This window comes from Triticum aestivum, chromosome 2B (genome assembly GCF_018294505.1).
Source record: "Triticum aestivum cultivar Chinese Spring chromosome 2B, IWGSC CS RefSeq v2.1, whole genome shotgun sequence".
In the NCBI taxonomy this organism is placed as follows: domain Eukaryota; kingdom Viridiplantae; phylum Streptophyta; class Magnoliopsida; order Poales; family Poaceae; genus Triticum; species Triticum aestivum.
In genome coordinates, this window is record NC_057798.1 from 491,574,912 (window position 1) to 491,647,000 (window position 72,089).

The 72,089-nt window shown below is 44.6% G+C and overlaps 2 protein-coding genes and 1 long non-coding RNA gene across 4 annotated transcripts; all 3 read left to right on the forward strand.

The window, feature by feature from the left end:
• The first annotated feature begins 11,157 nt into the window (after nucleotides 1-11,157).
• LOC123045630 (uncharacterized) lies at nucleotides 11,158-15,906 on the forward strand. 2 transcript variants are annotated; one of them, XR_006421523.1, is made up of 5 exons: nucleotides 11,163-11,605; nucleotides 12,173-12,265; nucleotides 12,539-12,658; nucleotides 13,162-13,517; nucleotides 15,521-15,893. It is a non-coding gene; the product is annotated as an uncharacterized lncRNA (long non-coding RNA). The 2 variants fall into 2 exon arrangements; XR_006421522.1 differs by having other exon boundaries at nucleotides 11,158-11,605; nucleotides 13,162-15,906.
• A 2,763-nt stretch (nucleotides 15,907-18,669) lies between these two features.
• Nucleotides 18,670-27,858, forward strand: LOC123045631 (synaptonemal complex protein ZEP1). Its single transcript, XM_044468757.1, has 20 exons — nucleotides 18,670-19,038; nucleotides 19,134-19,329; nucleotides 19,451-19,500; nucleotides 20,572-20,779; nucleotides 20,853-20,978; nucleotides 21,334-21,432; nucleotides 21,533-22,209; nucleotides 22,380-22,628; nucleotides 22,723-22,851; nucleotides 22,925-22,993; nucleotides 23,092-23,202; nucleotides 24,080-24,187; nucleotides 24,264-24,374; nucleotides 24,447-24,533; nucleotides 24,849-24,920; nucleotides 25,004-25,096; nucleotides 25,231-25,314; nucleotides 25,394-25,456; nucleotides 26,576-26,677; nucleotides 27,584-27,858. Exons 2-19 carry the CDS (start codon nucleotides 19,173-19,175, stop codon nucleotides 26,672-26,674), a joined length of 2,592 nt encoding a protein of 863 aa, XP_044324692.1. The 5' UTR covers nucleotides 18,670-19,038; nucleotides 19,134-19,172; the 3' UTR covers nucleotides 26,675-26,677; nucleotides 27,584-27,858.
• Nucleotides 27,859-32,564: 4,706 nt separating this feature from the next.
• LOC123045633 (sugar transport protein MST1) lies at nucleotides 32,565-39,008 on the forward strand. Its single transcript, XM_044468759.1, has 4 exons — nucleotides 32,565-32,852; nucleotides 32,934-33,253; nucleotides 37,704-38,336; nucleotides 38,420-39,008. Exons 1-4 carry the CDS (start codon nucleotides 32,717-32,719, stop codon nucleotides 38,861-38,863), a joined length of 1,533 nt encoding a protein of 510 aa, XP_044324694.1. The 5' UTR covers nucleotides 32,565-32,716; the 3' UTR covers nucleotides 38,864-39,008.
• The last annotated feature ends 33,081 nt before the right edge of the window (nucleotides 39,009-72,089 follow it).

The following is a 72,089-nucleotide window of genomic DNA, read 5'->3' on the forward strand; positions in this document are numbered from 1 at the left end:
ATCAGTGGGATATCATCTATATTCAGGAGTGTACCTTAGCCTTCCGGCCATCGTTGGTTCGTTAGTGAAGGTCTGCGTACGGGCAGTGACGGTTGGTATAGAGGGCGACCGCGACGTGGCAGATGGCGTCGGTGGGCTTCCCATCGCCTCAGTGCCTCCCTCTGGATCGGATAGGGTTAGGAGTGGGGAACAGTGGCGGTGACGAACCTCGTACCCCGTGCCCCTGGTCCCCACCTCCTCTTTATAGCACTGCGTGATAGGGGGCCACCAGCCTTGCTTGGGCTGGACGCCCCCGATCAGGGCGTGGGTCAAGGGCCCAATGAGCCGTTGGGCCCATTGGTGGAGAGATCAACCTAACATTCTCCCCTTGATCTCATCATTATACTTTTAACTTTATACTTTGAAATAACTCTTTTCAAAGTACTCGTTCCATCACAGATTTGCATGTAGAGCATGTCTCATCATCACGGTTCATTCCCGATATAATCAACACCTTCAACACACTCCTCTGTTTTGAAACAGATTCTTTAACCTTGGGCCCTTTTATTGTCTGGAAATCTTAGACTATACCATAAAACCCATGTCGATTGTGTGTTCTCCGAACACACTGGGCGGCAAGCCTTTAATAAGCAGATCTGCAAACACTTGTATGTTGCTTTTATACTTCATAATTCTGGACTTTCTCCTTTACAACGCATAACTCTGTGTCAATGTGTTTGGCATCAACACTTGACTCGTTGTCATAGGAGGAAAAAAACTTAAAATGGTTATTGTTGTTGTCAACCATTATCAATTCCGGGTACAGGTATACTTAACCATTTTGCCTGTCCCTCAGCCTCATATCAAGGTATAACATATTTTGCATCGCATTGATGGTAATTATTTCATTCTTTGGAGCTTTTCCACACCAAAACTCCAAGTGTGAAAATTAGCGACAATTGTGGATTTCGCTATACATTTCACAACTCTTGTCTTTGTACTCACAATCTTTTGAGAGCACTTATTTCTTTCAGCATGAGGCTGATATCTTTGAGTCCATTCCAATGATCTATATCTAGACTGGACATTACCAAAACAACCCGGTTACGTGAACTTTGTCATGGTAATGTTATACTTTTGCATTCATTAAGCTTCCAACAGCTGAAGCATATGGTACCATATTCATTTGGTCTATTTCGTATTGACTTTTGGAACACTAAAGTTCCCAAAATTATTACCCTTTACTATAAGAATAGGTGTAGGTTTTCTCACATGCATACTTTAGAAACTTTCCTTAGCATGCCCATGCGACACTCCTAATACCCCTTTTATTCTTTTCTCGGTGAATCTCGATCCTTATAACGAGAGACATTCTTTTGAACTTTGAGGACAAGAACTTCTTTTCCTCCTGCAGTCGAATTAACATCACTACTAACAAGCAGAATGTTATCCGCATGTACAAGATATAGAAAATGAAATTCCCATTCTATAACTTTATACAAACACAATTGTCCTCTCATTTTCTTTAACCCAAAACAACATTTGATTGCTTTAGTCCATAAAAGACTTCTTCAGGCAGTATCCCCTGTGTTCTTTACTTTCATCTGATGTAACTCAGATCATAGTATCTTTCATCTGATGTAACTCAGATCATGATGTGCTACCAACACTCATTGTAATCTATTCAGTGTAAAATGCGCAAAAACCTTTCGATTTTAGTCATGTTTTACACCTTTACATATTTCCTTTGGAGTCACATTGTCCTTGTAGACTCTTTACAGCCTACTGTTTTGGCTCCATTGGAAATTACTCATGAGTCCCGAACATCATCAGAATTCACCAATTTCATTTCATCTCACATAGTCTCTTATGATTGAGATAAGCAGACACTTCTCAAAGCTCGATTGAGCGCCTTAAATGAGGTGGGATCAACCTCCATTTGAATTTCACTAACATAGACTTTGTAGTAATCAGAAGTATCTGATTTTCTCATTCCTTGAGACCATCCGCGTCTCAGGTACTGGCACTTCTTTCATATGGGGTTGTTGTTGCTCTGTCATTGCCAGGAGGCAAATTAATTGTATAGTCTTTCACTTCCAAGAGGCAATAGGTTTTACAGAGACCTTTATCACAAGATCCATGTTTAATCATTCCTCCTTTATAGAGCTAACAACGGGTGTTGTATAGGTCATACAACATGGTCCCCCAGATACAATCTATTTCAGTCTTAGGTATCTTCATACCATGCTCCCCCAGATTACTCCATCTTCACTAAGAATGGCATATCTTTAAACTTTATTATTTGGGTTTATTCTGTTAAAACTTTCTTCTTTATTGCACTTTAAGCATTGTCTTAGTATTCCTTGGTTTTTTGTATTATTATGATCATCGCACTCCCCCAGACGATCACATTCTTCATTAATGGATATCTCATATTTCTTTCTCCCCCTCGAAATGTGGCAAGAACTTTTCTGTCACAATTTCGAAAAGCCATTCACAACTCTTGTGAATTGAGAAAACTTTGAGTATCTACTTCATTTATCTGATTACTTCATATGTAATGAAGTTATCTGTTAACTGGTATGGGAGTACTTTTTCCTTATTCCATTTCAGAAACTCAACAGAGTTCTTTATCATTAGTACTTTTGCAAGTCAAACTTGCATATAATTCTTATCTTTAGGTTTGTCTGTAACTTTTATTCTCTTCGGAGTTATTGAGTGCTTAATGACCGTTACACATAAGATGTACGTCGATACTAGGAAAGCACAATAGCTACTTCATACTTTTCTCCCAGAGTGGGACACATTAAAATCACATGAGTCATCATGTCTTTCTCCTGTCATACAGGATAAGTCTGAGAAAATTTCTGCCGCCATACGGGTTACGCAGGGATTTTCCCAGACTTTTCCTGCCATGCGGGTTTTACCATAATCATCTTTTCCCGCCATGCGGGTAATTCCCTGTAAGGGACATAAATGCCAGAATTGGCTCTTTTGATTGCATATTCAATCATCAAATTTATAAATAAATCTGAATGCTCTTTGACACACATGCTTGATCCGACGTTGGTCAAATTAAACATGCATGTTGCTTGTTTCATCTCAAATCATGTTGACTGGAAAATCTTCTTCATAGAGAGTACATGAAAGACATTCGTCGACCAAGACTCTCAATGATTTATCTCTTTTCTTTTCTTGGATATTAATACCCAAGAATTATTTTCTTTTGAAGCAATTCTTTAGAGAGAACATACTCCCTCACATTATGACCTTTCTTGGTCATCTTTCGGGTCACAAGTACCCAGACATTTGCTTTCATGAATGAAGGCTTGGAAAACTTTTAGTCTGAGAAAAATTAGCCAATAATCAACAATAATGAGCATAAAAATAACCCCGTGTTGATCTGGTTAAAAAATACGCACATTAAACTGTTAAAACTTTCTTTTATATTCTAAATCACCGTTGGGCAGAATAGAACAAAACATCATCCTTCTACATTAATTTCATATCACCGTTGGGCAGAAATGAAAATAACGCATATAACTTATAAATAATGTGATGATAAAATTTCTATTAAGCAACTTTGCTAAGAAAATAATCATCATTATCAACTTTATTGCAGCGGAAAACTAATAATATACATTTCTCACTCTTTATCAAATTCTCTGAAAATTGGTCACTTTGATACAAAAAGAGATTTGAACTTTTAACTATAGAACTCATTGAATTATAATATTGCCATCACCAACGTTGGTCAAAAAATAACAATACCATAATACTGTCATAGCAGAAGCTATCTGAATCGTTTTCACCCACAAGTGAAGAAAACTTCTCTCAAAAATTGTTCTCCCAATTAAATTTTCCCGTTGGTTCAATTTAATTAGAAGATAAAACTTTTCTTTGCAGCGAAAACTATATTCAGTAGCATCACTGTATACTTTTCTACTCTCTAAACAAATTATCCCATTGGTTCAAATTTGAATAGAGGAGCAACAATTTAAACTTTTACTTTAGTTCTATTCACTTTTAAAAGAGCACTTTTATTTTATTTGCAATGGAAAAACATGAATAAAGAAATTTCATGAACTTTTTTTTTAGAATTGCCCAAAACTGGACCCAAAAAAAAACTTCGTGAAAAATTAGCCAAGACTGGACAAAAAATAAATAAAGCACGACAGCTACTGCCGGCCTCGGCCTGGCGCGTGAGGCCCAAGGCCTGCTCCTTCACGCGCTTGCGCGAAACGGCCTCGCCTCGACCTGGGCCGACGGCCTCAGTCCCAGCGCGCGCCTCCACTTTTGGCCCAAAAGGCCCGCAGCCGCCACCCTGCTCTTTCCTGGCCATCGGATGAGATCCAACGGTCCAGCGCGCATGTAGCCTGGGCAAAACGGTGCCCAGCGCCTGCGGGGGAAAACCTAATCCATTCCCCCACCCCTCGCGCGTCGCTCGCTCTCTGATCTATCTCGGTCGCCGTGGAACCGCGCCGCGCCTGTCCGCCGGCGACGGCGTCAAGCGCCACAGCGCCGCGCGGGCCGCCTATCCCTTCGCCCCTCCGTTCCTCCCTCTGCTTTCCTGTAAGAGAGAGAGAGAGAGGCGCGGATTAGCCTTCCTCTGCTCCACTGCGCGCGACAGCGCCGAAGTGGCGGCGGGTTAGGGCTGCGCCAGCTGCCGGCGACGACGTCGATCTATCACCGCGTCGTGAGCCCCTCCCCATTTCTTTTCCCCTTTCATTTCTTTCTTTCTCCTTCCACCGCCACCTACTGACCAGTGAGAGAGAGAGAGAGCTGCGACGACTCCCACTGCTCCCTTGCGCCGGCGTGCATCTGAAGACAGCGCCCCTGCTGACCCTTTTGCCGGCGTGCACGAGCACCCTAGGGTGAACGCGCCGCCATCAAGCGGCTCGGTGGTGGTGTCCTTTGCCCTCGGAGGGGTGGTGTTCTTCTTCCCAGATGCCTCGGCTCACCGATGCGCATCGAGATCGAGAGGAACGGCGCGGCCGGTGCGGCGACGCCCTTTTCTTGCGAGATGAGGAAATTTCTTTGATTCAACCGATCGATTCGGTTCGGTCTCTTTTATTTTCTTTTTCCATGTGAATCCACACACTAGATCGTGTCTGATACCATTGTTAAACATACAAGATCACTTAGGTGTGGATCAGTGGGATATCATCTGTATTCAGGAGTGTACCTTAGCCTTCCGGCCATCGCTGGTTCGTTGGTGAAGGTCTGCGCACGGGCAGCGACGGTTGGTATAGAGGGCGACTACGAGGTGGCAGATGGCGTCGGTGGGCTTCCCATCGCCTCAGTGCCTCCCTTTGGATCAGATAGGGTTAGGAGTGGGGAACAGTAGCGGTGACGAACCTCGTACCCCGTGCCCCTGGTCACCACCTCCTCTTTAAAGCACTGCGTGATAGGGGCCCACCAGCCTTGCTTGGGCTGGACGCCCCCGATCAGGGCGTGGGTCAAGGGCCCAATGAGCCGTTGGGCCCATTGGTGGAGAGATCAACCTAACACCTTCATGCTGGTCTTGGGGTCAACCGCGGTGGTGGTTGCCACTGGGGTGACGATCTCGGAGGCGACCTCGTGGTGGATGAGGTCGTCCACGGGCTCGGGGTTGGCAGCTGTGGTGGCATCGTGGACCTCGTCGACGCTGGCGATGGAGGCGACCTGGGCCAGGCACTCCGTCAAACAGGTAACGGGCACCCTCTTGATGCAGACCGAGGGTGCATCATGGGAGCCTGCAAGGGGCTCCTGGGCCTGGGTGGTGGCGGAGAAGATGTCGGGGACGACCGCCAGGACACTGGCGTCGTCGGTGAGGCTGCCATCGGTTGCCGTTCCCATGGGGCACGCCGGCTGCAGGGTCGGGTCGCTCGTGAGGATCTTCCACATCAGCTCGTGCTGCTTGTCCACGGTGTCGTAGCGCGCCATGGTCCGCGCGTGGTAATCATCCAAGTAGGCCTTCAACTCCGGATGCATGGTGGTGGAAGGAATTGATGAACTGGAAAAAAAATGGGCGAAAATTGAACGAACTCGGGAGGATTTGTGGTGAATTGGAAGGGTGGAAGGAGGCTCTGATGCCACGATGTTAGGATCCGACCCGTGGTTCACTCCGTAATCAAGCTCACATGCAAGGAATTGGTGAAGGAGGATGAAGGTAGGAGGAAGAACAGGAGGTAGGAGAAGGGAAGGGGGAAGCCGCCGTTGCCTTTGCCTTCCAAGCCCGGATGGCTAGCTCGTTGTTGTCCCCTGTAGATACTAGTGGACCCGTTGCACCAAATGGCGCAGAGGCACGCTAAATCCGTGTGCGCAATGAAAAGAAATCCATGGTTTAATCCTCTTTAACACTGGAAATATGGTGGATTGATGTCTACAATGAGATGAAGCTTGTTGTTTACAAACAGATGTACATTGAATTTGACAGTAGTATTCTAACCCTTTGTATAAAAAGACAAACAATGGGGGCTTGTTGTTCACGAAAAGATGACCCATTGGGAAGATGACCCATTTCGCCAAATCATGCAGAGTCCCATTTAGAACCATGTGTGCTTTAAAAATATTTATATTTGGTAGTAACTTTACGTTTTAGCATGCACGTATTGTAAGAATTATAACCCTTTTATATAAAAAAAAATGAAGTGAGACTTGTGTTTGAAAATATATGCACTTATAAGAGTACCAACTGAAACCCTATGTTTTTTTATCAGGTCTAAATTTCTACGACAGTCCTTAGAGTTAATCACACCATTCAGGCATCATTTTCAACTATTTATGCATATGAATATTTCATAAACAAAAAAAAGGTCACCTCCATAGACAGTGTACAGAGGTCCGCAGAAAATATCATGTTTATATCTTCCTATGCTAGTACACTATGTGTGAAGCATAACAAAGTTCAGTATTGTAAGATTGCTTACAACAAGGAACTTTGGGTGTTCATAGAAAGCACAAAATTTGGAGAGCCAGCTTCCATAAAAGTGGACAAAACGGCCACTTGATTAGCCTATAAGTGCAGGCCACCTCAAATTTCAAATAAAGTTTTCTCCTCCGCTGGTGCTTACATCATACAGCTTGCCTGGACAATCATATGCCTTTCTAATTTATTTCTCTTAAACTGAATATGAAGTATACTGAAAAATCATGTATGAATTGCTACAATTAACCAGTCTTATTTCACGTGAAATTGTAATCAAGAATATTGATTGTAGATGATCTGATATTATATTTGACTGATCAGATAAATAAGTAGAACATGGGAATGGAAAGGCATACACATCCTAGAGGAAAGATCTGCAGCTCAGCGCTCAGCATCACCCTACGGTCTGACAGAGCTGATACAATTTTCTACTGGCGCAACCAGCAAGCTTATATACAGGGTGATCGCACTACAGTCAGCGCTTAAGTTTCAACAATACTGTAACAGGAGGTATTATATTATACATGTTTGGTCAAGACAGGACTCAATATGGTTATGAGACAAGTCAAAACAAGGAATTGCACATGGAAATGAAGTGCTAAACAGATGTAAGAGCCAATGTAGTTCCAAAACATTTTCCTCTTGATATAGTACCACACCATTAGCCAGAGTGGAATCTGGTTGATCCTGAATGTAGAGAAAGCTCAAGCGGATTTACTGAAGTTTCTGCATCTTGGGCAGGTCCTGGATACTTTCAGAAGAGATAGAAGATGCAGAAACATGAGAGTCGGATGTTGAAGTTCTATATCAAGGACCATACAGAACAGGCACAATTAATATGTGGTCCCCCAACAAAGTTTGACGAAACACATTATTTTTTATCAGAGAAAATGCAGCTTTTAGAACATCCACCTGAGACACAGTAGATGAAAAATGACTATCACAATAGCACTGTAGTTAAAGAGAAAAGCCAAGTAGTACTTTTCCTGCGACTGAAGAATCTAACCAGGGAATTTAAGTAAGATTCATTTTGAGAATTCAAGCAATGATCTATGAATCTCCATGGAGACCTTCCACATCATGTACTATAGTTTCACCCGGCACCATATCCATACATTTTATACATTTGTTTGAACGACTCCATACTCCATAGCATCAACGAGTAGTTTCCAAAGGCACAATTTAATTTAGTTATTCTTGTCGGTGTCTTCAAAGCATTATCAATGTATAAGATGGAAGGTATTAAGTTAGCAAACTGACATGCTAACATAAATATTTCTACTGGCAATCAGATAAATCACGCAAGTAAGCAATATAAAAGAGTATCGTAGATGATAAATCACGCATGTAAGAAATATGAAGTGCAGGTTTCTGTACACTTAGCACTTCTCATTTTCTACATAGAAAGATCCAATCAGATGTCCCAACAACAGTATATGTTTCAAAGGCCAAAAATGCTTATTTTCATTATTGTACGGTCTAAAGCATTCTTCATGGAGATAATAATGATATGTGATCATGCAGAAATTATTTTGCCTTTTGAAAAAATTGGTTTTAGTTGAAAATATATACATTCTAACTCGCTCAAGTAGTACTAAAACATGCTCTCGTACAATGGTCAATCATAAAAGGTCGCTTAATAAATCATTTAAAATTCCACCAAACTTCTCGATGATTATCTCAGGGTGCTCAATATACTACTCCTTCAAGGCATGCAACCAAATAGATAAACGTGTTACAGAGAAGCATCATCAGTGGGATATAGTACTACACTGACACACAATTCATAGCTTTTTAGTATTGCTGGATTGGTACAGTATCCCAGTGTTAATGTATATACGGCGGAAGTTTAGGAATGAGTTCACTTCTTTAAAAAAATAGGAAAAGTGTGGCCTATAAAATGCAAGAAAGTAAACTGATGGGCAGGGAACCATTATTTAAATTCCCATGGTGAATTTCCTACAAAAGTCTGCAGCAGGAACGCACATGACAGAACACAAAAGCCATGTATATAAAATATACAGATAACATGTATGAGAGGAAGTTGTCATCCATACACTTAACTTCGCTATATAAATCATGTCCAGTTCCTCAATAGGCCAAAAGAGGTATGAGAGGAAGTTGTCATCCATACGCTTAACTTCGCTATATAAATCATGTCCAGTTCCTCAATAGGCCAAAAGATGTCACCGGATCATAAAGAACTTCTTGAGAGCACATACCATGCCCTCCAACAGCAGATCCTTGCAAACTTAACTGCTCCAACATGAATATGTGCATACCTTTGAGTAGTTACCTTCCTTCGGGATCAACGCTTTGAGATCGATTAACTGCTTGTCTTGCCAACTGCTTCCAGTAGTTACCCTCCTCCTAGTAAAAAGATCAAGCCAGACAACCAATGTGCTAAGCTTCACAGAGAAACATGATCCAAATACATTGCCATAGAGAAGAAAAAAAATACAGACAAAAACAATAATCAAAAGAAAATATAGCTTAAAGAGAAAGCACAAACCTTGATAAGCAAAACAGCAAACGATAAACAAGCGGCAGTTTAGAAGACCAGGCAACAACATCACCTGTAAAACAGAAGAACGCAATCGAGTAAGGATGCTCCATTTTTATGTAGTATATACATATCGGTGATTTACAGATGCTGAAGCTAGACCGTGAAGGCTACTTTCTTAATTTACACTTGCAGTATCACATACCAAAATGGATGCAGTTTTTACATGGAGTAATTAGACTGTTAAAAAGAAAATGTAAATCTAAAGATGCTAGAACATATGAATGTTGTTTAACCTGTGGAATATTGATCCAAGAGCATACCGTTGGCTCTGCGCCTCTGCCTGCTCTTAAGTAAGGTTCGTGTTTCAATTCCAAAGGCTTCGGTTTCAGTGTACGATCATTTTGCGTCATCAGCAAAATTATATCAAATTTGCACTTTGTCAGCAGGCTTTAAGAGGCAACTGTTACATGGATGAACTTTACATAATTCAAACAAGCTACTGTTTCTACTTGTCAATACAACGATTTTAAATAAATTGAAGGTGGAAGGAGAGCAAGTTGAAGAAATTTTAATCCTACGGATGAAACCGAATAGTCGAGAGACCTACCAAGCCATTCCCGAGTAAAGAATCTTGTTGCACACATTCATATCATCTCTATCCTAAGTAGTCTACAAAAGTGTGGGCTCACATGCAGTTAGAAGAAAACGATTATAAGTATTTCCAAACCAGAAAGCCGGTGTAATATCTTGTAACAAAAATATATGAAAACCACGCCCGATTTAACCTTCATGATATTTTTATCAAACCATCAAATACACAAGAACAAATAAGTACTCCATCGTTCCAAAATTATTGGCGTGGTTTTAGCTCAAGTAGAAATCACTGAGACAGAATTGGTGGATCAAATTTTTAAATGGTGAACCAACCACCAATCATATTTGTATTTTCCCAATTTCATGCTCTGTAGCGTACATATATGTTCATAAACTGAATAAGGTTAATTACAGGGTCAGTCATCCAAGGGTATCCTTATTAGCTTAAATATTTAGAGTGTTATGCTAAAGACCTAACAACACTCAGTAAAGGTTAGTTACAGAAGTAGGAAACAGCAGTAAAAACAATGGGGGCTGGGATCCAGTCATATAGTTCATCAATCTTGATAAAAACAATCTCTCGCAAGAATAAGACCATGTAAATAAAGTGGCGACCAAACTGGATTGGACTCGAAGAAAATTTAGGAAGCTCAGCAATAGCAAAGCCCCAAGTATGATCTTACCGATATCACATAAAGGTGCTGGAAAATCCAGCCGATGATGGTTTTTTTTTGCAGGTAAACAACAACAGCAGGCCAGAAGCTATTGTGAGGAAATGCAGTACCAGTCGGATACAATACCCAAAAGTTTCTACCATTTTTTAATGCACACTGAAAAACAGACATCAGAAGATCATATTAATGCACAATAGAGGATAATCAGAATAGCAGCGCAAAGCCATACGACTTCCTCATCATGCCAAAGACAGGCCAGCCAATAAGGACCAGGAGAAGTATGACCCCGAAAGCAATTGAACCCTGGACATTAAGGTGATCTTGTTAGCTCATCTACTATCTACTACCACTATAAAAGGAAGAGAGGGGCAGATCCAAACAATCATATCCATCCATCATCAAAATCTAATGGCCCTTAATCATTATGTGTTTAACGCTACCAACCACGCAATAAGCCACAGTCGATCGATAGTAATCTGCCCTGCAGTAAAAAAAATAAAGAAAATCGCCCGCCCGCACGACCTCCTCCTTCTCCCGCACGACCTCCTTATCCTCCCGCAGCCGCGCCCTTCACCGCCTCCTCGCGCCGCCGGAGCCACGGGAAGCGGCCGCGGGTCGCCGGGAGCCTCCCCAGCCGCGGGAGCCCGCCCCCGCCGACCCCGCCCCCGCCGCCGGAGCCGCCCCGCCGCGCCCTTCGCCGCCCCTCATCCTCGGCGGCGAGAGGCACGCAGGAGCCGCCGCCAGGGACGTGGACGTGTGCGGGCCAACCACCGGCGTACGAGGCCGCGCCTGAGCCTGCGGCGCGGCGGCGCGGAGCCCTCCGCCGCCAGTTCCCTGCCGGTTCGAGATCGCCACCGGTCCCCTCCGTGCCGTCATCGTCCTTCCTGCTACCAGCTCCGTCCTCCGCCCTATCTCCGCGGCAATGTTCTGCTCCATCCATCGGTAAGTAGCGACCATGTCGTCTCTCTCCGTTTCAATTCCTATAGTATTTTTCCCATGATGTTTCTTATCGATGCTGAAACTCAGGCGACTATGACCACTGTGTTTCTTTTTCCTGAATGACCATGATTTTCATTAGTTGTAACTGGTAAAGTAAGGCGTGGCTGTTTGCTTCGGCCAAATCCAGCTCCATTATCAAATGAAATGTTAGGAGAAAGTAAGTTGGTAGCACTTCTCTTTTTCGAGAAGAGCTGGCATGATGGACAGGAGCGCTCTTTTGGTTTTGCTTAGCTGTTGGATAAAATGATCACCCAGTCAGTCATGGACTCATGGCCAGGTTAAATGTATTCAGCTGTATAATACTCATATGGTCAGACTGCTTTCTTCTGTCTTATATTCTAAGTTTTCTGAAGACATCCAACGGCCTTTGTACTGATTTATGTAGTTGTTGTTGCTAATGCTGTTGTACATACTACGTAATGTTATAATGGTGTTAAATTCTGAAATTCAAGCCTCCCATTGTATGTGGCTGAAGTGCTAAATTATCTCTTTTTCTTCTTACTATTCCAGGCGCAAACAACCTATAGAGTCAAGGAGTAGAATACCAAAATACGAGCTGCAAAAGTGACTCAAATTCCTCTTCCCTCACAAGTAACTACACTGGTAATTGTCCATGTGTGGATCTGGTTGACATGACCATATTTTTTGATGTTTGCCATTCAATTTTAACTACAATATTGTTTCTAGATAAGATATTGTTTTATGTATTATCATGGGTGCATTTTGTTAAGTTTCGTGCACAAGTTGTTGATATTTACACAATACTGTGTGTCCTATGAATACATGGCTGTGGCTATCATTAAGAGTATTCTGCTTCTGAAGTATTATTTTTCTTCTACGTTAGTTATTTGATTCTTGGGAGTTTGACAATTTCAGAGGTGGAGGCTGGCCTGCAGCTTGTGTGCGCGGAGGCTCGTGTGCGCGGAGGAGAAGCACACTTCACCGACAAGTTGTTCCCGCTATCCTCGCTGCCACTGCCAGTGACGGAACTTGGTGGTGAGCCTCTTCTCGCCCCCTCTCAGTTCTTCCCTTTTGATCTGGATGATTTGTTCATGTTGTTAGTGTTTAAAAATATCTTTCGTTGTTCTAGCTGATAATCTTGTTGGTCGCTGTCAGTGTGGTGCATATACACCTAGGCTTTAAGTTGTTGTGATTTTCCTATAAAATGTTGTTGAGGGCATGGAACTGAAATTGACATCAGAAATAGACTTGTTAAGTTTTTGTGTTGCCACCAAACAAAAGCAGGTATATAATCTACAAACCAGCATAGTCGACCAGTGTGATTTCATAAATATGTATACTTCTACAAAATGGAGTAGGAACATGCAGCTAAATTTACGATCATCAATTTTTCAGTTTTTTATAACTTGTGTTCTGAAGCAGTTTGTTTTCTTCAATTACATGATTTAGTAAAATAACATATGGCCAGTTCATTCCAAGTGTTGTTGATTGTAGCATATTTCGGCCTTATCTTCTAACATACTTCATGGTTTCATTAGTGGACAACATGCTGGAAAGAGAGTGTTCATCCCTATGATCCCTTTGGCGCCCTCGGAGGACATTTCACTTCCTTTCAAGTTGAAGAGGAAACAGTTCCCTGGATCGATCCTGGAGAGCCCCTTCCGTAACCAAGTCCCCTCCCCACTCGGAGTCCTCCGCCACTGACGCACGGGTAAGCGCCAGAGATGCGGTGCATCCACGCGGTTCAACGAGCTGCCGCTGTCGTAGATAACCAAGACGTACACGGAGATAAGCAAGATTCAGTGTGCTGCACTGCCCCCACGCGCTCTGAGGGTGCGATGTCCCCGACGTGTCCAAGACAAGGTCCAGGAAGACCCTCGCCTTCGTTATCCTGGTAAAGTTTTGCTGTTATTTTACTCCCCCAACTCCACTTACAGGGGAACAAAGAGTAAGAGTAATCCTGGGGATAATGGTATTTTCATTTGTGCTTCTAATTAATAGTATTACTGTCAGCTCCATCCTTAGAGCAATTGACGAAAATGACTATATCACCTAGATTGATAGACAATAATTATGCACAAACATGGCAATGTCCACAAAACAACTGCCGCTGCATTGCTAAGATGCAGCTTGATTTGGCCTCAATATTTTGATTTTTGAGTATTACTTTCTTCCACTCCTCTGCAAAATACTCCTATGTTCTAGCTTCTCAAGCCTCTACTCTCAACCAGTCCAGTTGTCCAGGTGTTTTTTTTTTGATAAATATTGATTTTGTTTCCTTTATCTATCGGTTTCAATTCTGTATCCGCCGTTCTCAGGATAACTGTGTGATGTTGCCATGGGATCCAAAATAACTATTTTTTACTGAAGCTACAGACTTAAGCAGTTTCTACCATGTGTACTGTATTTTGAGTTAAACCTGAACGGCTTTCGTCGCATGATACACCACAGTGCTTTCATGTTTTTAGGAGGGTAGTTCTTCCCTGTGTTATGAATATGATTACTATGGTGTCACTGTACATTTCTTATATGGTTAGTTCTTAATTTTCTTCATTATTCCAAACATGTGTACCCACTAGGATTTCATCTTTTATTATTTACCTTCAAGCAGTATATATTACTGTTGTTTGTTGTCCACCTTGATCCTTCGCTGATATTTTTCCTAGGAAACTTCACATGGAATTAGGATCAGTTAATAAGATTCTGGTATATTCTCAATTTTTCTTGCTTTATGCATGAACCTATCATCAAGATTTGGATCTCTTATATGTGCCTTTGCTGCTGTAGATTTGTTAGTGTTGATTTGCAGTAAGAGGAAATGTACTATTGTTCTCATCAATTTCTTTCATACCATGTGTATGGTTAGTTCTTAATATTCTTCATTATTCAAAATACTTGTACCCACTAGGATTCATTTATTATTTTTTACCGTCAAGCACTATATATATTACTGTTGTTTGTTGTATACCTTGATCCTTCGCTGATGTTTTTCCTAGGCAACTTCACATGGAATTAGGATCACTTAATAAGATTCTGGTATATTCTGCAAATTTTCTTGCTTTATGCATGAACCTATCATCAAGAATTGGATCTCTTATATGTGCATGTGCTGCTGTATATTGGTTGGGTGTTGATTTGCAGTAAGAGGAAATGTACTATTGTTCTCATCAATTTCTTTCATATCATCTTATAAAAATATGTTGTTTAAATATGAAGAGGTGGATAAGTTTTTGGCTTTAGTTACTGAATATCCAGATCCGGCTTGCTTCTCAGCTATGGCCTACATTTAGAAGAAATATGTTGTTTAAATATGAAGAGGTGGATAAGTTTCTGGCTTTAGTTACTGAATACCCGGATCCTGCTTGCTTCTCAGCCATGGCTTACATTTAGAGAAGACATGTTCATATGTAAGAGATTTAAGGTCAATGATCTCCCCCTATTGTAATGCTCATCATCTTAATTCAGACATTGCTATATATATGCACCATGGTTCATGACTGTACTTTTTTCTTACGTGTTTACGAAGTTTGTCAGTATTATTATGCAGAGATAACCTGTCATGGTTCTATGTTGATGTGTTCTTTCATTTGTCAATTTCTTTTGCTTTGAAGCAATGTTGATTGCCTCAAAGAATGGTTCCGCGTGGCTTACACGCTTATACCTACTTGAATGTTAAATTTTATTAGCAAATTCATCGAGAACAATGCCAACATTTTACGTCTTGCTACATGAAGCTATGTACTGCAGGGTACAACAGTGTCAACATTTCCGGTGCTCATTGACAATAAGATTGAAGATGTATTTTCTTGATTGGAAATATTATACCTCAAATTTAATTCAATCGTGGATACAATGACAACTTTATGCCCTGAATAACAAGTGATTATGTGAGTGTAGGAATTAGGACTGGTGACAACAACATGTGGAGTGGCACAACAAGTGGTGTTGTGGAGTACCGAAGCAAGGGTAGTCAGGTAAATCCAACGGCGTGCACGTTTCGATCGCCGACTGCGATCGCCCTATTTGGACAAGGGGCACATTGGTTCATAAAACAATCAACACGTCTTTATGATTTAAATTTGAATTATGATAGAAATATTTCTGTTTCATAATTGAGACGTGTGTTACACGTACATGCTTACTAGTAACTGAACTGGAACTGAACAATTTGGATACATGACTAATTCTAGGCTTGCATTGTTTTTCTCGAATACGCACGAGTGTGCGTACTATATTATAAAGAAGGAAATGGGGTAAAGAGCCCGTCCATGTTAGTGTTCCAGGTTACATATATACACTGAACACTAACTCCACCCTCCACCTATCTCTGTTATGGCTACCTACGCTCCCCTGCCCACTCCTCCACCTCTGCAAAGAAAACGTCTGTTACATGTACATGACCTTGCGATTCTTGGGCTTTGTGAAGAACTGTATTAGATGGATCCATATCCATAATTAGCATTGTATGAACTGCAATTTTCTTCCAAATCAGCAAGATGGATCCATGTCCATTGGCGTTGTATGAACCGCAGTTTTCTTCATTAAATCTAGACTGAGAATTGAACAAATTTGCTTCCCTGTACAACAGAGAGATATACCAGGGGAAGAGAGAGAGAGAGAGAGAGCACGGAAAGGAGCGGGGAAGTACCCGCGCTTGGAGGGGAGGCTGCCCTCGCCAGCGTCCAACCGTGGGGGTGACGAGGAGCACGTGGACGACGACGGCCTCGACCAAAAGAACGGCGGCGGTGACAGATCGGATGGCCTGGGGCTGCCATTGTCAACACCTAGCTTGCCGTCCTCGTCGGGAGGGGAAGCATCGAGCCGCGGCGCTTCTCATGTAGGCACGGCCCGGGGCGACTGGATTCAGGGCATGAAGCTCCTGCCCATCCCCTTCCTCGTCGTTCCTCTACCTCCCTTCCTGGCGCTGGATCGAATCGAGCACCCCAGCCGTCACCCTTTGCTCGCAGGCCGCCGTCGCTGTCGGAGACGCTCACCGCCACGCCGCACGCCTCGGATCCGGCGGGATCCTCTACTCCTCCACCTTCTAGCGAGAAGACCCTGGTGGCTTGTTGCGTCCTCCGCATCGGCTTCCTGCCCAGAGACTCGCCAACGGGCGTCTCCTGGCTCACGGTGGCGGCCGTCCCGCGGCGGCTTCCTCGCGGTGGCGTGGTCGTTGGACAGAGAGGAGCGAGGCGGAACAGCGGCGGCAGCGGCTGACGAGGAAGGACTGAGGAGGAGGAGGGGGTGGGGCGCTGCGGGGCGTGGGAGGCTAGGGCTTGTGTGGTGGGGCCGTGGGGGTTGGGGACCTGCGCCACTTGAGATGAGACGCGGTGCAGCACGCGTGGGGCTGTCTGGCGAATCCCTCTCGCACACGAGCGCGGCTGACCCAGCCAATACGAGTGTGAGACGAGCCCACTCGTCATTGGGCAGGAAAAACAACCGCAGGGTGAAAACAAGATTTACCAGGAGGTGAAGATCTGACGGCTCAGACGCAAAACGAGGACGATCTAATGGCCAGGAAGGCAGCAAATCGAGGGATCACCGAGGAGCCAAGTTGGCTAGCAACCTTATATATGCTAGAATAGAATATAGTTGGTAGCTCTTGATGGTTCTCGACGGCCCAGGGCCATGTGCTGCTCGCTCTTGGTGGGCTGGCTGCCTTGCCGTGGGTCGACATGGCCGTGATAGCAATTGGGTCGCTGACATGCTATCGCAGAGGATCCTAACCCCACTGGGTTGAGATCCTATGCAGTACCACATCCTGCTGTAGTGCAAATGGCAAGTGAGATCGGATAGTGCAAATGACAAGTGAGATCGGATTTGCATGGCAGCGCCGTACTGCATCATGTGCTGCTATAGAGAATCCTAACCCATCATCTGCAGTACTGTACACCGTTGTAGTGCAAATAACCAGTGGATGCTTTATGGATTTGTTTAGAGATACATCTAACCCTGGGAATAGTTTCAAATCCAGATTGAAACCAGGCCAAACCACTCGACTTCCCTTCCAGTCACCAATCCAATCCAATCCAATTATTGAGGTCTAGAATCTAAACTGAACCAAACTAGGTGTAGTTTCCATCCAAACCAATCCAGACCGTTTCATCCTTTTGGATTTAATCCATAGTTTGCAACCATGGACAAGCTGGTGTTGGTATGCAACATGAAGCTACTGATCATCTGCGTGGCCGGCCGTGCGCTTAATGGAGAGAGACACGCTGCTAGTCGCCGGTCGTGCGCTTCATGGAGAGAAACAACGTCATGATGCCGGCGTCATGATCGACACGATCGGATTAAGGCAGAGGGAGGGAAACACGGCCGTCGGATCTCCGGCGGCGGCAAAGGCAGCCCAGCAACACCCCAACGGCTAGAGCGTGGAAGATGGCTTACGATGTGCTGGTCTCGTACGCTTGTTTTGGGACGCTGGTCTCGTACACCCCTAAACAGGTGGCTGATTTGAGATCTATTAGGGCATGTACAATGGTTGATAAGGTAGTCTTATCTTAAGTCTTGCATGTAATTTAGATATGACAAAAAAAAGAGTCTACAATGGGTCATCTCTTAGCCTTATCTTCAATAACTAGTCATTCCTAAAAATGTGGTGAGACATATTGTGCTAAGAGATCATCTCTTGTCTTCTCTTAAATAAGAGAAGACAAGCCTTTTTTTATGAGTTCTCTCTCCTCCACATCATCATTTATCCTACGTGGCACTCTTAAGATAGCACCATTGTACATGCCCTTAGTCTGCGTCCAGACCAAACCAATCCAGTCCAATAAATGATAGAGCCCAAACCAGACCAGATATATATTAGGGCCTGAGACCATTTAAACCAACCCAAAACAACCCACCAGGAAAACCGAACTAAAACTTAGGTTTGAGTCCAAACTATTCCCAGGCTTAGATACATCGTTGCCTAAAAAAAAATATACTACGCCCTGGATTCTGAACGTAACCGACATAGGCGTTGCAACAGTTTTTCCGTGCTTTCCTCCACGAAGGAGTTATTTTTATAGTAACCCCACGAAGGAGTAGGGGACACGGAAACGCATTCCGAAAGAAGCCCACAAGAAGTAAACGAACCAACAGGCCCAAAACCGAGCCGCGCGGCCGGCGAAGGGCGCGAACTCTGTAGTGCGGAGCCAAAACCCATCCCCTCCACCGTCCTCCGCCATTTCGTCCAGTGCCTTCCTTCCTCCCCCCTCACTCCTCCGCGGCCCCGGTGCTGCCGCCGTCGCCGTGACGTAGCATAGCGTCGCCGTCGCCGTGACGTAGCATAGCGTCGCCGCCGCCGCCTCACCCCAACCCCTCCGCCTCTCACGCGCGTCGCCTCCGCCGTCGCCGTTCCCGTCCTACACCTCACCGCGCCCCCGCTGTCTCAACCCCGCCCGCGGTTTTATCCGTTGGTTCCTGAGGTACGAGCATTTCGACATCCCGCGACTAGTTAAATTCCACCGACCTCCAGAAATTTGGGGTGAACCATCTAGATCCTCTCCTGCTCTGGCCGCAGTTCTCCCGCCCCCGGCGAAACCTAGGGTTCGGCGACAGGATGCAGAAGCTGGGGCTCTCGGGGCTTAGGGGCCTCGATGGGTTCCGATCTCTCGCTGGTGCCACCTCTACGGCTGGGAAGGCCACGAACCCCAAGCCCTCGTCGGATGCTGGAGGTAGCACATACGGGGGCTTCGCCAACCTTAAGATCACAGCAGGTATCGATTTGCGCTCTCTCTCTCTCTCTCTCTCTCTCTCTCTCTGCTTTGATTGAGGAGGCTGTTTATTTCGTGCGTTGCACTGATTTCCCTATTCCTCTTATTTTCTGTCTATTTGCAGAGAAATTAGTCAAGGAGCAGGCTTCAGTGAAGTCTGATCTAGAAATGGCGGTATATTTCTGAACATTGTGCAGTTTTTGGTCATCTGTCGGGCACTTGACTGAGCGAATTCCTACCATTCAATTGTATGAACTGTGAATTATTTCTGAAATTTAGCCAGTAATTAGGTTTCTGCATAAAATTGTTATCTGTTTGGGTGGTGCCGATAGAAGACCAGCTGCCTTCTGGTTCATCAATGCCAAAATTGCATAGTTCTATGCTATGTTCCAGTTGTATTTCTCTGCTCGCATAACACAAGGGTAGTTTTCTGTTTCTCGTTTTGTCTTGTATCCTGTGATGTTTTTTTATTACTCTGTGTGCAAAACAGATGAACTGCAGTATCCTTGTTAACCCATCGTTTAATCATGTATGCAACGTTGACATGACAGTGAAATGTTAGACCAAAAAAGGCGGCAACACATCAATACTAATGTGAAACTTTATCGTTCTGGGGCTGCATGTGTTATATGTAGTCTGAATCTCATGATTTTATGCGTCCTTCTGTGGTGTTTAGACTCTCTTTATTTCCCCATATGTTACATATATGTAACTGTGCTAAACCTATGGCATGTTATATGAAGCACACTCGGTGTTTCTTTCTCTGGTAGTATCCATCCTTTAAAGTGTTGAACTATTTTTGTGAAGGAGCTCTGTATATTGCTCACTTGGAAAGTATAGGATATATTTCCGTCTTTAGGTTCTGCTAAACGTATGGCAGATTAGGTGAAATTCCAATTTCTCATCTCTCATTTATCTTATTTCAATGGGCTTATTTCTGATGGCTAGTCCTGAACTTATTTAAACACAGGCTTGTCCTTTAGAATCACTACCGTGTCACAATGACTTATATGGTTGTTGCATCTAGTTCTATTAAATTCAGAATGTCATATGTATGAGATTTTGATTACCACTTTACCAGTCACCCTTCGTGGTTTAGATGTTCCAGTGCTCTGTTGTCATGGCATGTTGGCTCAAGTACAAAACAAAATTATACCATATTGTAGTATTTTTACACAGCAACATATTATATTAGTTTCTCACAGAATATCCTATTACTGATGCACATGCGTTATATAACTTTAGCATACCAAGCTGAGAAGAGCAATAGAACAGATAAATATGTTAGAAGCAAAACTTCAACAAGCTGTCAATGAAAACATGAAGCTTAAGGTAAAGCAGACTGAGGATTCGAAGCTCTGGCAGGGGCTAGATTCAAAAGTGTCCTCAACAAAGATGCTGTGCGATCAGTTAACTGAGACTCTGCAGCAGTTAGCAAGTCAGGCAGAAAGAGGTAATGCTTTTTGTGGCATTTTTTCATGCACACCTGTTGTTTAGATCTAACTGGCAAAACAATGCAATGGCAGCTGAGGAAGATAAGAAGTTTTTCGAGGGGATGCTTGGGAAGAATTCTAAAGCTTTAGATGAATTGAACTGCTTGCTGCATGATTCCTCGGCAAAGCTGGAATGTGCAGAACAAAGCATCATGTCAGGTTGGTTTGTCTCTTCTCACTTCTCAGTTAGTGCTAATCTTTTAGAATGTTGACAACTAGGTAACTCACCACTGTACACTACATATCGGCTAGGGTACCCTTGTCTGCTATACTGTTGTTTATGCATCTAAACTCTCATGTCATTTTCAATTCTGTGCTTATTTATATGATATGCTTATAGATAAAATAAATAGCAGTCTGCTAAATATATTTACATTTTTTTTCGATCTAAGGAGCAAAGCTCCCAATTGAAACACATCAGGTCTGTTTTTTGCTGACCCCTCAATAGTGAAATGTTCAGCAGGAATATTTACATAATAATGTGATAACATTGTCAACTGTCCCATTTACTCAGGTAAACAGGAGATTTTGCGGATCAAACAAGAGAAAGAAGAAATGGATCAGAGTTACAAGGAACAGCTTTACGCAAATGATACTACCATAAAGGAAAAAGGTAAGTGTTAGCTTTTCTGTACCAATTTACCAAGGAGATAAGTCATATTAGCGAGCGGTAGTGATAACAAGCATTAAGCTGTCTTCGCTTTCTAATGCAGATTCTCTCATCAAACAGTTGGAGGGTTCAGTTGAAGAAAATAAATCCCGCTTATTGTGTGCTGACTCCCGCTTGCAGTGCATGGAGCAAGAGTTAAAGCTAAAACAAGATGTTTGCATTTGCCTGAAAGAAAACCTTGCATCTGCTGAAAAAGAAAAAAATGACTTGGAGCTTAGGAACCAGAGATACAGTCTGGAAGTCGAAAGACTGTACAAGGACAATAAGGATGCTAATGAATTGTTTAGCAGCTTTGTGGCTAAAGTAGCTGAGCTAGATAAAGAGCATGCATCAATGTCAAGTCATGTCGCTAGATTGCTTTCTTCATTTGATAAGTACTATGGAATGGTCCAAGAGGAGAAACTGCTGATAACAAGATCTGCTAAGGACAAATTGGAACATCTTCAAAACCAGTTTGTAGATTTGACATCAGAAAACAGTGGTCTCAACAGTGAAATTGGGGAACTGAAGTCCAGAATCACAGACTTACAAAAAACTCAAGAAGCTGTTATGGTTCAGCATGTAGAAGAATGCCAAGTGGCTGAAGATAAAATCAGAAGACTGGAATCTGAAGCAGAAATATCTGCCTCCAATGTGAAGTGCTTAGAAAAGTTATCTTCGGAACTACAAGGGAGAGTTCAAAAGTTACTGGAGGATTCTAGCCTTGCTGAAGATCAGAAGGTTTGCAACTAGCTGGTTAGGAATAAACAGATAACTTCTACTCCCTCTGTAAAGAAATATAAGAGCGTTTAGATCACTACTTTAGTGATTTAAACGCTCTTATATTTCTTTACAGAGGGAGTACTATTTAACTTGTATTCTTCCTTACTCATGAAATTGGAATTTTGCAGGAAGAGCTGTTGCAGAAGACTTTGAAGCTAGAATCAGATAATCAGGAGCTTCTAGGCAGAGTGCAGTCAGTTTTGGATGAGAAATCTAACGATACAGAATCACTGCACAGCGAGATTGCTAAGCGTGACCAGCAGGTTGACACACAAGAAAAACAGATCAGCGAGCTCCGCAGTGTTCTTGATGAGAAGGAACAGTTGTATATTTCTTCTGTAGAAAGGGAGAAGAGTTTGGAGGAACAAAAGTTACAGGTTTGTGTTTATTGTATCTTGCAATCTCATGATGTAATGATCTGTAGAGTGTAGAACTGTAGACAACATATAACCTTTTCGACCTCTTGCCCAGATCCAAGCATCACTTGCTGCCACAGAATGTCAACTTACCGAGGCCAAAAAACAGTACGATCTCATGCTTCAGGGTAAACAGATAGAGCTATCAAAACATTTGAAAGAGTTGTCACTCAGAAATGATCAGGTATCACATTTCTATTTATTGTGTAGCACTTCTCTTCTGAATCATAAATGACAGTCTACAAATGATTTTCCAGGCAATCAATGTCATCCGTAAGAAATATGAATTAGAAAAGGTAGAAATCATTAGTGCTGAAAAAGAGAAGGTAAATCATCTTTTCCCTTTCAGAAGTTCTTTATGCTAGATATTTGGTATCTTAATATGATTGCTACTCTCTGTTTATCCTACTGTTCTGAATTTCAGGCAGAAAAACTCATAAGGGAAATGGAGCACAAATGCAACGAAAAGATATTAGAGAACAAGCGAGAATCTGAGAGGTGTTTGATGCGTCTTAAGGAGGAACATGCCGCAGTGGTAGGTAGAGCTAGTTTGTTTTCTCAATAAAGGCTACATTTATTTTGAAACAAATAAATATTCACAATCTAGTTATAATGACAATGCATGTACCGATTTTGATGGAATATGTTAGTACTAGAATAGTAAACAAAGTAAGCTGAACAGTTCAGCTTCAGCCTTCAGATAGCATGGATAAATAACCGCATGTCAGACTTCTAAGGAAGTTTGTTCTTGCACGTTGCTCACTGTTGAAGAGGCTTTAATACCTAAAAAACTGCTGAGTTTTCTTGGTATCTTGTATTCTTGTTCTAATTAGACTTGACATGTAAGCTGTATAGGAAGTTATATGGAAGTACTCGCTGACATCTAAATGAGTTCAAAGTATCTTCAAGCTGCTTTAGAGTAACATTTCCATCCACTTGATCTTTTATTTAATTATCTGTAACATACTGGTGAAAAGTTCGAAAATCACGCTGTATATTTCACCAATGTACATTACTCCCTCTGTAAGCTCTTATATTTCTTACTAATGATCTTTAGACTGGTTTAAAACATCATGAGATCTTAAGCAATCAAAATACCTGATGTTTGAAGTGGAAAATGTATCAGAAACCACTTTATATAGTTGTCTAGCAATAGAAGCAGTTCAGAGATGCTATTTAGTATAGGTACAGATAGAGCTATGCTCAAAATGCTGCTGTTAATCTTGGAACTTCCATAATCATATTGTTACAAGTAGAATCCTTCATTATAGCACCAGTATACACCTGTCCAAAAGACTGTTTGCATGGTGTCAGCCTGTCAGGACTAGGGAATACTGCATACTATAGTGAAGATGTACAGCAGAGCTGTTTTTCTCCTGAAATGACAACGGAGGTTGTTTCCTGATATCCAGGTGGCAAGAATTCAACAGGATAACGAGCTTAAGGAATCAACTCTTCGGGCTTATCACAAAGAAGAATTGCAGCGCATTCGTTCTCAGGGTGAGAGTGAATTGAGGGAGGTCAGTCATAAGTTGAACCAGGTGTTTTGAATGCGTCAGGTTTTTTTTAACTAACTAAATCTGTACAAAAATGTAGAGGCTGTCGTCGCTCAGACAAGAGCATGAAGCTCAAATAAAAACAGTGAACATTCGGCATGAAGAAGATTGTCAGAAACTTCAGGATGAACTGGAGCTTCAGAAGTCAAAGGTGGTAATTCTTGACACTTTTTTTCTTCTGAAGGCTGTGAATCGAAACTATACTGAACAGTGTTTGGTGCAGGAGGAGAAGCAAAGAGCATTATTACAGTTACAGTGGAAAGTGATGGGCGAAAGTCAGCAAGTTGATCAGGAAGTTAATTCTAAAAAGGTATATGCTCTTGTCAAGCCTGGTAACTGCATTCCACTATTTTGCTAAGCAATGTGTATATGGTATCTATTTAATATTTGTTGCTTGGCGGCAAAGCATGTTAAGAATTCAAGAAAAAAATAGCCGCGTATGTTCTCACTTGAAAAATTGCTTATTATAATTTGGTTATTTTGGGGCAGGATCACTTGGTTTCTCAGTCCATATCCTGCCCTTTTATAATGTTAGCCATTTGCTGGTTTTCCTTTCTAGTTCATGTCATAATTAACTTTCATTATGAAATAATTAAGTTACAAATTCTCTCTTCCATTGATAAAGAGGAGAGATCCATATGTCAGAAAAGAAAGTCAGCTTCAGTTGCCAGGTCCAGGTCCTGAGACCAAACGGAAGGTAAGATGTCTTCTCTTTAACGATAAACTTGATTGCCCTGCATTTTAGAAACTTCAAACTTGATGTTCTATGTTGTGTTTCAGGATGTAAACATATCTGGAGTTATACACTCGCCAATTTCTAACGTAATGAGGAAGGTAGAGAAAGCAAGTCAGGATGTTACTAATCACAGAAAGGTGATTCTTGTTACATATAGATTCTTTCTTTCATCCATTTTTGGGTATGAACCAGGTTTCATTTTCAGTTAGTCTGAAAATGCATCTTTACATGCTGTGTATTTTATTGACATTTTTGGCATTCCTTTAATTAGGTAACACACCATGAATATGAAGTGGAGACAGCAAATGGAAAAATCACAAAGCGCAGGAAAACTAAGAGCACTGTCATGTTTGGGGTACAAGTTTTTCCTGTTTTTTCTTTGGGTTTGATTGCCTGCCTGTTCATTCGTTTTAATACTGTCTTTTACCATCCAGGAACCGAATACTCAGAAGTCATTGCAAAATACTGCTGACAAGGATGTCACAAAAACAAGAAAGGTATGATGATTAGTACAAACTAGATGATACCCCACACGTTGTTGCAGGAATTGCTTGTAATATACTCCCTCCGTTCCTAAATATAAGTCTTTCTAGTGATTCCACTAGATGGACTACATACGGAGCAAAATGAATGAATCTATACTTAAAATACATCTATATACATCCGTATGTGGTTCGTAGTGAAATCTCTACAAAGACTTATATTTAGGAACGGAGGGAGTATTTCAGTAAGATTTGACTATATGAACATGGATATTTGCATTAACAATATAAAAAGTAAATTAAATGTAATTATATAATACTTACTGAGTACAATAAGAATAATGTAATTAAAACATTTGAGCTTTTTTGCATGCATATTGAGGTGGGCCTTTTTCCATGCATGATTGCATGATGAGGTGGCATAGTTGCATGTTGAGATAAATATGTTAGTGGAGATCAACTACTTAGTTATATAGGATAACTGTGTACTTTAACTTCCCAGTATTGATTTTCAAAGGTTTAACCAATATTTTTGCACTAAAAGACTTTCCAGTTTAATGTTTGCTCAGATGGACACTCTTACAAACATAATCTTAGTTAGTTTTCTTGAAACCCTGATCCTAGCTAAATGACATGCTCTGTTTGATTATTCAAGAATGGTAACTAATTGTGTTTCTCATAAAAAGTCATGCATCTTATTTACTATGGCACATTGAACACCACTCCATGTAGAGTTTAGACTGTAAGCCTGGGGTGCAATGCAGCCAGGTTTTGCTACAACTTTTCCTTAGACTGTAGTCAGTGCTATCATTCAAAATGAGAGGAAAATGTTGTTCGATTGTTTTACCAGTTAGTCTCCAACGCTCCACAGTTCACTCTTTGTTTGCTTGTTATTCTCTCATGACATCACCGTTTTTTTCTATTGGTGTACCCACTATATCTAGCAATGTTCTGAGTAAGCACGAAAGAAAACAATTTGAAGCATTAGCCATGCTCTGCTTTTCTACAGTGATTGATATTGCAATAAAAAAATCGTTCAGAAACTGTCTATGGACAAGCATTCTGAGCATGCTGATTCTCTGCGTGATATATGTTCTGCATTACTTTTGACATTTATGAATTGGCATTCTGCAGGTTGTTGCAGGATCCCGTCCCCATCCTGCCAATATCGGTGAATTATTTTCTGAGGGCTCCTTGAATCCATATGCTGATGACCCTTATGCATTTGGTTAGAAGGTAAACCATAATAATATCCCGCAATACTGTTGCAGTTCGTCATTTTTGGAGAACAGTGTTATAGCAATCTCACACCCAACATTTGCATCTTTAAAAAATTCAAGTTGTCACTTGGATCAATAGTGTAAGTCCAATCAAGCTTAGAATTTTGTAACTTGTGTTTAATAAGAATACAATCACCATCCTTGTACGACAGATGGATGTGCCAAGTAGTGTTTAAATCTAATAGAGATATTGAACTATAAACTGTAATCATGCTCTGGAAATGGTTATATGATTCGACAAGTTTGCCGAGTCCAGAAATATTGTCTTAACAGCGACCGCTCTCGACTTATTTTCACCAAGGCAGCATGGTTAGTTTGCAGTTTGGGGTTACAAGCTTTTCCATACTGCTAACTGCCAACAACTGATCAGAATGGCATTAGAGTTTCTTGGTTTGCAAACATTTCCTTGACAACCTGGACTTGACCATCTATGTAGAGGTACTCTGTTTCTAATGATAGGTGATACTCCCTCCGTCCCGAATTACTTGTCACATGGGAGTAGTATTTTACTCCCTCTGTCCCATAATATTAGAGCGTTTTGACACTACACTAGTGTCAAAAACGCTCTTATATTATGGGACGGAGGGAGTAGTTCAGTAGTTAACCAATCTGCGTACTCTATAGAGGGTATCCTATGGGTTTTCTTTAGAACACATGTGTCTTCAAATTTTGATACATTTTTAGATGGGGTAATTGCCTTCCATAGTTACCTTTTTCAGCACAAGAATGATCAATTTGCTGACTATTTGATCCATTTTCATTTCTAAGAGCTGGGTGTTTCATATGCATCTCAAGTTTGATGTTATATTCTGTCCCAGATAAATTAACTGCTCCTGAATTGGAATTACACCTAATTTTGCAGCTCACGTCTATTGATGCTGATCTTAAGAAGCATGGAAACGTAATCTTGATTGCATAATTCCCTGCTGCCGCCAGGTCTAATCGATGGTTTTGCCTGCCCTGGTCATGATATCCAATCATTCCAGTGTTCGTATGACTGTTAACAACGCTGTGTTGGTGTGTCTGGAACATTTCTACGATGAACACTGCGAGTGATTATCTTGCACGCAGGTGTGCTTGTGTAAATAAAACCGACCTCTTCAACTATGGAATAGAGAATTTCAACAGAGAAAATTACCGCCAACGTCCTGATACCTTTTTGGATTTCTCTTTGTAAAAGGCTGAAAGATACCGTGCTGCTGCTGCCGTATTAGGCGACGCTTTGGAATTGACTGATCATTATGCGCATGAACCCTGTTTGTGTGTATAAATGCAGTAGATGCCTCGATAGGGAAGTATGTTAAATCCTGTGTGTTTCCATTTGGTCATGAGCTGTGAGCCCATGATTGTCTTGCTGCATGGAATCTCAGCCTTCCTGTCGTTCCTCACTATTGTGTTTGTGACCGTCCTTGTCGCACTGCCCCCCGCTCGAGCCTTGGGGCTGTTTTGGTGGAGGTCCAGCCTCCAATGGCGAGGAAGCGGTTTGTTCAGGACGGCTAGCTTAGAGTGTGGAGGTATTCGAGCCCCGACTGCATCTGTATGCTTGTCTATTTTTTCAGTAAACGACAGGTGAACTGCCATTTTTTGTCAAGCGAAACTGTCGATGATATAGGAGCGACTCCAATAGCTCGTGTAAAAACCTTCCCGTAATAGTTTGGACATGGAATAATAAAAATAAGCTCCCTCTCAGATCTGTTTACAGCCACCTGTATAAAATGCATCTTGACAGACCTTTGAAACATGTATGGAAAGCTAAGATCCCTTTGAAAATCAAAATCTGGCTGTGGTTAATTTGGCATAAAAGACAATATGATAAGGAACTGAATTCTGTCATGAAAACGGAAGCATCGACCACCTGTTCTTTAGCTGCTCTGCAGCTAAATATTTTTGGTGTGTTGTGTGCAAATGTCTGGGTGTTGTTTCTAGGCTCACATGCTTTACTCAGTATTTCTGGTGGGTCCCTAGCTTTATCCCACACAGTAGAAATGTGCAAATTGTGGGTGTTGCTGCTTTGTGTTGGCCATCTGGAAGCTCAGGAACAGAGCATGTTTGGAGAACAAACTAGTGATCACCTGCTGACTTTGTTTGTTACGCCTGCTCTTTTTTGTGTTATGGGGCAAGTCTTCAAAATGATGCTCACCGAGAGATGCTGAAACAAGGGGCGAATCTGCTACAAAGAATGGCTCTGGAGACGCCTGCCGAGTCTGTCATGGCACGAGGTATGGATGCCCTCCGGCTGGAAGATGGTGGAGGATAACAGGATGCTGCTAGGAATGTGGATGATGCAATGGCGGAGGATGCTGAAGAGGAGAACAATGCTTGAACAGTAATGCATGGCGTAAATTTGAGCACCTACGGCTACGTGTGCCTTTTTGCCGCCATGTATGAAGGCGTTGAACAGTAATGCGTGGGGTTCCTCCCCATGGCTGTCCCTGTTGGGTTGTGGGCGTTTTCAGCTGCATCCTCTTGCTAACCGTGCATGCGGCGGTTTGGTCCTTTTGGAACCTGAGGGGTGCTTAGAGCATCTCCACTCGCTGGCCTCCCAGGACGCATAAAAATCGCTCTCTGGGGGTGAGCCGGCGATTCGTTCGGCGCTGGGGCAGTTAAGCGCCCAGTCGTCGCCCACAACTCGTCCTCAGTCGCCGATTTTGGTCCATTTTTTAAGCCCCATTTCGGCGAAAAAGGCCCATATGGACGAAAATAGGCTCATATTCAGCGTGGTTCGCCGTGGCTCGGCGTTCAATTATCAACATAAATATATTTTTTATCACATATTTCATCACATAAAATTCAAATACTTCAACAAAATAGTAAAACAACAAATAATTCAATACAAATTATATAGTTCAACAAATAAAAACTCATATTTCATCACACGTCGCGCCCGGTGTCGCCCTTGAGCCTCCATAGGTGCTCTATCAGATCTTGCTGCAGTTGATGATGCACCTGTGGGTCTCGGATCTTCTGACGCATATTGAGGTAGGCAGTCCAGGTTGCCGGTAGCTGGTGATCAACTTGGGCAAGAGGACCCTGCCTGTGGTATGGTTCAGTGTCAAACACTGGCTCTTCCTGCTCGCTCTCAATGATCATGTTGTGCAAGATGACACAGCAGGTCATGATCTCCCACATTTGATATTTCGACCAGGTCTGAGCGGGGTACCGGACAACAGCAAATCGAGATTGGAGCACACCAAATGCCCGCTCGACATCCTTCCTGTAAGCCTCCTGAATCTTCGCAAACCAGGCGTTCTTGCCTCCAGGCACAGGGTTTTTGATGGTCTTCACAAATGTCGACCATCTCGGATAGATGCCATCAAAAAGTCGAGAGCGGATATTTGTGAAGGCGAGTCGGGGGGTGGGAGGCATCTCGGATGGTCTTCACAAGTGGCGGCCGAGAGCGCGGGGGGTGGGAGGTGAGTCGGGGAAGAAAATCTTGACTTTTCACCTGACGGCGTGGGCCAGCCGCGCTTTTCCTTTGCGCCGGAGCCACCAAGCGACCCCCAGCGCGCCGGGTTCAGCCTGCGGCCGCCGAGCGAAAAAAAGGGCCGAACCGGCGCTTTTCGTCGTCCTGGGGGCGCGACTTGTCCGTTTTTTTAGCGCCGGCGCCGAAAAAGTGGCCTTGGGGGGCCTGTTGGGGGCGCAGCTGGAGATGCTCTTAGTTTTTGTGTTGTGTTTGTTTTCCCCCTTTATGTTTGCGCCAAGGACGCTTTTCTTTTTTGCTCTTTTGTCCGTCTGTTGGTATCCAATCCAATCTGGATCGTATGGAAAAAATAGCTTACGTAAAAACCTTCCCGCAATAGTGATAACACATGATGATCGTATAATTTACAGGAAGTTGTAGACAATAACTTTTCTCAGTTCCTGTAAACCTCTTTCCGTGAAATATGTTTTTTCAGTTAAATAAACCTAGCTAATGGCCCAAGGCCCGCATGTCATTGACACATGACGATGACGGCAGTGTTGTGGTGGGGGTGGCGGTGCAACGGCCATGAGGTGGTGGTCTGGTGTGGCGACGACGGCCCGACAACTAGATGGTGCGGTGCAGGGCGGTGGTGCAACAACGGCGAAGTGGTGGTCCGGTGTGGCGACGACGGCCTGAGGGTGCAGCGGCGGCACGGGGCAGCGATGCAATGACAGCCCGACGTGGTGGCCCATCGTGGCGGAGGTGGCCCAACGGCGTGAAGGTGGCAGCGGCTATGGTGCGGACAGAGCGGTGAAGTTCCAAGCGGTTTTATAACCGTCAAAAATCTATGGGAAGGACAATCTTTTATTCCCTCCGTTCCTAAATATAAGTCTTTTTAAAGATTTCAACAGGAACTATATAAGGATGTATATAAATATATTTTAGAGTGTAGATTCACTCATTTTTTGTCAAGATCGGAGCAGCGAAGACACCCCTTCAGTCCTGCCCTCCTATGAACTCTTATCTAGGGTTTCTTTGCCTCTCGTCGGCGCCGCCGTCGGTCCGCCTCGTATTCTATGGTCCTTGGACCATGGAGGCGCAGTGGATCCTGGCCCTTGCCAGCTGGAGGGCTTTGTTTTTAGGTGTTTTTTTAGTTTTGTTAGGGTTTGTGCCATGCTCAAGAAGACAAGGCGGCATCGACTTCTTGTAGATGGAATAAGGTCCTCCCGCCCTAGCCCCCGTCCCGGTGATGTTTCAAGCATCGCCGGAAGGCGTGTGGAGGTTTGTCTCCGACGGATCTTATAGGATCTGGTCGTCTTTGTCTTCGGTGGATCCGATTGGATTCGATCTTCATTCGTCTATGTCGGTGCGTCTGCAAGTTGGATCCTTCTGATCTATGCTTCTTTTTATCGGCGGCGGTTGCTGTTCTGGTGCGCTGATCCTATGGGGTCTTAACACGACGACTTCCCGACTGTCTAATATAAAAATGTTTGCTCGACTCCGACGAGGGAGGGGCGATGACAGCGGCGCGCCTTTGATTCGCTCCTATGCTTGTAGCCGTCGCTAAGTGGTCTACGAACCTGAATGTAAATTTTACTTCTAGTATGCTTTATATTGCCTTGGCAGTTGATGAATAGATCGGAAGTTTTCTTGCAAAATAAAAAGATTCACTTATTTTGCTTCGTATCTAGTCCATATTAAAATCTCTAAAAAAACTTATATTTAGGAACAGAGGGAATAGTATACTTGCGGGAAGGAGTCGGTGCTTTTACGGGGTCTCGTAAAAAACTTGGCTTTAAAGAATCTGTTGGAGAGTATTTTTTGCTTAAGTTTTCATAACCGACAGTAATTTGAGGTTTATGGGAGCTATTGGAGTTGCTCTAATCTCGGAGAGCTCAACCCAAAGCGTAGAAACTTTGCGCCCCCATCCGTGCTCGAAAAGGAAAAGTCAAATGGTGTGAAGTTACGCCAAATTTTAATATAGGAAAACGAATAGAGGATCATATCTGGTTCGTAACATGAACATGAGCTGTTCTGGTGTCTGGCTGAGAGACAACTTTGATGTATCTGTGGCGATAAATAGAATATAAACATGATGTGCTCGTATCTTCAGTTAGAATTTAATTAGGAGTTAGAGGCGCCATTATTCTTGCTCTCGCTCCAACTTGCTGAACACAAATGATTAATATTCTCTGCATTGACTTGCTGATGAAATCGCGATCTTCTATCTTGGATGATGGACCTTTTTTTCCCCTCTTGACAGCTTGAATAATGGATGGTATTAATTGGCACTGCGTCATTCCACATATGTACACATGTGTCTTGCCTAATGAAACGTGCTGATTAGTGGGCCATCTTCAGCATGTTCACCTACTAATCAGCCATGCTTACTTTGTCTGACCAACCTCTTCTTTCGGGCATTGTTGGCTGGCTACCTGTCTGCACGATGCCGTTCGAGTTTGTCTACCAGCATCCGCAAAGTCTACATATATTGCTCTGCTCTGCGCCCTTGACACATCCAGGCGATCTCACGAGAGCTGTGTCGTCGTTGGATCGGTAGGACCTAAAAGGAAAGCGCGCGCTGAGAGAGAGATGGCCGGTGGCGCCTTCGTGGTGAACGATGGCCCCGTCCCGGACTACGGCGGACGCCTGACGCTATCGGTGCTCATGACCTGCTTCGTGGCCGCCTCCGGTGGCCTCATCTTCGGCTATGACATCGGCATATCAGGTGAGCCTCGGCCCCGGCCTCGACCTCGATCGATGTTTCTTGAGCTACGGCAGCCGGATGGGGTTTGATCGTTGACTTCAGGCGGCGTGTCGCAAATGGAGCCGTTCCTGCGGCGGTTCTTCCCGCACGTCCTGGAGAAGATGGCGGTGGCGAAGCACAACGACTACTGCCTCTACGACAGCCAGGCGCTCACGGCCTTCACGTCGTCGCTGTACATCGCCGGCCTGCTGGCGTCGCTCGTGGCTAGCCGCGTCACCAAGGCCATAGGGCGGCAGCGCGTCATGCTCGTGGGCGGGGCGCTCTTCTTCGCCGGCGGCGCCATCACTGGCGCGGCTATGAACATCGCCATGCTGATCATCGGGCGCATGCTGCTCGGCTTCGGCGTCGGCTTCACCAACCAGGTCAGCACAGCACAGTACACTACATGGATTGAACACTGCATTCTTTTAACAAGATAACTCACTACGGGCAGTCTATCGATCCAACAAACAGTATACTATATTATGGAACTGATTAGTTACTTCTAAACTCGATCCAAGGGAGAGAAATGGCTTGCGCAACGCAAGTACACAAGCGAACACACTGGTTTGCACAACACAAGTATATGCAACGATGTTTTTATTTTTATTTTTATGAAAACCAATATTCGAACCTTGAATGATAGCCCCGCTCCAGGAGGTCCTTACCACCATCCTAGACGCACATTCTCATTAGTTACTTCTCAGTCAATAGTCGGCTGCTCGTACTTTTGTACTTCATGATAATCACCAGTCAAGAATTATTATGGAGTAACTCTTAGGTACAACACCCTCTGTTCATGGAAATGTTATTTTCCTCAATGCGGAACAGAGGTAATAGTAATACCGAAAGTACTCTTCTTGTCCCGAGCTCAAATGAGGCCGAATGAACAGTAAACTCAAAAGATATATTAAAAACAAATTAGAAAAATTCTGAATTTTTTAAGTGACAAAAGTCTTTGACGCTTGCATTTCAACATGAAACGACACTTGTAGAAGCGGTGGCAAAAAAAAAAAACATCATCACTCCAAAATGCTTTTGGAAATGATATTTTTGGAGCATTGATTTTGTCTTTTTGGCCACGGCTTCTACAAATGTCATTTCACGATGAAATTTTACAAGCGTTGAAAACTTTTGTCAATGCTTGTCATTGAAAATTCAGATTTTTTTCCGATTTACTGTTCATTCGAGCTTAGCTTAGGAACTCCATGTCCGCATACACTGTATATACTTTTTTTGAGGAAATACACTGTATATACTTGGAAATAGCAAATACGAAAATGTTATTTCCGGCAATGCAAACATGCATCGTATCCTGATGTGGCTTAGTTAACGCACGCTCACACGGGACGAATGGGCTCGGGGCCTCGCGAACGGTGCGACTCGCCGGTAGGTGTACGTTAGAGTTTTAGCGGTGGAATTTGTGAGCAAGAGAAGTTCAAAAAGGAAAAGACTGTTTGTGAGGAAGGGCCCTTCCAAAATTAGATAGAACCATCTTATCCATCCCTATCCTTTGTGGCAAAAAGCCAAAAATAGATAAGGTTTTTTTCTAGGGGTAGATAAGGTTATGTGAGCACCGTCGAGAGTGCCCTGCTGCAGCTGAAAATTAGCTCAGTTTTTATTTTTGGTGATGGTTGAGCTCTTTTTTTTTTCTTTTTTTTTGTGAACCGAAACTTGTAATACTCAAACCCCAGCAATGTTACACTCTGATACAGCAAGCTCCACAGCTCTGGGAGGACCAAATCCTACCCAGGTCATAGTTCTACCTTCCTCTCTAGCGAAGGAAGCCAACCAATCACTAACTTTATTTTGGGATCTACGAATGTGAGTAATACTAGAGCTCAGTTCTCTATACCAACAATCAACGCCCTATGTCATACGAGTATCATTGTTTTTTTTTTGCGAATATAGGAGTGTCATTGTGATTGCAGTTTCAAGTTTCATGCATAATATTCTGCTAATACAGCTTCGCAAGCGCGTGCACAAAAATATGTTTTCCCACCATGCCACCCCAAAATGGATTTTTACCCAAAGTTTTCCTGCTGTTTCGACAGCAGAAAAAAATATCTGAACGAAATTACTTCGGTGCTTTAGAAAAAAAATGACATTTTTTATGTGAAATTAATCGAGCTCTACCAGTGAAGGGTTTGTTAATGAAATGACAAAAACAGAGTTTAAAACCATTGTCCAGTAATACTCGGGAGAGTCGTTCGTGTAGAATGAAACGAACCATAGCTCCTTATCATTTGCTAATCTGCTACAGCTATCAACTGATTGATTCAGTCTTCCGCTGACATACGAAGCGTATAAAGCCAGCCATTGTTCACTGGACTAACTGTATCTGGTTGTGGACTTGACAGATATATTTGTTCTTAGACAGCTAGCGTTCAGTTCTCATGTCAATGCTAACATGTCATGTGACATTGCGATGATATCCTCAGGAGTCCGGAGCCACCAACCTCACTGCTTAAGATTTTGAGTGCAAGTGGAACCATGGCTGGACTACCCAGTAGCAATAGACAGCCAGTCCACACTACTATCTGGCTGACCCGGTAGCATGGATAACAGGTCACAGCTGTGTTTTGTCTGATATATGATATTCTACTGTGAAAATTGCTCGTCGTTGCCATGAGTGTTTTAAATTGAAATCAGTTTTTATTTATACCAATCCCTAAAGTTGCCGTGTAAGACCCATGAAACAAATACGACTTTATGTGGATATTTTTCCTTTGGTGAAGATTTTTTTTAAGAAACATTGATTACAACTTAGCACACATGCACACTCAAACTAGAACACAAACACTCACACATCGCCTATTGAAGATCGGGTCGGAGTGGCAGAGCTTTAAGGTTGGCAAAGTCATCATGGGCACATCACTATCAACGGAAACGTCGCCTCCCACTAAAAAAAATTCACCCTCAGCTCTCTGATGGGGTGAGGGTACCACGGCCCTCCTAACCAGCCAAACATGCTATATTTTACTTTGAAGAGGTTTACGCTAGGTAGTGTGGATAATTCTAGGCCTCGTGTCGCTCATGCGCTCACATACATGCCATTGCTACACACCATGCAAGTTTCTTTCCTTCTTTTTTCTTTTTTTTCCAATTATTTTTCTCACTATTTTTTGAAATATTATTAAAGTTATATTTGGATTTTTAATATTTAAAATTTAATGTTTATTTAAAAAATATGTATTGTATTTTTTAAAATTATCAACACATATTTAAAGATGTTCACATATTTATAAGATATGTTCATGTATTTGAAAAATGTTTAACGTGCACTAACAATAATCTAGTTTTTTTTAGAAATGTTCATAGATTTATAAAATGCTTTCATTACAACTATTTATAATGCATTTAAAAATATATGGCCTGTATTTTGAAAATATTAAATGTGTTTCTGACAAATGTTCAATATTATTAGAAATACTGTTTGTTGTAAATTTTAAAATATACAAGGTATATTTTAAAAATATTAAACATGTGTTCGAAAAATATTTACTTATAAAAGTATATTTATAAAAGATATCATGTATTTGTTATAAAACCATTTTTCAAATTCCTAGAAAGATCATACATCGAAAAAAGTAAGAAAATAAATATAAAAATTGATAAATAAATAAAAACAGAAGATACAAATAAAATAGAGAAAGGAAAAAGTAAATAGAAACATAAAGGAAGGGATAAAAAGGGAATTGAAAAAATAATACTTTGGAAAACAGGAAAAAAACTGTCCACTCAGACAAAATCAAAGAGGAAAATTGACCCAACCCAGCACCCCTGAGAGAAAAACGAAAGCTCCTGCTTGACGCATTTGGCAAAGGTGTGATTTAAAAAATCACAAAAACGAACGTCCTCACATGAATCAAACTCGAGACATCTTCTGTTCGAAGGTGTGTTGCCAGCCAGTCGAGGTACTGATTTTTTGTGAACAATGAGCAGTGCCAAAGTTTATGAACTGCTAGAAATGACAGATCCGAACGCTTTCTGAAAATTTCCAGACATGCCTTGAAAATTCTGAACAAAATTTCTAAAAGGGGATTAATGCTAAAAAATCATATTTTTTTAACAACTCGAATAAATTTCAAAATTTCTGGAAAAGCATGAACATTTTTTGAATTTTAAGAACAAAATTTCGAAAACAAGAACAAATTCGAAACCTCTATTTTTTTTAGAAAACGTCAACATTTTTTTACTACATGAACACAATTTGAAAATGGGAACATTTTTTGAAAATTTGGAATAATTTCTGAATGATTTTTTTTTAAAGAGAACATTGTTTGAAATAGTGAACACAATTTTGAAACCGTGAGCATTTTTCAAACTCCTGAATATTTTCTGAAATAATGAATTCCTGAACATTTTTTTGAATTTCAGAACATGTTTTTGAATTAATGAATATTTTTTGATTTTTTTAACATTATGTGAAAAAGAAGCGAACATTTTGTGAAATTCTATTTTTTTTTGGTAATTTCTAAAATTTCCAAACAAAATTTGGACGCAGCAAATAAAAAGATGTTCCCAATTTCAAATTTTGTGCACGTACTCAAAAAATATTCCCATCATCATAAAGTTTACGCTTGTGTGTGCAACTTTCAAATGCATATAAAGTGCTCCATGTGCGTATGACGGACTCTGTTAGAGTTGTGCTCAAATTGGAACATCTTCAAAAAGAGTTGTTCTCACATATATGCAATCAAATTGGAACAAGTAAATGATGTCTACTACATCATCAAGGATGGCATCGCAAAACGAATCCATGTTTGCTCGTATGCATTAACGTTGGTGTAAATACGATTGCCGAATGACGATGATTTCATCTAATGACAGGCGACTCCTGTATTCCTGTCCGAGATGGCCCCGACGCAGTGGCGCGGCTCCCTTACCGCCGGCTTCCAGATCTTCCTCGCCCTCGGCGTCCTCATCGCCAACCTCACAAACTACGCCACCGCGCGCATCTCCTGGGGCTGGCGCCTCTCCCTGGGTCTCGCCGGCGCGCCGGCTGTGATCATCTTCCTGGGCGCCCTCTTCCTCACGGACACCCCCAGCAGCCTCGTCATGCGCGGCAAGGCCGACGAGGCCCGCGCCGCGCTCGTCCGGGTGCGCGGGGCCGGCGCGGACGTGGACGCGGAGTTCCAGGACATCCTGCGCGCCGTGGAGGTCGCGCGCGAGAGCGAGGAAGGCGCGTTCCACCGGATGGCGACGAGGCGCGAGTACCGCCCTCACCTGGTGCTGGCCGTGGCCGTGCCCATGTTCTTCCAGCTCACCGGCGTCATCGTGCTCTCCTTCTTCGCGCCGCTGGTGTTCCGCACCGCCGGGTTCGGCAGCAACGCCGCGCTGATGGGCGCCGTCATTCTCGGCGGCGTGAACCTGGGGGCCCTCATGCTCTCCACCCTCGTCATCGACCGGTACGGCCGCAAGGTGATGTTCATGGTCGGCGGCATCCAGATGATCATTGCCCAGGTACACATCCACGTCCAGTTCCATCAGCATGTATACTTGAATGGTCGGGTTTTCTCACACCGTCACACGTTTGAGCATTGAAGGTTGCGATGGCATGGATCATGGGCGCGCAGGTGGGGAAGAGCGGCGACGCGCCGATGGCGAGGCCGTACGGGGTCGCGATCCTGGTGTTCACGTGCATGCACGCCGCCGGGTTCGGGTGGTCGTGGGGGCCGCTGGGGTGGGTGGTGCCGGGCGAGATATTCCCGGTGGACATCCGGTCGGCGGGGCAGGCCATGAACGTGTCTATCGGCCTCGGCCTGACGTTCGTGCAGACGCAGTCGTTCCTCCCGATGCTCTGCAGCTTCAAGTACGCCACGTTCGCCTACTACGCCGGCTGGGTCGCCGTCATGACCGTCTTCATCGCGCTGTTCCTGCCGGAGACCAAGGGCGTGCCGCTCGAGTCCATGGGCACCGTCTGGGTCAAGCACTGGTACTGGAAACGGTTCGTGCAGCCGCAAGCAAAAAGCGCCGACGCACTCACCTAGTTAACTGAGCCCCCCGTCGAGTCTCTTCTCTATGTAAAGCAAACGAACTCCTCGTTGACTCCTATACGCATCAGTTGACTCCACAACTTTTAACAATCTGCCTTTAGTTTTATATATATTTGAGCAATTTTTGATGAAATTTGAAGAGTTTGTGTCAATTGACCTCACAGATTTTTTGGGTCTGGCACTGCACTGTTTAGCGGAGCATTTTCTTGAGCCATTTATTTTCCTCTTGAGCCATGTGGGGAATGGAGATTATGGGAGGACCAGGAGAACTAGGAAATCGAATCCGACGGAGAGAAACAAATAACGACAAAGCTAAATACCTGCCGACTGGTCATTAGCGATAGGCACGCACGACTCGCTCGACCTCCCGATAGATCACTAGCTACTTTATTTTTCGAGGAAAAAAATAAAGCACCCGACGGGAATCAAACCCAGGACGCACAGACTCCGCACGCTCCCTTCGAGCAACAAGCTACACCTTTTATACCTCATAGCATCAAAATAAAAGTTGTGCTAATTCCAGAATTTTTTTGCTGGGAGCTAGAGTCAAACTCCAAAATCAAAGAATTGTGATGAGGGACATGAATTTTTCTCGTCAAAAAATAGTGTGCCAACAGGATTCGATCCTTGTAACTTTTACAAGGTAACCCACTAGCCAACCACCTCACCTACATTCCTCTTTTGTAAAAATGAAAGCAAATAGGCTTTTTAACCTGTCTCCTTTTCTATGTTTGCACAAAAGTGAATGCAATATCCGATCTTTTCCGCACTTAAGTAGATTATTTTACCAACTCGTCTTGAGTTGATGATACCATGGTAATTTGGGTGGGGGAGATTGATGAAATATACCGTTGGTAATTTTTGTGTGTGTATAGCATGGTAACTCACACATCACATACCTGATAACTTATGTACTCGGTACTGATTACTTTGGCGATCGGGAGGGAGGCGTTGATGAAATATCCCGGCCATTTTTGTGTGAATATCATGATAACTCACACATCACATACCTGATAAACTTATGTACCTCGATCCTGGTAACTTTGAGGGAAGTGGTGTTGATGAAATATCCCCAGTTACTCTGATGTGAACAACATGGTAACTCAGACATCAGAGACCCGATAACTTATGCACCCCGGCCCTGGTAACTTTGGCGAGAAGGGGTGCTGAAATATACCCCCAATAATTTACGCACCGCAAACATGATAGCTTTTCCCTCCGCCGGAGGGAGGGGTTTTGATGAAATATACTCTCGATAACTTCTGTGTAAATATGATGATAGTTTACGCATCACTGTCCTGATAACTTTTATGCAAATAACATGATAACTCATACATCGTAAACATGATAAATTATGTACCCAGTCCTGGTAACTTTGTCGGTGGGGGTAGGGGTGGGGGGAGTCGTTGAAACATACCACGGTAACTTCCATGCAAATAACATGATAAATCACACATCGTAGACATGATAAATTATGTACCCAGTCCTGGTAACTTTGTCGGTGGGGGTAGGGGTGGGAGGAGTTGTTGAACCATACCACGATAACTCTTATGCAAGTAACATGATAACTCACACATCGCAGACTTGATAACTTATGTACCCGATCCTGGTAATATGGCGACTGTGGCGAGGGGAGGGGGGGTGATGCCCCGCTAATTTCTATATAAATAACATGGTAATAGAAACATACAAAATTGATAACTCCCATACAAACGCCACTGTGACTTTTGACCTGAAACTTTTTTGTTGAAAAACATACACCCGATAATTTCTATGTAAATAACATGATGATGTATCATCGCAGACTTGATAACTAATATTTTACGTTTAAACACCATGGTGTCTTTCATCCAAGGGAAAAAAGTTTTTGAAACATTTCACCGGAAATTTCTATGTTAAATTACCATACTTTCCCATGCTTTTAAGCTTCTCATACTGTAGTTACCAGCCTTATAATGGTATAGATATCATGTTACTCAGACCATAGTTATCACGTTTGAAAGAACATGCGGTGCCCCATGTTTGGTTTTGGTAATTGACGACAATCTCTATGGACTAATGGTTGTCTTGAGTTATATTTGAAGGATTTGTCCATAGGCTTTTCTTGAAGTCCATGTGTTAGTTTCAAGGAGTTTTTGAGTTGACCAAGGTGCTATTAAGGAATTATCCAAAGATTGGTCATGCGAGTGTTGAGCTTATTGCAAGCATGTCTTGAAGAAGAAGGTTGTGTGATCATTCATATTTATCTTCAAGACATCATCCAAATGAAGAGAGTTGCAAAGATTCAAGGTTGATCAAGACTAAGTCAAGAGTGAATCAAGTTGATCAACTCACAAAGTGTAGAAGATGTACCGAGAGGGATCAAGTGATCCCATGGTATGGTAAGCATTGTCCATTGCACTTTATGTACTAACCCATGGTCTATGTGAGAGTTGTATGTGGGGTTAGGTACGTATCCATGGGCTTGCGTCAAGAGGAAGATATTGAAAGATCGAGGATGTCGCCTAGAGGGGGGGGGGGGTGAATAGGCGCTTTAAAATAATTACGGTTTAGGCTTGAACAAATGCGGAATAAACCTAAGGGTTAATTTGTTAAGCACAAAACCTAAAACAACTAGGCTCGCCTATGTGCACCAACAACTTATGCTAAGGAAGATAAGCAACTATGTGATAGCAAGATATATGACAAAGAACAATATGGCTATCACAAAGTAAAGTGCATAAGTAAAGGGCTCGGGTAAGAGATAACCGAGGCACGCGGAGACGACGATGTGTCCCGAAATTCACACCCTTGCGGATGCTAATCTCCATTTGGAGTGGTGTGAAGGCACAATGCTCCCCAAGAAGCCACTAGGGCCACCGTAATCTCCTCACGCCCTCGCACAATGCAAGATGCCGTGATTCCATGTGACGCCCTTGATTCAATCGTACACTAATCATGCACGCAAATGTGTACAATCAAGATCAAGGACTCACGGGAAGATATCACAACACAACTCTAGACACAAATTAAAATAATACAAGCTTTATATTACAAGCCAGGGGCCTTGAGGGCTCGAATACATAAGCTCGAATACACAAGAGTCAGCGAAAGCAACAATATCTGAGTACAGACACGAGTTAGACAAGTTTGCCTTAAGAAGGCTAGCACAAAAGCAGCAACGATCGAAAAGGCAAGGCCTCCTGCTTGGGAGCCTCCTAACTACTCCTGGTCGTCGGCGGTCTTCACGTAGTAGTAGGCACCCTCATGGTAGTAGCAGTCGTCGTCAAAGGTGGCATCTGGATCCTGGGCTCCGACATCTGGTTGCATCAAACGGAAAGAAGAAGAAAGGGGGAAAAGGGGGAGCAAAGCAACCGTGAGTACTCATCCAAAGTACTCGCAAGCAAGGATCTACACTACATATGCAACATTATCAAAGGAAGGCTGTATATGTGGACTGGGCTGCAGAAATGCCAGAATAGAGAGAAGGCCTAGTCCTATTGAAGACTAGCATCTTCTGGAAACCACCATCTTGCAGCAAACAGGAGGGAGTAGAGTAGCATAAGGTAAAGTAGTAGTAGTGTTATCAACCTCGGCCAGAGATCCTTTCTCGACTCCCTGTGAGAAAGCAATCCCAGAGCCATACTATCCAGTTATCACTCATCACAATCCAATTCTCATCACCATCCAATTCTCATCACAAGTATCCAGTTCTAGTTGTATCGATCGGGATACAACTCCAAGTGTCCGTTACCGTAGGACAGGCTATGCATAGATTAGTTCTTCCCTGCAGGGGTGCACCAACTTACCCACCACGCTTGATTAACTCCGGCCGGACACACTTTCCTGGGTCATGCCCGGCCTCGGCCAAACAATACGCCGCAACCCGACCTAGGATTAATAGAGAGGCCAGCACGCCGGACTAAACCTATGCCCCCAGGGGTCATGGGCCATCTCCCCAGGAACTCCTGCACGTTGCGTACGCGGCCGGTGAGCAGACCTAGCTACCTCCTTAAAAAAGGAAGGAGCTTACCAGTCCAACCCGGCGCGCGCCGCTCAGTCGCTGACGTCTATTAAGCTTCGGCTGATGTATACGACGCACAACGCCCATACTATGCCCACGTGATGGTTAGTGCTATCAGGCCAGAGGCCCCTCGGATCAAATATCCAAATCGTAGTGGATTAGGAACGCGCGGTAACAAGCAGAGACTCACGAAAGATGTGACCCCGTTGCCCCGTCTCGAGGACTTGCGGCAAGGGCTAAGAATGCCCGGCCACGCCTCGTATTCAACTCTTGGGTACCCTCCAGGTCAACCCGCCTCCACATCACTCGCAATTATGCTCGCGCTGGTACCCCTCAGGGTCGACCCGTCTTTCGTAACATGGTTCAGTGTAAAGTCATGGTAATCATAGTAACTGTGTGTCTAAACATCAAGGGGAAAACCCGAGGAATCACCCCCGGTGAATTCCACTCGATGTAATCATCAAGGTGAACGTAAGAGGAATCACCCCCGAGGTTCACACTTGAGGGGTTGCACGACAGAGTCGTATCGGAAGAGGTTAAGGCGGAATCACCCTCGATGACCACGACCGAATAGCTACACTACCGGGTTAACATCAGAAGTGCTATAGAGGTCTCACCCTCGGCACTCGATAGTAACCTAGTAGTGTCGAGCAACTAAGGGGAAAGTGATGTGCGGCGCCGGGGCCTGGTCTTCGATCCTGTTGATCAGGTCTTCAATGATGAAGCAGGGGCGACAAGGACAAGGTGGGGGTCACTGATGGATCACTAACCAACCTATACTAAGCATTTAGGATAAGCAGGTAAGGTACAACAGCAGATACAAAAGCAGGCTATGCATCAAAATAGGAGCAAACAATAACAGTAGCAAAATCTAATGCAAGCATGAGAGAATGGAATGGGCGATATCGGGATGATCAAAGGGGGGGCTTGCCTGGTTGCTCTGGCAAGGAGGGGTCGTCGTCGACGTAGTCGGTCACAGGGGCAGCATCGGTCTTGGGGTCTATCGGAGAGAAGAGGGGGAAGAAACAGTAAATATAAAGCAAACATAGCATCACAAAGCAGAACGTGGCAATATGCTGTGCCGGGAGTGACCTAACGTATGGCTACACGATAAAGGTGAAGGGGGGAATCAACCGGGAATGTTTTCCCAGTTCCGGACCTGTGTCAGACAGATGACCGGAGGGGGAATGTTCCATGTTCAGCCTGCTAGGGGCATGTGACAGATGAACGGACCGCGTATTCGGATTCGTTGGATTTTTTTGAGCATATTTATACTAACATAAAAGGAATATGACGTCAGCATGACATAGGAGTGACGTCAACAGCCAACAGTCCGGTTGACCGGTCAAAACTGACACGGGGGACCCACCTGTCAGCCTCTGTTACTTAACAGAGCTTATTTTAAACTAAACTGAGGTTAATTAGCCGATGGGCCCCACATGTTAGTGGCTAATTAGCTAAACTAATTACTTTTAATTATAAAAACCATTTTAGTTATTATTTAAGCGGTGGGGTCGGCTCGTCAGTGGCACTGTACTGCCATGTCAGTGTGTTGACTGGGTTAACCCAGTCAACGGGGCCCCTAAGGCCCACTGGCAGTGAGCCAGGGGTGGGGCCCGCCCAGCCACGTCAGCGGCGGCCGACGTCTCGCCGCCGGGACGCTAGAACACGGCGGAGCCGCTCGGGCCTCGTCGGAAACGCGCTAGGGGCAGCCATTTCGCATGGCACCGTTCGAACGCGCGCACGACGCCGTGTCGGGTGGTGGCGGTGGCTCGCCCGGGGATGGCCGGAACAACCATCGGCGGCGAGCACGAGCGGCGACGACATTCGGAGTCACGTCGGGAATGGGCTAGGGGGCACGGGAGGGCGAGAGGAAGGGCTGGCCGGGCTCCTGGGAACACCAGGAGCATGATGGAGGGCTCGGACGGGGGCCACGGCAGCGGTGGCCACAACGGTGATGCAGCAGGGCGACGGTGAGCTACGGCGGTTGCGGCGAGCGAGCTAGAGAGGGAGGCGACCTACGTGGGAGAAGGGAGAGGGGGAGGAGCTCACCGGGTGGGTGCACGAAGGCCCGGCGAGTAACAGGAGCGCAGTGGCGGTGGCCGGAGTCGAAAGCGGCGGCGACGGCGGTCCAGGAGGAAGACGAAGGGGATCCGGCGCTGGGGTGGCTCCCGCCTTGAGGTTGTTGGCGCAGACGAAGCAGCAGACGGCTGCGGGGCTCGTGGACACATCGGGGCGGTGAGGAGGGCCCGGTGGCCGCGGTGGCGCAGCAATGCGGCAGCGACAGTGCGTCGGGGCGAGGTGGATCTGGAGAAGGGGGCGAGGCAAGAGGGAGAGAGGGAGAGGGGGCGTCCGGGGGAGTGAGTGGGTGCGGGGAGCCCGAGGGGTCGAGGGGACGTCGCCCTTATCCCTTCCCCGACAGGGACGGCGACAGGGTTCAGTGGCGACCAGCGAGCGCGGTCGCTGGGTCGGGTGAACAGAGAGGAGGGAGGCGACCGAGGGAGGTGGGCTGCTGGGTTGGGCCACCCAGATGACTAAGGCCCAGGAGGGTCAGGTTTTTTTTTTCTTTTTTTTCTTTTACCTTTGCTCTTTTCTTTTTACAGAAAAAGCATGGTAATATTTGGGCTGCCAAAAGGATTTTGTAAAATGTGGGACTTGGCCACATAATTACATTGCAATAGTTAGCACTGCCACAAAAAGGTTGTGAGGCTTTTGAAATAGTTTGAAATTTTTATAAAGTAAAAAGGCATTTAAACTATTGTTTTAGCCACAGCTTTAATTGCTTTAGGCCATTTAAACACCTTGCAAAAATGTTGGTTCACCACCAATATTAACAAATGACTATTTGCCACAAGATGAACATTTTAGATCTCCTGTCTGACAAATAAGAGTTTTTGACTTTAGATTGGATTTGAATTTGAATCGGTGATTTGGATCAAGTGAAGATTAGCAACAGTAACAATGATGACAAGGCATCATTAGAAGGGATTACTGTAGCATGATTCTCGGGGTGTTACAAATCTCCTCCACTACAAAAAAATCTCGTCCCGAGATTTAAGAGCTGGAGTAAGGGAGAAAGACTCGGGAAGGACGGAGCTCAACACAAGATAGGTACCCGGGGGCTATCTCGGTGAACGTGACATAGAGGCATCTCTCGAGTTGAAATCCAAGAAAGTCATCGAGAGCAAGGTAAGAAGGTGCACTAAGAAGCTTCAACTTGGTAGGCAATCATTCATTGCCTAGAACAAGGGGTGAAAGGGGTTCAGAGCATCGAGGATAAGTATGGCGTCTGATACCAGAATAGATCAATAGGAATGTGGCTCGTGAATTACATACGAAGTCAAGCGCAAGGAATAACTTTGGCAACAGGGGTGTACAGGAGAGTCAGGTTTTGATCCTATGGAACTGTGGGTTATGGGCCCACCATGTGGGTAAAAAAAATAGGGAAGGTGTTGACATCTTGCACGGTCATGATAGCAAGATATGTCAGGGAATAGTCTGTCAGTTATGTCGGCAACAACATCGGTACCAAGGGCGAGGGACGAAGAGAACCATTTTCCTGCTGGTTGAATGAGGCGGACCAATCGACAAGGTTCGCGTCCATCGGTGGTTACCGGTATGTCATCAACAATAGTAACAGGGTCTGACTGACAAGGTTGTACATCGAGGCGTTTTATAAGCAGGGAATTATTTCTGCTTATAATATATAGATCACAAGAAGGTTAAACAAACCAATGAAAGGAAAATGAAATTATCGGATTAATCAGACCAATGGAAAAGAAAATGTGTTTACACACCAGAATTGGGAGTCTATCCTTCCCAAGGGGAAGCGGAGCAGGATATACATGATATGACAGCAAGTCCAAAAGCATTTAGATAAAGGGGGGAAGGAAGAAACATGATATTACCCATACAACGGTGTTTGGATAATAGATCAAGAAACATTCGACAATGTGCTTCCAATGTTCTTGTTGATATTCGGAGTACCTCAGTCATGCTTCGAGGTAGCATTAACATGGTGTTCCAAGTAGGGGTTGGAGTTGAAGATCACAAGAAATACGCAATGAACAATTGCAGGAATAGCAAGGAGTCGAAGGCATAGCCAAGACATGATCAAAAATGTGTTGGAAAGAAGACAAGGGGGGTTGTCAATGATAACTCAAATCGTTGAAGGTCAAGGATGGTATTTCTCACCATGAATTCAATTGTCATCTCAACGGAAGTCAAAATGTTGATGCTAATCACGACGCATTTGTCGAGAGGCTCTATGAAGATGCCATCGAGTAGAAAATGAAGGATGAAGTGAAAGGCTAGGATATCCACGGATTCGACACAAGCTCGAAGTCAAGCTTGTTGTTCGAAGTGGAATGGTAAGATGAGGAAGATCGGCGTAAGCTTAGCTCATCGTCGAAAGTTGCTCCGGGCATAAGGACCAGGTAGCACAGTTAAAAGTTGACACGATAAAAATATAGCCGATCAGGCTAGGAACGATGTGATGGGGTATAAAACTTTGCGATATCAGGTACTAAGTGTAATACCGGAAGGTAAATCAGAGTAGAGGTTGGACGGGGGGGGGGGAATGATTTGCAGAGGATAAGTATTTTAACTTATCCGGTAAATGGAATCAAGGAGGAAATATGTTCGGAACCACGATTGCAAAGAATCAGTTCATAGATATAAGATGAGCTTGTACCAAAGAAATAATTATTTTTATGAGCAGCTTCCATGATGAGTTCTACATCGGGTCCATGGGCATGAACACAAGGGTTCAAGGTCGACTCCCACTTCTTCAATGCATAACCTTTCATTCACTCCTCGTTTTTCAAAGAAATTGTAGTGCAGAGGATTTATCTGGTGAAGTACCAGAAGAGTAAGACTCACATCTCTTTTGAGTTCACACGGATTAGGGAAGGCATAGGTTCAACCCGTAGGGGTATCTTAGGAACATATACCACTAACTTCAGGATTAAAATATACCAGCTCAAAAGCAGAGCATGGTTGACAAAAGCAGATGATAGACTTTACCAAAGGCATTATGTGTCAGGGCAAAACTCACAAGTTTAATGAATATGAAGGACATTGTCGGATAATAATCCAACCAAGGATATGGCGGTCCATAAAAGATCTGATGTGAGTATCAATACTCACTCAGAAGAAGAAAGAATGCCAAGGCATCGGGTTATAGATGTAACTGGATAACTTCAAAGCTTGAATACAAAGGAATAACGATTTTAAGTCAAAGATCAGAAGCAGAGGCTCTGATCAAAAGATGATTAAGTTGAATAGACTTAGAGGTGCACCCGATCAAATCTTGATTGGGTAAGAACCAGCTCATAACCGGAGCGATGTCGGAGACGGAAAGAAAATTTCCAAGGATTAATTGGTGATTGCGAGTATTCGCTCACACGTTGAATCCATAGGAACAAAAGGACAACCACAAAGAATTTTAAAGAATATTTCTAGACATATGGAACTAATAGTAGTGCAAGCAAGCAAGGAGAATCAAGAGCAATAGGCTGCAGAGGATTTTCGGAAGATCACATAGTATTTCTAAGAATTTTGTGAATCACACGAACAACTGAGGATGAACGGATCCTCGGTGAGTGCAAGGAATTATTCGAAGGGGGGGTGTATTCATGGGGCAAAGAACTGCAAGGCAGTAAGCTCAAAGGATTCTCGAAACAATAGAGAATTTCGGGGCATCTTGTAATAACAAGAGCATCGCGGAATGATTGTATGGACGGCAAGTCTATGTAGCTATCCATGGGGATTTATCAGTGGTAGAGAAATGCAATGGCGAAGGGCACAAGGGTCTCGGGAAAACATCGAGGAGTATCTGCAGAATCTTCTGGCGAAGCAAGCGATCATCTGTAGTGAAGGGGCTCTCCGGGAGGAAGTGGTTACAAGATCCTAGAGTCAGATTTAGTAAAATCTTTAACCCGAATAGAAGAGAGATCAGAATCCGAGAGCATAGACGAGGAGTAAAAGATCCTAATACCACCCAATGGCGACGTGGGCCCGTAAGACACAATCCAATGTTAGTAAAAGTTTTTCAGTGACTAGACTCAACTTCGGCCAAGGAGTTGGAAAGGGGGCTACCTACAGGCAGTCGGCTCTGATACCAACTTGTGATGCCCTCGATTCAATCGTACACTAATCATGCACGCAAATGTGTATGATCAAGATCAAGGACTCACAGGAAGATATCACAACACAACTCTAGACACAAATTAAAATAATACAAGCTTTATATTACAAGCCAGGGGCCTCGAGGGCTCGAATACATAAGCTTGAATACACAAGAGTCAGCGAAAGCAACAATATCTGAGTACAGACACGAGTTAGACAAGTTTGCCTTAAGAAGGCTAGCACAAAAGCAGCAACGATCGAAAAGACAAGGCCTCCTGCCTGGGAGCCTCCTAACTACTCCTGGTCGTCGACGGTCTTCACGTAGTAGTAGGCACCCTCATGGTAGTAGCAGTCATCGTCAAAGGTGGCGTCTGGATCCTGGGCTCCGACTTCTGGTTGCATCAAACGGAAAGAAGAAGAAAGGGGGAAAAGGGGGAGCAAAGCAACCGTGAGTACTTATCCAAAGTACTCGCAAGCAAGGATCTACACTACATATGCAACATTATCAAAGGAAGGCTGTATATGTGGACTGGGCTGCAGAAATGCCAGAATAGAGAGAAGGCCTAGTCCTATTGAAGACTAGCATCTTCTGGAAACCACCATCTTGCAGCAAACAGGAGGGAGTAGAGTAGCATAAGGTAAAGTAGTAGTAGTGTTATCAACCTCGGCCAGAGATCCTTTCTCGACTCCCTGTGAGAAAGCAATCCCAGAGCCATACTATCCGGTTATCACCTCATCACAATCCAATTCTCATCACCATCCAATTCTCATCACAAGTATCCAGTTCTAGTTGTATCGATCGGGATACAACTCCAAGTGTCCGTTACCGTAGGACATGCTATGCATAGATTAGTTCTTCCCTGCAGGGGTGCACCAACTTACCCACCACGCTTGATTAACTCCGGCCGGACACACTTTCCTGGGTCATGCCCGGCCTCGGCCAAACAATACGCCGCAACTCGACCTAGGCTTAATAGAGAGGCCAGCACGCCGGACTAAACCTATGCCCCCAGGGGTCATGGGCCATCTCCCCAGGAACTCCTGCACGTTGTGTACGCGGCCGGTGAGCAGACCTAGCTACCTCCTTAAAAAAGGAAGGAGCTTACCAGTCCAACCCGGCGCGCGCCGCTCAGTCGCTGACGTCTATTAAGCTTCGGCTAATGTATACGACACAGAACGCCCATACTATGCCCACGTGATGGTTAGTGCTATCAGGCCAGAGGCCCCTCGGATCAAATATCCAAATCGTAGTGGATTAGGAAAGCGCGGTAACAAGCAGAGACTCACGAAAGATGTGACCCCGTTGCCCCGTCTCGAGGACTTGCGGCAAGGGCTAAGAATGCCCGACCATGCCTTGTATTCAACTCTCGGGTACCCTCCAGGTCAACCCGCCTCCACATCACTCGCAATTATGCTCGCGCGGGTACCCCTCAGGGTCGACCCGTCTTTCGTAACATGGTTCAGTGTAAAGTCATGGTAATCATAGTAACTATGTGTCTAAACATCAAGGGGAAAACCCGAGGAATCACCCCCGGTGAATTCCACTCAATGTAATCATCAAGGTGAACGTAAGAGGAATCACCCCCGAGGTTCACACTTGAGGGGTTGCACGACAGAGTCGTATCGGAAGTGGTTAAGGCGAAATCACCCTCGATGACCACGACCGAATAGCTACACTACCGAGTTAACATCAGAAGTGCTGTAGAGGTCTCACCCTCGGCACTCGATAGTAACCTAGTAGTGTCGAGCAACTAAGGGGAAAGTGATGTGCGGCGCTGGGGCCTGGTCTTCGATCCTGTTGATCAGGTCTTCAATGATGAAGCAGAGGCGACAAGGACAAGGTGGGGGTCACTGATGGATCACTAACCAACCTATACTAAGCAGTTTAGGATAAGCAGGTAAGGTACAACAGCAAATACAAAAGCAGGCTATGCATCAAAATAGGAGCAAACAATAACAGTAGCAAAATCTAGTGCAAGCATGAGAGAATGGAATGGGCGATATCGGGATGATCAAAGGGGGGGCTTGCCTGGTTGCTCTGGCAAGGAGGGGTCGTCATCGACATAGTCGATCACAGGGGCAGCATCGGTCTTGGGGTCTACCGGAGAGAAGAGGGGGAAGAAACAGTAAATATAAAGCAAACATAGCATCACAAAGCAGAACGTGGCAATATGCTGTGCCGGGAGTGACCTAACGTATGGCTACACGATAAAGGTGAAGGGGGGAATCAACCGGGAATGTTTTCCCGGTTCCGGACCTGTGTCAGACAGATGACCGGAGGGGGAATGTTCCATGTTCAGCCTGCTAGGGGCATGTGACAGATGAACGGACCGTGTATTCAGATTCGTTGGATTTTTTCTGAGCAACTTTCATATAGAAAACATTTTCATCTGAGCTACGGTTTAATTTCTATGAATTTTCAAAGTTTAAACAATATCCTGGAATTATTTATACTAACAGAAAAGGAATATGACGTCAGCATGACATAGGAGTGACGTCAGCAGCCAACAGTCTGGTTGACTGGTCAAAACTGACACGGGGGACCCACCTGTCAGCCTCTGTTACTTAACAGAGCTTATTTTAAACTAAACTGAGGTTAATTAGCTGATGGGCCCCACATGTTAGTGGCTAATTAGCTAAACTAGTTACTTTTAATTATAAAAACAATTTTAGTTAATATTTAAGCGGTGGAGCCGGCTCATCAGTGGCACTGTACCGCCATGTTAGCGTGTTGACTGGGTCAACCCAGTCAACGGGGCCCCTAAGGCCCACTGGCAGTGAGCCAGGGGTGGGGCCCGCCAGCCACGTCGGCGGCGGCCGGCGTCTCGCCGCCGGGACGCTAGAACGCGGCGGAGCCGCTCGGGCCTCGTCGGAAATGCGCTAGGGGCGGCCGTTTCGCGTGCGGTTGGCACCGTTTGAACGCGCGCACGGCACCGTGTCGGGTGGTGGTGGTGGCTCGCCCGGGGATGGTCGGAACAACCATCGGCGGCGAGCACGAGCGGCGACGGTGTTCGGAGTCACGTCGGGAATGGGCTAGGAGGCACGGGAGGGCGAGAGGAAGGGCTGGCCGGGCTCCTGGGAACACCAGGAGCACGATGGAGGGCTCGGACGGGGGCCACGGCAGCGGTGGCCACGACGGTGATGCAACAGGGCGACGGTGAGCTACGGCGATTGCGGCGAGCGAGCTAGAGAGGGAGGCGGCCTACGTGGGAGAAGGGAGAGGGGGAGGAGCTCACCGGGTGGGCGCACGAAGGCCCGACGAGTAACAGGAGCGCAGTGGCGGTGGCCGGAGTCGAAAGCGGCGGCGACGGCGGTCCAGGAGGAAGACGAAGGGGATCCGGCGTTGGGGTGGCTCCCACCTTGAGGTTGTTGGCGCAGATGAAGCAGCAGACGGCTGCGGGGCTCGTGGACACATCGGGGCGGTGAGGAGGGCCCGGTGGCCGCGGTGGCGCAGCAACGCGGCAGCGACAATGCATCGGGGCGAGGTGGATCTGGAGAAGGGGTCGAGGCTAGAGGGAGAGAGGGAGAGGGGGCGTCCAGGGGGAGTGAGTGGGTGCGGGGAGCCCGAGGGGTCGAGGGGACGTCGCCCTTATCCCTTCCCCGACGGGGACGGTGACAGGGTTCAGTGGCGACCGGCGAGCGCGGTCGCTGGGTCGGGTGAACAGAGAGGAGGGAGGCGACCGAGGGAGGTGGCCTGCTGGGTTGGGCCGCCCAGATGACTAAGGCCCAGGGGGGTCAGGTTTTTTTTTTCCTTTTTTCTTTTACCTTTGCTCTTTTCTTTTTATAGAAAAAGCATGGTAATTTTGGGCTGCCAAAAGGATTTTGTAAAATGTGGGACTTGGCCACATAATTACATTGCAATAGTTAGCACTACCACAAAAAGGTTGTGAGGCTTTTGAAATAGTTTGAAATTTTTATAAAGTAAAAAGGCATTTAAACTATTGTTTTAGCCACGGCTTTAATTGCTTTAGGCCATTTAAACACCTTGCAAAAATGTTGGTTCACCACCAATATTAACAAATGACTATTTGCCACAAGATGAACATTTTAGATCTCCTGTCTGACAAATAAGAGTTTTTGACTTTAGATTGGATTTGAATTTGAATCGGTGATTTGGATCAAGTGAAGATTAGCAACAGTAACAATGATGACAAGGCATCATTAGAAGGGGATTACTGTAGCATGATTCTCGGGGTGTTACATTCCACTAAGGGACCCTTGAGGGCGGTCACCGAACCCGTACAAATGGCAACCCTTGGGGGCGGTCACCGAACCCGTACACTTTGGCAACCCTTGGGGGCGGTCACTGGAACCCTTCAAAATGCTCGGGGCGATCTCCACAACCTAATTGGAGACCCCGACGCTTGCCCGGAGCTTTACACCATAATGATTGAGCTCCAAACACCACCAACCGTCTAGGGCGCCCAAGCACCCAAGAGGAACAAGCTCAAGGGCACCAAGCACCCAAGAGTAATGAGCTTCTCAAACTTCACTTCCACGTATCACCGTGGAGAACTCAAACCGATGCACCAAATGCAATGGCAAGGGCACACAGAGTGCCCAAGTCCTTCTCTCCCAAATCCCACCGAAGCAACTAATGCTAGGGAGGAAAATGAGAGGAAGAACGAAGAAGAGAACACAAAGAACTCCAAGATCTAGATCCAAAGGGTTCCCCTCACATAGAGGAGAAAGTGATTGGTGGAAATATGGATCTTGATCTCCTCTCTCTTTTCCCCCCAAAACTAGCAAGAATCCATGGAGGGATTGAGAGTTAGCAAGCTCGAAGAAGGTTAAATGGGGAAGAAGACCCCCTTTTATAGGTGGGGGAAAATCCAACCGTTATGCTCACAACCCGCACAGAGCGGTACTACCGCTCGTCCTCACGGTACTACCGCTAGGGATCGCGGTACTACTGCTTGCGGTACAAAAAATATACTTCCGTACCTACCTTCGCAGGACTTGGGACGAGTTTTTTGGTCCGGAGCGATACTACCTCTCTAGGAGCCGCGGTAGTACCGCTCTGGAGCGGTAGTAAAAAATTACATCCGCTCCAATTTGCGGTAGTACCGCTGCAGCCTTTTCAGAACACCAAAACTGCCACAACTTTTACAAACGGACTCCGAATTCGATGAAACCAAGTTTGTTGGAAAGATAGCGACAAGGGCTAACACAATATTGAAAGAAATACCAATAATAAGCAAATGAGAAAAGGCCCAAAAGAAAATGGTGAGAACCCTTCCTCGGAGAAGACCGGTAAAACCTCCAACACCGAAAACATCATAGAAGACGCATGCAAACTCCGTTTTCGATGAACTCAAGCTTGTCATCAAGATGACCATAAGCTCGAAGACTCACAAAGAGAACCAAACAAGAACCAAGAAACATGATGCAAGGATGCAATGGTTTGAGCTCTCTACTAACGATACGATCAAGCTACCAACTTGAGATCCCCCCTTGATAGTACGACAAACGATCCTATAACCCGGTCTCCCAACTACCACCATGAGACCGGTAAAATAGAAAACCTATCAAGGGAAAACCTTTGCCTTGCACATGGTCCACTTGAGCTAGATGATGACGATCTTGACTCCCTCAAGTTGGACCATCTTTCTTGATTGCGTTGGCTCGATGAAGACTAGATGATTGCTCCCCATTAGTCCACTATGGGTGAGCCACTCTTCGGCACATCTTCACAAGTCCATTGACACCACAATGGATGGCAAGATTCAAGCACTTGATCTCTTCATGATGCTCCACTTGAACTTGCACATGGCAATCTTGATGACGATCACCACTTGATGCCATCCTTTCCATGGGTTGTATGATATCTTCCTCTTGACGCAAGCCCATGGACACGTACCTAACCCCACAAAGAACTCTCACATAGACCATGGGTTAGTACACAAAGTGCAATGGACAATGCTTACCATACCATGGGATCACTTGATCCCTCTCGGTACATCTTCTACGCTTTGTGAGTTGATCAACTTGATTCATTCTTGACTTAGTCTTGATCAACCTTGAATATTTCCAACTCTCTTCATTTGGATGATGTCTTGAAGGTAAACATGAATGATCACACGATCTTCTTCTTCAAGACATGCTTGCAATAAGCTCAACACTCACATGACAAATCTTTGAATAATTCCTTAATAGCACCTTGGTCAACTCATAAACTCCTTGAAACCAACACATGGACTTCAAGAAAAGCCTATGGACAAATCCTTAAAATATAACTCAAGACAACCATTAGTCCATAGAGATTGTCATCAATTACCAAAACCAAACATGGGGGCACCGCATGTTCTCTCAATCATAATCCTGTCCATCATGGAGCAATCTTCAACTTCACCTGCAACTAACAACGCTATAAGAGGGGCTGAGCAAAAGCGGTGACATAGCCAAGCAACAGTTTGCTAGGAAGGGTGAAAAGATTAGAGGCTGACATGGCAATATGGGAGGCATGGTAAACAAGTGATAGGTAGCACAGGATAGCGATAGAACGAAGCAACTAGCAAGCAAAGATAGAAGTGATATCGAGGGTAATGGTCATCTTGCCTGAAATCCCGCAAGGAAGAAGAACGAGTCCATGAAGAAGACAAACAGACGTAGTCGAACGAATCCTCACAACTCCGGAACGAAACCGAAGCTAACGAGAGAAGCAAACCGGAAAGAAGCAAGCAACATGGTAAACACACAATCATAAACATGGCAAGATGCACAAACAAGTATGATACATGTCCGGTTTATAGAGGCATGGCATGGCAAAGGTGAAGCATAAATAAACTAACTATTTAGGAAAGTTTAAATGAGGCCAGAACAACAAACAACAATTCCGGAAAATCCTCATGTCATTTAGCAATTTTAATGCAAACAACAATTTTAAACATTTTAATGTTGTTATCATGATGCGGATGACATATGCAAGTTTTAGGCAATTTTTATGAAGATGTTGACATGAGCAAGATATGGAACATTTGGTCACCATGGCGGAACGAAAAGGGTGCCACGACGGCGAAACAAAAATGGTGCCACGGCAACATATCGTTTCCGGTAGCTCACGGAGATACTAGTGCAAAAGAAGTGGGCGTGAGCGTGTCATGCAAGGATGGTGGGGTGCTCCCGGATTCCGGGTTCCCACGGGACGGCGGCATGGCAAACGAGGAATGTGCAAAAACAACTCGGACACGGTGCAAACATATGGTACATCTCATACATGCAAGGGCATCTCATCGCGGTCGTCTCGGGTTATACCTTCGAAGCGTGCGTTTTTGGAGCGGTTCGAGTTCGGAGCGGTGTAGAGGAAGTAGGCGTTCACGGGACATCGTGGTACTCGGGTCGTAGTGGAAGTAGTCGTTCACGGCGGCGGTAGAGGTACTCGCGATCTTGGCGACGGTAGTGGTACATCTCGTAGTGGAAGTAGTTGTTCATGTCTCGTGGATGTTCGGGGTCCACGGGGTCTTCGAGGGTCGATGGTAGTGGTACACGTTTCGGAAGTGGTTCACGACGATGGTAGTCGAACTTGGTGATCCGAAGGGGTACTCGGCGGATGACGACCGTAGTGGTACTTGGGGAAAAACTCCCGGAGACGATGCTTGGCGGTCCTGGTGTGGTCTTGGCGTCCAAGTAGTCGATCTTGCCGGCCTTGACGGTCCAACACAAAACAACACAAGTGCCTCGGGATGCCAGCAAGGAGGCGATGGTAGTGGTCAGCGGCAGGAAGCGGTCACCAGGCTCGTGGTGACAACGACGACGAACAGAGGCGCGCGGAGAAGCAGCCATCCGGCGATGGAGCAGAGGCGTCCATGGCCAGCGACCCAAGGCGTCGAAGATGGCCGGAACTGGGCCAGCTCGGGTTGGGGAGGCGAGGCGGAGCAGATTCGGGAGGAGGCGGTGGAGGCCGGCTCCGAGGCGGACGGACGCGGGTCGACGGGGCGCAGAGGAGGCTGGGGCACGCGCCGGAGTTGACGAGCTCCTGGTCGAGCAGGGAGCTCGGGCGAGGCAGCGGCACCGAAGACGGCAGGAATGAGGAGGGAGCGACGGGGATGGCTGCGGGGGGGGGGGGAGCTCGGCGTCCATGGCGGCATCCATGGTGGGGCCGCGCTGAGTCGAGGCGCTCGGGCTACAGGAGGCCAACGGCGGAGGTCCTGGTGGCGCGGCACCAAGGGCGGCGAGGAGGTGGTCGGGCGTGGGGGTCTCAGGGTGGAGGCGGCGAAGGGATCGGGCGCTGGGACCTCGTCTCACTGGCTTGATGCGTGCGAGCGGAGGGAGGAACGAGGGGAGGAGAAGGGATCGAGCAGAGCTGCATGGGGGCTGGATCGGTTAGAGCTAGGGTTAGGGGGGTTAGGTGGGCTGGCTGGGCCGGCTAAGTTGGCCGGGCCTAAGAGGCCGGCTGGCTGCAAGGCTTCTTCCTCTCTCTTTTATTTTCCAAAGCAGAAAATAATAGGAAGAAGGAAAAGAGGGAAAGGAGAAAGGTTAGAGAAATGACTTTGGCATGCGGATAATTTTCCCGGGCTCACAAAAATGAGCTTGATCCAAGAAAATAGGAATGTCCAAGATTGCAAGATTTAAATTCAAACTCATTTGAATTTAATTCAAATGGGTTTGAACTAGGACTTGATAAAAGGAAGGTCCAAAAATGTTCGGATTTTTGGTGGAGCTCCGGAATATGATAAAAGAAATTATGGGCAAGATTGGAGACCAATAATTGAGATAACAACGGCATGGGATATTTTGCAAGTGGGTTGCGGTTAATTCCAAAGAAATGGAATAATTTTATTATAGCTCCCTAGTAATATTGAGAGGCTTTAATATGTTATAAAGAGAAATCACAAGTGAATTCCCTCGATTTAAATGGATCAAAGATCCATACAATTTTATTTAGTTGAGGTTGAGATGCAAAGATTAATGACATGATGGCATGATGACATGATGCAATGCAAAAATAAAAGAGCAAGCATAAATGAAACACACGGTTGATCACGAAAATATGGAAGTCTTCTGGAGCGTCGGTCTCGGGGCGTTACAACACTCCACCACTACAAGAGGATCTCGTCTCGAGATCTAGGATGGCACCGGAGAGAAAACGGAAGAGGAAAAGAAGAGGTAAAACTAAGTTGCTTCTTTGACAAACGAGTGAAACCACGATCCTTGAGAGGTTGAAAAGTTGAAAGAAAGAACATAACGGAGTTGAACACAATTGACAACACTGCGGTAGAACAAATAGAAACAACAAACACCATGTGAACCTTGGAGGTTGCAAAGCTATGAATGACGAGCACAATGGACAAGAAGGAATTGGAATCACTCTGATTGAAACGAGATAAACAAGGAGCAAGGAAGAACAATTACGACAACACTCCGGTTGGAAATGGAAGGAATAGAACATGAACTGATTAGAGGATATTTGAACGATTCACCGGTAAGATTTGGAGAACGAGAACTGAAAGCTGGAATGAATAATTCTGAGATGATGGGCTCTGGAGAATCAAACTAAAAAGACTCCTGAATTGCTCCGAATGGGTGAAAAGAATTCTCACAATCAAAAACAATTATGAAAGGATGGCATCAAGCTAGAACCATGAATCTTGAAGAGAATGGAGCAAGATTTAAGAGAAATCCTTCTTCGGTCTTCAAATGTTGAGAATGATGATGAGAACCATCATGAATTGTTGAGACACTCCAGAATGAAAATTAGAAAGGTTGAACCAACGGCGAAAGAATTTGAAAGATCTTGGAGAAAGACATTTGACTGATGATAATTTATTCTTACGTCAAACTTCGAAAAGAATTTGGGAATAGCTCCGGGAAAATTAGGAGAGTCATGTAAGATCCTGGAAAAAGACCTGTGGGTTAGGGCCCACTCAAAAGATACACCATTGAATGATTGATTGAAAGGGGGAATTGCACTGGTTGAATTAAATGGCTTTAATGAGATAACGATCTCCAAATAGCTTGAATGGATTAAGAATGGAAACACAAATCTTTTGAGATATCTTCAACACTCTGGAACAAATGAATAGCAAGAGGTGAGTGATTGAGAGGTGCACCGGCATGAGAAAGCATTAGAAACGAGGAAAGGAATATGATGAAAACCGAAAGCTTGAATTGGATCCACCGGAGAAGAAAAGAGACGAGGAATAATAAACTTGAAGCTCCGTTAGTATCTTCCTGAGAATCACCGGATAAGAACATTGATTGAAAAGGGTGAAGTGACTTCACATGAATAAATGGATACATGATTAAGATATATGAATCCTTGAACAAGAAAAGGGTGGGAGGGTGGGAAAACAAAGACAACTTGGGATGAACGAAACAAACACCTTTGAGAAAACTTAGAATTGATCTTGCGGATGGGGGGAATGATGGGATCATCTCGAAGAGAAGCGCACCGGTTGGAAAAGAATTAACATGACGACCTCAATGATCAAAAGGATTAGTATTCACATAGCAATATGAGAACATCATTTAGGGAAGGTATGGATTCAACATTTGACTTCGAAGCAACTCGAATACCACAAATAAAATAAAACAAAGGATTTGGCTTGCAGAATAAGCCGGAACAAACATATGATAGAGATTCCGTCCGAAGTTTTCGTGGTGGGGCCCACACGGGCTCGAGTGTACAGCACCATCATGTACAAGGCAGTGCACATGACATACGAAGTGTCCCCGAACCAGCATATCCAAGGGTTCTTTAAGACACAACGAGACCACTGTAAAAACGACCGTGGAAAGGCGGACCACTAGACATCGAACCCCAATCTCATATCATGCATCTGTCGAAAAGATATTCTAGGAGCTACTTGAATTCCCACCTATAAAACTCCCGAAACTTTCTGGTTATGCAATCTGGTGTTGGGGATACAGGGGAAGCAATATATATCTCACCCAAAACTAACAATCCCTACATCCAAGTTGTATCCATCCGTCAACACATAACCAAGAAACCTTCGGAAATCGTGTACCTCAACCTTCAAAAAGCATCCGTTATACAAGCTATGGCAATACTCCCGAACTCCCCAGTACTGGGTGACGTCGAGGTTATCTCACCAACAACTGCATAAAAGAGATTTTCGATGTCGGCAAAACTTAGGTATTCCAGAACTGCAACGATAAAATTGTGACGACAACACCTCGGAGCTCAACTCCCCGGGACACTGCCACAACCCCTAAATGTCAGGAGGCACCAAGAACAATGTTCTCATCATAAGAATATCAGAACGATCCCAAGATACCCGCGTGATCCTAAATTTTTTTAGTGAAATTTGAGGCGAGGAAAGACAAAACATCTACGTCAGGAGACCTCACCAGAGCGACGAAAGGACTGAGGAGTAAAAAGAATCCTACTCTCCGATATATATAATCCTAAGACTCAAATTTTTTTTGTTCTAGACTCAACAACGCCAGCAAACAATCAAGCAGGGGGCTCCTAAGTCGGGGATGGCTCTGATTACCAACTTGTAACACCCACGATGCGGCTATATCTCCCACGTGTCGAAGCACGACTTAGAGGCATAACCGCATGGTGGTTTTGTCGCAAGAAGGGTCATCTTCACACAATCCCATGTAATGAATAAGAATGGGATAAAGAGTTGGCTTACAATCGCCACTTCACACAATGAACAAATAAATCATACATCATTCAGAGTACACACATAAGTCTGACTATGGACGAAGCCAAAAGAAAAGAAGATAACCCAACTGCTAGATCCCCGATCGTCCCAACTGGGCTCCACTACTGATCAACATGAAACGATACATAGCAACGACCAAGGTCTTCGTTGAGCTCCCATCTAAGCTCGGTTGCATCACCTGCACTGGTATCATCGGCACCTACAACTGTTGTGATAGTATCTGGTGAGTCACGAGGACTCAGCAATCTCAAAACCCGCGAGATCAAGACTATTTAAGCTTATGGGTAGGAAGTGGTAATGAGGTGGAGTTGCAGCAAGCACTAAGCAAATATGGTGGCTAACATACGCAAATAAGAGCGAGAAGAGAGCAAATGGAACGGTCGTGAACTAGCAATGATCAAGAAGTGATCCTGAACTCCTACTTACGTCAAACATAACCCAAAACCGTGTTCACTTCCCGGACTCTGCCGAGAAGAGACCATCACGGCTACACACGCGGTTGATGTGTTTTAAATCGAATCTGGTGTCAAGTTATCTACAATCAGACATTAACAAATTCCCATCTGCCTATAACCGCAGGCACGGCTTTCGAAAGTTTATACCCTGCAGGGGTGTCCCAACTTAGCCCATGATAAGCTTTCGCGATCAATGAAGGATATACCTTCTCCCAGGAAGACCCGATCAGACTCGGAATCTCGGTTTACAAGACATTTCGACAATGGTAAAACAAGACCAGCAAAGCCGCCCGATGTGCCGACAAATCCAGATAGGAGCTGCACATATCTCGTTCTCAGGGCAACACCGGATGAGACTAGCTACGAGTAAAACCAACCCTCAAGTTGCCCCGAGGTGGCCCCGCAGGCAGCTCAGTTCGGACCAACACTCGAAGGAGCACTGGCCCGGGGGGGGGGGGTTAAAATAAAGATGACCCTTGAGTCTGCAGAACCCAAGGGAAAACGGCTTAGGTGGCAAATGGTAAAACCAAGGTTGGGCCTTGCTGGAGGAGTTTTATTCAAAGCGAACTGTCAAGGGGGTCCCATAAATCACCCAACCGCGTAAGGAACACAAAAACCGGGAACATAACACCGGTATGACGGAAACTAGGGCGGCAAGAGTGGAACAAAACACCAGGCAAAAGGCCGAGTCTTCCACCCTTTACCAAATATATAGATGCATTAATAATATAAGAGATATTGTGATATCCCAATCATAATCCTGTCCATCATGGAGCAATCTTCAACTTCACCTGCAACTAACAACGCTATAAGAGGGGCTGAGCAAAAGCGGTGACATAGCCAAGCAACGGTTTGCTAGGAAGGGTGAAAAGATTAGAGGCTGACATGGCAATATGGGAGGCATGGTAAACAAGTGATAGGTAGCGCAGGATAGCGATAGAACGAAGCAACTAGCAAGCAAAGATAGAAGTGATATCGAGGGTAATGGTCATCTTGCCTGAAATCCCGCAAGGAAGAAGAACGAGTCCATGAAGAAGACAAACGGACGTAGTCGAACGAATCCTCACAACTCCGGAACGAAACCGAAGCTAACGAGAGAAGCAAACCGGAAAGAAGCAAGCAACGTGGTAAACACACAATCATAAACATGGCAAGATGCACAAACAAGTATGATACATGTCCGGTTTATAGAGGCATGGCATGGCAAAGGTGAAGCATAAATAAACTAACTATTTAGGCAAGTTTAAATGAGGCCGGAACAACAAACAACAATTCCGGAAAATCCTCATGTCATTTAGCGATTTTAATGCAAACAACAATTTTAAACATTTTAATGTTGTTATCATGATGCGGATGACATATGCAAGTTTTAGGCAATTTTTATGAAGATGTTGACATGAGCAAGATATGGAACATTTGGTCACCATGGCGGAACGAAAAGGGTGCCACGGCGGTGAAACAAAAATGGTGCCACGGCAACATATCGTTTTCGGTAGCTCACGGAGATACCGGTGCAAAAGAAGTGGGCGTGAGCGTGTCATGCAAGGATGGTGGGGTGCTCCCGGATTCCGGGTTCCCACGGGACGGCGGCATGGCAAACGAGGAATGTGCAAAAACAACTTGGACACGATGCAAACATATGGTACATCTCATACATGCAAGGGCATCTCATCGCGGTCGTCTCGGGTTATACCTTTGAAGCGTGCGTTTTTGGAGCGGTTCGAGTTCGGAGCGGTGTAGAGGAAGTAGGCGTTCACGAGACGTCGTGGTACACGGGTCGTAGTGGAAGTAGTCGTTCACGGCGACGGTAGAGGTACTCGCGATCTTGGCGACGGTAGTGGTACATCTCGTAGTGGAAGTAGTTGTTCATGTCCCATGGATGTTCGGGGTCCACGGGGTCTTCAAGGGTCGACGATAGTGGTACACGTTTCGGAAGCGGTTCACGACGATGGTAGTCGAACTTGGTGATCCGAAGGGGTACTTGGCGGATGACGACCGTAGTGGTACTTGGGGAAAAACTCCCGGAGACGATGCTTGGCGGTCCTGGTGTGGTCTTGGCGTCCAAGTAGTCGATCTTGCCGGCCTTGACGGTCCAACACAAAACAACACAAGTGCCTTGGGATGCCAGCAAGGAGGCGATGGTGGTGGTCAGCGGCAGGAAGCGGTCACCAGGCTCGTGCTGACAACGATGATGAACAGAGGCGCGCGGAGAAGCAGCCATCCGGCGATGGAGCAGAGGCGTCCATGGCCAGCAACCCAAGGCGTCGAAGATGGCCGGAACTGGGCCAGCTCGGGTTGGGGAGGCGAGGCGGAGCAGATTCGGGAGGAGGCGGTGGAGGCCGGCTCCGAGGCGGACGGGCACGGGTTGATGGGGCGCAGAGGAGGCTGGGGCACGCGCCGGAGTTGACGAGCTGCTGGTCAAGCGGGGAGCTCGGGCGAGGCAGCGGCACCGAAGACGGCAGGAATGAGGAGGGAGCGACGGGGATGGCTGCGGGCGGGCGGGGGGGGGGGGGCTCGGCGTCCATGGCGGCATCCATGGCGGGGCCGCGCTGAGTCGAGGCGCTCGGGCTGCAGGAGGCGAACGGCGGATGTCCTGGTGGCGCGGCACCAAGGGCGGCGAGGAGGTGGTCGGGCGTGGGGGTCTCAGGGTGGAGGCGGCGAAGGGATCGGGCGCTGGGACCTCGTCTCACTGGCTCGATGCGTGCGAGCGGAGGGGAGGAACAAGGGGAGGAGAAGGGATCGAGTAGAGCTGCGTGGGGGCTGGATCGGTTAGAGCTAGGGTTAGGGGGGTTAGGTGGGCTGGCTGGGCCGGCTAGGTTGGCCGGGCCTAAGAGGCCGGCTGGCTGCAAGGCTTCTTCCTCTCTCTTTTATTTTCCAAAGCAGAAAATAATAGGAAGAAGGAAAAGAGGGAAAGGAGAAAGGTTAGAGAAATGACTTTGGCATGCGGATAATTTTCCCGGGCTCACAAAAATGAGCTTGATCCAAGAAAATAGGAATGGCCAAGATTGCAAGATTTAAATTCAAACTCATTTGAATTTAATTCAAATGGGTTTGAACTAGGACTTGATAAAAGGAAGGTCCAAAAATGTTTGGATTTTTGGTGGAGCTCCGGAATATGATAAAAGAAATTATGGGCAAGATTGGAGACCAATAATTGAGATAACAACGGCATGGGATATTTTGCAAGCGGGTTGCGGTTAATTCCAAAGAAATGGAATAATTTTATTATAGCTCCCTAGTAATATTGAGAGGCTTTAATATGTTATAAAGAGAAATCACAAGTTAATTCCCTCGATTTAAATGGATCAAAGATCCATACAATTTTATTTAGTTGAGGTTGAGATGCAAAGATTAATGACATGATGGCATGATGACATGATGCAATGCAAAAATAAAAGAGCAAGCATAAATGAAACACACGGTTGATCACGAAAATATGGAAGTCTTCTGGAGCGTCGGTCTCGGGGCGTTACATTCTACTTCACCTACATGTGGTTTGCCACAAGGTAATAATATGGTCAGTAGTGTTGGTCATTGCAATGATGATAGTGTGCTTATTGTGGATGATCCTTCATCACTATCTTACTGCAATGCTCCCTCTTTGGGCTTTAACACTTCGAGCACTCCAAATGTTTCACATGCTTGTGTTGATAGTACTTGCATATCATGTAGAAATTGCTTGACTAAATCTCATGATGATATGCTTGCTATGTCTTGTTGCCATGATAAAAATGCATCTATTTCCTCGAATTGTTGTGCTAACAATGTAGAGGAAACCGAACACTCCATGGAACAAGATGTGGTGTTTAATGGTGCCTCAAGGGATCCTACATCATCATCTATTGCTTTTTGCCTTATGGCTAAGGCGTCAAAGGTATCTCCTACTTTGTACCCCAATATGTCTCTTGATGATGATGTTGATGTTAATGATGATGAGGATAATGATGAAGAGAATGATAATTTTTCCTCCTTAAAAACTAAGGGGGAAATGATTTTTAAAGCTCTTTAAAAATAAAATTGCTCGTTCCAACTTCATGGAAATAATGTCCATTGCCATTGATGGCAAGAAATACATTGAGGAGTTGGAATCTCATCTAGAGGAGCATGAGGTCACCATTGAGAAAATGGAAGCTCATGGGTGTGATTACGCAAATGAGATCGTAGAGCTATCTCAAGCTCTTGAACATGAACAAACCACCTCCGAATCTCTTGAGGAGACTTTTACTCTAGAACTATCTAGAGTGAGGGAATCTCGTAATAGAGCTCTTGAGGTGGCCAATGATTTTTAAACTAAAAATGAGGAGCTTGAAGTTGCAGATGCTAAACTCCTTGAGGACTTTGAGCACCTCGAAAATGGCTCAAGGGTCATTAAGAGTGAGCTCATCAAACTCACCGAGTCTCATGCTCAACTTAAAGCTTCATATTCAAAAGAGCTTGCCAAGTTGTCTTGTCCTCTTGTTGCTAATGATGATGCTTGTGCTACTAACTCTATCTCTTGTGAAGCATCCATATTGAAGGAGAATGTTGAGCTACGGGCTCAACTTGAGTTGCTATCTAGCAAATATGGGAAATTGGAAGAAAGCCATGAAAAGCTCTCAAACTCTCATGATGATATTCTAGTATCCCATAATGTGCTAAAGATAGATCATGAGGCCATGCTTGCTAAGGTAACATCTAGTGAGCCTCATGTGGATACTAGCACTACATCTAGTCAAAGTGCTATATTGCCATATGCTAGTCCTTGTAATTCATCTACTCACAATGTTGGTACATCTTGTGATGAATTGCTTTCCTTGCCTTGTTACTCTAACAACGAAGCTTATACTTTCTCTTGTACTTGTGTTGAGACTAACCATGTAGAGGAAATCAAAGAGCTCAAGGCCCAAGTCACTTCTTTGAAGAAAGACTTGGAAAAGTGTCATGAAGGGAAGTCCACACTCAACAATATCTTGAGTGTGCAAAAATCCCCCAATGACAAAGGTGGACTTGGATTCAACTCCAATAAGAAGAAGAAGTCCAAGATCATCAACAAGAAGGGCCAAAAACAAGTCAAGAGTTCGGCCAAGATTATTTGCTTCAAGTGCAAAATTGAAGGGCATCATGTTAGATCTTGCCCATTGAAGAAGAAGGCCTTTAGTGACAAGCAACAAGGAAAGCGGCTACAAGTGCATTCTCATGCTCAACTTCAAGTTGAAGAAAGGCCTCTTCCCAAGAAGTCTCAAGCTAATGCTTCTCAAGTTGAGAAATCAAGTGAAAAGAAAGAGAAGAGTAGATGTTGCTACCTATGTCGTGAGAAAGGTCACCTCGCTTCTTCATGCACTAGTGGTAACTTATCCAACCCAATTATTATTGATGATGTCTATTCTCTTGGGAAGTATAAGGTTGGCAATGTGGTTGCCAAGTTTGTTGGTACTCAAAGTGGTTTGAAGCAAAGAACCATTTTGGTAGCCAAGCCTATTGTGACTAACTTCTTAGGACCCAACTTGGTTGGGGACCAACTAGCTCAAACTTGATCAATAGGTGTTGTTGGAGGGCATTGGAGACTTGGCTACATTATGAAGAATTAAGGGGACTTCATCATTCTCTTTGTCTCAAGCCAAGTCAATTGGATTATCAAGTTTCTATCTTATATCCAATGTGCCTCCTTGCGGTAACTTGTACTTAAATTGTATACCTTGAAAGTTACTTGCCCCCTTGCATGTTTTGGTTTTGTTCCTTGCATGTGTTTGTATATGTTGTGCTTCCAACTTGCTTATCTTGAGCAATCAAGTATGTGTGTGTTGGTTTGCACATCATGTACATGTGCGTTGAGCCTTTTTTCTTCTTGTTTGTATCCTAGTTGGCTCATGTGAGAGATTAATGGAACATCCCTTTTTGGGGGAGTGATGTGCTTTGTGCACCTCACAATCCTATAAATGTGTGTACATGAGGAATACCATCTAGTATTGATATTACAAGATTATCTAGTCGCTTGGTGGTATATCTCTCATGAGAAATTCAAATTCTAAATAATCCATTAATTATCTCTTGTTTGTTCCTCTTATTGCCTCTTGTTAAGTTCTTATTGGTATCACATTATGGGGGAGTAATATGCTAAGTGCATATTACAAGCCTAGAAAATGTGTACATTTGAGATATTGTCACCTAGAATTGATATTGTAAATTATGTTGTTCCTAGGTGGCATGTTAGTTCTACAAGTTGCAATTTGCTTTTGTGTTTGGTGAAGATGATGTTGGATATCCTTGTTATCTACCACCGGGAATTATTTCCAAATACTTCTTGTCTTTTGACAATTGGTAATCACTTATGTGTGGTAGAATTTATTGATCATCTTTACATTGGCTTTTGTTTTTATTTGCCTTTTCTCTTGCCAAGGTTTGTGTCAACTCCCGTTGTCTTCCATACCACTTGTGGATCTTGTTAATTTCTTGTTCTTGTCTAGTGTTTTCTAGATATAGTGAAAGTGGTGATCCCACCTTGTGCATTTTGTATCCAAAAGCAAATTTTCTATAGTGCACAACTCGTGGGGGAGCTATCCTATTTTCTTTAGAACACTCTTCTTGTGATCCTTATCAAGTGTGTGTGTTGGTGGAAGGCAAGCCGTTTTCCTTTGGTACCTTGTGCCATCATGAAACTTTGTTGAGAGCTTGGTTTGTTTGGAACCATCCTCTCTTTGGGAGTTTGACATCTTTAATTTAGTGTGTATCAATGGATATCTCATTCTTGATGTATCTTTAATGATATCTTCCAAGTGATGATTTCTCCATTTGGTATCCTTTTCACTTGGCATTTCTTTTTCTTTTGGTATCGATTCTTGAAAGTCTTGAGCATGCATTTTAACTTCATGTAGTTCCTTTGGCATGCTTTCTTTCTTTGACCCAATATATAGGGGAAACTCCACCTAGTCTCAATTGGATGAGATGTGCATGAAATTCATTTTCATATCTATATGCACATATTATGTGTAGTTTGTCCTATGTATTGGTGTTTCTAACTATTTGGTCCCGATGAGTTTGGGTACCATTTAGTTTGTGTTGTTCTTCTAGGAACATTTGGAGATGCATTGGATGCTCGGCTCACTCACAAGGAAGGTGTTGTCACCATGTGCATATTGGAGTCAAGCTAGGATGATCAATGAACTACTATCTACCTTCAATTGGTATCTACTATATCCTTCCAATGGTATCTCGGTAACAAGTATCATCATCTACTTCATGCACACATTTCTTGCATCAACCTTGTGTAGGTTGTATCATGGCATGTTATTCATTCTTTCTTGTGTTACTTGTTTCCTTTCTCAAATCATCCCAACAATGATCTCTTGTTGCTAGTTGTGATGTATTTGATGTTCGTGTGGTTGGAATTCATTTATATACAATAAGACCATATCAAGCCAAGTGCTATGCTTCCAAGCAAATATCTTATTGGTATATTTATGACTTCCTTGTGGATATCTTGTTCCTTCGTGTTGTAACTATTTCGGGTGTACATCCTTCTTTGTAGATATATATATCATCATGATTTCGTCTACATAGAACCTTATACACTTGAGAGAAATTACATCTCTAGTTGATATCCTTTCTTTCACGTCCACCTTGTCTTTCTTATGTTATTTCTTTGGTGGCTCCGTGAAAGCTTTTGCCTTGAGTGTGTGTCCTCTATCGTTGCATCTTGTTGAACTCTTGTGTGGTGAAGATTATTTTCCTCTTGCTTATCTTTACGAGGCTTTTGCCATCTTTTTTGGTATCCCTCGTCTTGATGAGCCTCTCATCTTCTATCTTCACCGCGGGTTGTCACAAGCATAGGTTCTCTATATGCTTATTAGTAAGCTTGTGAACCCATTCGCTAGTTGTGTGTGGGAATGATAGGCCTTGCACTGTGTGCCTCATTCTTTGAAGACTTTATTGATGCTTAATGCTCTTCTGTACATTAGTCTTCTCAAGTGCATTGCCTTGAGTCACACACATCTTTTTGGTTGAGCTCACTCTTAAGTTGCCTCTCTTACTTGTTGCTCAACCATGTGTTTGTTGCAAGTACTAGGCTTAGTTTCCTATATGCTCACTTGCACTTTTTGTAAGTTTCTATTGATTTTGGGGGAGCTATGATCCTATTTTGTGCACTTTGTATCCAAATACAAGAATTCTTGATGTGCACAAATCATGGGGAGCTTCTCTAGTTTCTTTAGAACACTGCTCCGCTCTTATCATAATATCCTTTATTCATGTGGCTCGTAGGATCTTTGGCCTAGTTGGTTCAATTGGTATCTTTTGATAGCTTGCTTCAATTGGTATCTTTTGATTGCTTGATTGCTTGTTTCTCTCTTTGATTATGTCTTTGTGGCATATCTCTCTGTTGCAATCTTTGGGCCTCAATATAGTTTGTCTTCCTCCAAGTATTGACAGTTGGATATGTGTATTGCATTCCACTCTCTTGTTGAGAAATACACAATTTATAGAGGACCACAATTTATTTTGGCCTTCTAAGCTTTTCGCCCATTTTGGCAATCGATGCCAATGGGGGAGAAGTTTCAGAGAGTTTTGTGGAGAAGGTTTCAAAGTTTTCTCCTTGCTTTGGTTTTGTTCCTAAGCATTTGCATCTCATTCTCCTGCATCATTGGTTGTTGCATTGCATTGTGATGCATAATTCCTTATATAAACTCTCTTGAAAGTGATTGTCATCAATTACCAAAACCAAACATGGGGGCACCGCATGTTCTTTCACATATCATACAACCCATGGAAAGGATGACATCAAGTGGTGATCGTCATCAAGATTGCCGTGTGCAAGTTCAAGTGGAGCATCACGAAGAGATCAGGTGCTTGAATCTTGCCATCCATTGTGGTGTCAATGGACTTGTGAAGATGTGCCGAAGAGTGGCTCACCCATAGTGAACTATGGGGGAGCAATCATCTAGTCTTCATCGAGCCAACGCAATCAAGAAAGGTGGTCCAATTTGAGGGAGTCAAGATCGTGTTCATCTAGCTCAAGTGGACCATGTGCAAGGCAAATGGTTTCCCTTGATAGGTTTTCTATTTTACCGGTTTTGTGGTGGTAGTTGGGAGACCGAGTTATAGGATCGTTTGTCGTACTATCAAGGGGGGCTCTCAAGTTGGTAGCTTGATCGTATCGTTAGTAGAGAGCTCAAACCATTGCATCCTTGCATCATGTTTCTTGGTTCTTGTTTGGTTATCTTTGTGAGTCTTAGAGCTTATGGTCATCTTGATGACAAGCTTGAGTTCATCGAAAACGGAGTTCGCATGCATCTTCTATGATGTTTTCGGTGTTGGAGGTTTTACCGGTCTTATCCGATGAAGGGTTCTCACCATTTTCTTATGGGACTTTTCTCATTTGCTTATTATTGATATTTCTATCAATATTGTGTTAGCCCATGTCGTTAGCTTTCCAACAAACTTGGTTTCGTTGAATTCGGAGTCCGTTTGCAAAAGTTGTGGCTGTTTTGGTAAAGGCTGCAGCGGTACTACCGCGACTAGAGCGGATGTAATTTTTTACTACCGCTCCAGAGCGGTACTACCGCTGCTCCTGAGCGGTAGTACCGCTCCAGAAGTACTACCGTGGCTCCTAAGCGGTAGTACCGCCCCGGACCAAAATCTCGTGTTTTCTCTCTCGTTTGGGCTGTTTTGACCGTGCTAAGCGGTAGTACCGCTCCTCCAAGCGGTAGTACCGCTTGTGCACGACCTGAGCACATAACGGTTGGATTCGGGAGGTCCTATAAAAGGGGGTCTTCTTCCCCAATGAACCTAATCCTTTGAGCTCGTGTTCTTCCCCCATTGTTGACCTTCTTCGAGCTTGCTAACTCTCAATCCCTCCATGGATTCTTGCTAGTTCTTGAGGGAAAAGAGAGAGGAGATCTAGATCCACGTTTCCACCAATCACTTTCTCCTCTAAGTGAGGGGAACCCCTTGGATCTAGATCTTGGAGTTCTTCGTGTTCTTCTTTCGTTCTTCCTCTCATTTTCCTCCCTAGCATTAGTTGCTTTGGTGGGATTTGGGAGAGAAGGACTTGGGCACTCCGTGTGCCCTTGCCATTGCATTTGGTGCATCGGTTTGAGTTCTCCACGGTGATACGTGGAAGTGAAGTTTGAGAAGCTTATTACTCTTGGGTGTTTGGGCACCCTAGAGCTTGTTCCTCTTGGGTGCCTTGGTGCCCTAGACGGTTGGTGGTGTTCGAAGCTCAATCATTGTGGTGTAAAGCTCCGGGCAAGCGTCGGGGTCTCCAATTAGGTTGTGGAGATCGCCCCGAGCAATTTGACGGGTACCGGTGACCGCCCCCAAGGGTTGCCAAAGTGTACGGGTTCGGTGACCGCCCCCAAGGGTCGCCATTTGTACGGGTTCGGTGACCGCCCTCAAGGGTCCCTTAGTGGAATCACGGCATCTTGCATTGTGCGAGGGCGTGAGGAGATTACGGTGGCCCTAGTGGCTTCTTGGGGAGCATTGTGCCTCCACACCGCTCCAAACGGAGATTAGCATCCGCAAGGGTGTGAACTTCGGGATACATCGTCGTCTCCGCGTGCCTCGGTTATCTCTTACCCGAGCCCCTTTACTTATGCACTTTACTTTGTGATAGCCATATTGTTCTTTGTCATATATCTTGCTATCACATAGTTGCTTATCTTGCTTAGCATAAGTTGTTGGTGCACATAGGTGAGCCTAGTTGTTGTAGGTTTTGTGCTTGACAAATTAACCGCTAGGTTTATTCCGCATTTGTTCAAGCCTAAACCGTAATTATTTTAAAGCGCCTATTCACCCCCCCTCTAGGCGACATCCTCGATCTTTCAATTGGTATCAGAGCCTCGTCTCTCTTTGTTAGGCTTAACCGCCTAGAGAGTAAAGATGTCGACTAGGGGATTAGGATTCTCTGACACTCTTAGTTTCGATGGCACAAATTTTGATGTTTGGGTAATTCGCATGCTTAATCTCTTTAGGGTCATGGACCCAAATTTAGAGCGAATTGTAGATATGGGTTTTTCTCCTCCAAA

Coding starts and splice junctions, on each gene's coding strand:
- LOC123045633 (XM_044468759.1), top strand. CDS start 32,717: ATGGCCGGTGGCGCCTTCGTGGTGAACGATGGCCCCGTCCCGGACTAC. Junction 33,254..37,703: donor GCGTCGGCTTCACCAACCAG/GTCAGCACAGCA, acceptor ATCTAATGACAG/GCGACTCCTGTATTCCTGTC. Junction 38,337..38,419: donor TCCAGATGATCATTGCCCAG/GTACACATCCAC, acceptor TGAGCATTGAAG/GTTGCGATGGCATGGATCAT.
- LOC123045631 (XM_044468757.1), top strand. CDS start 19,173: ATGCAGAAGCTGGGGCTCTCGGGGCTTAGGGGCCTCGATGGGTTCCGA. Junction 24,921..25,003: donor GTCCTGAGACCAAACGGAAG/GTAAGATGTCTT, acceptor GTTGTGTTTCAG/GATGTAAACATATCTGGAGT. Junction 25,097..25,230: donor ATGTTACTAATCACAGAAAG/GTGATTCTTGTT, acceptor TCCTTTAATTAG/GTAACACACCATGAATATGA.